The sequence below is a fragment of the Mustela erminea genome, chromosome 7 (genome assembly GCF_009829155.1).
Source record: "Mustela erminea isolate mMusErm1 chromosome 7, mMusErm1.Pri, whole genome shotgun sequence".
NCBI lineage: Eukaryota > Metazoa > Chordata > Mammalia > Carnivora > Mustelidae > Mustela > Mustela erminea.
Window position 1 is genome coordinate 90,945,381 of NC_045620.1, and position 59,740 is coordinate 91,005,120.

General features: G+C 50.6%; 1 protein-coding gene across 3 annotated transcripts; it reads right to left on the reverse strand.

Annotated features, from left to right (window-relative positions):
- Positions 1-401: 401 nt before the first annotated feature.
- Positions 402-37,162, reverse strand: RAB11FIP5 (RAB11 family interacting protein 5). 3 transcript variants are annotated; one of them, XM_032352450.1, is made up of 6 exons: positions 36,397-37,162; positions 16,302-16,738; positions 15,490-16,189; positions 6,441-8,405; positions 2,919-3,108; positions 402-2,661 (listed from the first exon to the last, which is right to left on the reverse strand). In XM_032352450.1, the coding sequence occupies exons 1-6, from the start codon at positions 36,825-36,827 to the stop codon at positions 2,458-2,460; spliced, it is 3,927 nt and encodes a 1,308-aa protein (XP_032208341.1). In that variant the 5' UTR covers positions 36,828-37,162; the 3' UTR covers positions 402-2,457. The 3 variants fall into 3 exon arrangements, with proteins under 3 accessions (XP_032208341.1, XP_032208342.1, XP_032208343.1); XM_032352451.1 differs by having other exon boundaries at positions 6,441-8,090; positions 36,397-37,159; XM_032352452.1 differs by lacking the exon at positions 6,441-8,405 and having other exon boundaries at positions 36,397-37,148.
- Between the last annotated feature and the right edge of the window lie 22,578 nt (positions 37,163-59,740).

Sequence of the window (59,740 nt, forward strand, 5' to 3'; positions counted from 1 at the left end):
GGCTCGTGCCTGCCCATGTCTTTCTGGACAATGCACGATCTAAAGTAGTCAGTTCCTCATCTGTCAACAAGAACCATAAGAAACAGACTATTCCTAAAGCCAGAGAGTGGTGCTCACTAGCCATGAAGAATCATTTGTATCTTGGATTTGTATCTTTCCCAGCCAGACTAAGCGGTCTCAGAATAAGAATCAGGTCTTTTATCCTCTGTATTCTCCCACAGTATTCAAGGAATGTAGGTTTCTTGGCAAAGACAAGACTGAGTCCAGGCCACTGGGCAATGCTGTGCTGCCCCTAGTGTTAGTACAGAGGCAGTGACACTCCAAAACACCATCACCTGCCTTCTCCCCCAGAAAGCCTCCTTTTCATACATTTATCAAAACAGGAACACCACTGAGCCACCTGCAGTATGGGAACTTTTTATTCTTCATAAAGTGCTCAAAACATGAAGAACAAGAGTTACAACTAGGAAGACAAACAGCAAAGCAGAACTGTGCCTGCTCTCTGCCCACCCTGCCTGCAACTCTCCACGTTGTGGCCAGGAGCAGAAACGTCCGACAAGAACCTTGGGCTTCAACTCACAACTCTCCTGAAGACATCCTTGCCCTGGGCATTTTGGAGGGCCATGGTCAAGGACGAGCAGAAGATCAGGGTCAGGGCTGATAATGAGTAGAGCCCGGAAGAATATGTAGTAGAAGAGGTCTCCCCTTCCTTCCCCCAGAAGAGATACCTACCCAATTCCCAATGACCCCCCCAAAAACATGACCCAAGACCTGCACACCTGTGGACCCTTTCTCAGCTTTGATAAGTGATCCTTAGGGTAGATAACATTACAGGGACTTTCCCCTCATGTGTGTGTGTGGCGGGGGGGGGGGGGGTCCTCTGCTTCATCCTGGCAGAAGACATCACCCATAGTGCACATTTCCTTCCAAGGCTTTCAGAGAGATCCCATAGGCCCTCTCAGGAAGAAAAGAGGTCCCAGAGGAGCTCTTGCCTCCTTGCTGGGTCAACAGTGTCCTCCTTCAGCACCTCCTCACCCCAAAACCTTTGTTCAAACAGGGTACCCCAAGTCACTAAAGGTTCCCTGCAGATGCCACGGGAAGCCTGCCATATTTTCTGCAAGCAAACCAGGGGCTGGACCAAAGGACAGACACTTCATTTCAAAGTGCACTGCAACCAAGCCAGGCAAGGCCACGGGCAGAAGGGACAGGCTGGGAGAGCAGCTAGCAGATGACGGGAGGGCAACGAAGGCTTTTTCCTAAGTATAGGCAGAACGGGACCTCCTACTTCCAGAATGTAGTTGTTATCCCAGGAACCTTCTCAGTTGGGGTTGAGGGACGAAGAGAAGGTGGCAGGAACATTAAAGGAGCAGTGGCAGCTTCGCCAGGCCCTTAACTGAAATTAAGGGCACAGGGCACAGCAAGGCTGACCCATCCTCCTTTCCCATACCCAGGGCCTGACAGATCTGGCCCCATGTGCTCAAGAGGGAGGGAGGGGGGACACTAAACGGAGAGAGAGAGAGGTCTACATCCAGAGGTTCTTGACCCCACCCACAAAAGGCACATTTTAATTGGTTTCCAAAAGTTCAAACCCCGCAGTAGCACAGAGTTTTGGCATCTGGACAGGCAACAAAAACAAACATGGAGGGTTGATCCCCAAACATAAGCAGCCCAAAGCCCCGAGGCCTGCGGAGGGGCCCACAGCCCAGAGGTGTGCAAGGAGTGTTCTCCCCACCCTTTCCCCAGCTTTTCATGCATTCACATGAGAGATGCTCAATGGGAAGACCAGAAGAGGAGGGCGGCGGGGGCCTGGAGAATCCACATCTCCATCTCCCTTCGTCCACATGGCCCTCGCTCTGCCAACTGCTGGAACACACAGAATCGGGACACAGCAGAGACGAGACCAAATCATGCTCCTTGCTCTCAAGGGAACAGATACGAGGCTCCAGTTACCTAGAACTGCAAACTGGGCAGCCTGGTTCCTGCCACAGCCCCAGTAATGCTAGGAGAGCCCTCTAGGGGCTGGACACAGACGACAACGGGGACAAGGGTTTAGCCTTGGATGAAATGACTGTTGTTGTGGGGTAATAAAGTGCGTCCCAGATGCCATATCAAATTGTTGCTCACCCTGGCTCTGACTTGAGGGCTGAATTCTTTGTTCCAATTCCCTGGAGCCCCCAAAACTAAGGGACATGAAAATAGGCAGGTGGGGAAGACCCACGGGGGGTTCCCAAAGACACACGAATTGTACATGGAACTTGATGCCTGCGATGGGATTCCCCATGGGCCCCTCTTCCAGCACCCCCCACAGAGGCAGGAGGCAGGGGGAGCAAGGAGTGACAATGGAGGACAGACAGCAGCCTGCCCGGGTGAGAGTGAGTTCAGTGGGACGGAGGGAAGCGCAGGCCCAGTTTGGGCAGTGGGTCCACGTGACCCTCCCAGGGGCAGGGGTGGGGAGGGCTACTTGGGAGGGTCAGGGGGGATCTGCAGCAGTGTGGGTGAGGTCTCCATGATCCGCACCAGCAGCCGGTCAATGTAGCTCTCCAGCTCCTGCACGTGCTCGTCCCGCTGGCTCAGCTCCCGCTCCCGCTGCAGGAGCAGGCCGATGAGCTCGTCGTGGGTCAGGTGGTAGTACTTGGCCGACTGGTCCAGCACACCTGAGTCCTGAGGCCGGGGAGAACAGTGAGCAGGGCGGCCTCAGGCCTACCTGCCCACCCACCCAACAACACCCAGGTTTCAACCTATAGGCCCCGGAGCGGCCTCTGTCTCCAATGCAAGAGACCGCCTAACTGGCTTCAGGGCTCCGGCGTTGGGGACTGGGCCTGTTCTTCCCTCCACCCTGCCCAGCACGCAGCTCCTGACCTCGGGCCGCCTGGCCGCTCTCCACCGCGCCACATGCCTGGCATCCTCTCGGGCCTCACCTTCAGCCTCTTGGTGTCCACAGTCTGGCCCACTTGGGGGGCTGGAGCCACAGGCTGAATGCCGCCGGATGTGACCGTCTTGAGCTTCTCCAGCCCGCTGCTCAGAGCTGTACTCAGACTGGAGCGGGGCTGCTTCCTGTCTGGGCTGCCCTCCACGGGAGCAGCACTGAGCGGCTTCACAGGGTGGGGACTGCGGAGACAGAAAGGAGAGGCGTTACGGGGAGTGGGGAGCAGCATAACGGAAACGGGCTGGGGGGGCGCACCAGCACTTGACGGCAGCTGCCCCTCACCAGAAGGCCTCAGGGCAGCTGCCACCAGTGCTCCTCAGCAGGCCTTCCTCCCTCCTCCCTCACTGCTCTCCTCACTCCTCTCCATTTTACTCCCTCAGAAGGCCTGCCCCCCTCAAAGGAGCAGCACAGCCCGGCCCACGACCTTCCCGGCACCTCCGGCCAGTCTCTGCCAAGACCACCCCCTCTGCTTCCCTCCCTCTACCACACTGGAACCTTTCTCTAGGGGACTGACCGACCCTTCTAGGGTCTACAATTTCCCACGACTGGGGACTCACAGGCTGTGGGGCTTTCAGTGCTAAAACCTGGAAAGACTTGAGCAAACTGGGACACTTTGCTGTTGTCTCTAAACCTGTTTTTTTTCCCATCAGCACTGACAATGGCCCGAGAAAGACACCTGGCTCTCTGCCCTCAGTCATGCCCCAGCTCCCCTTCCTCTCTACCCAGCCCCACCAGAGCACACAGACTGCACTGTCTCTAGAAGTTCTTACCTTTTGTTGATTCCTCAACCCATCAGAATGGGGACCTTGGCCCCACCAGCCTAGCACAAGTGCTCCTGCTGAGCCCACCAACCCCTCAGCTCTCCACTCACTGACCTCTCTGTGGACTTGACTCCTGGACCACTCCTTGCTTTGGCCTGCTCTCCCTCATTTCCCACCAAGACCTCCATCTGGTTTTCTGACTTCTCGCAGTCTCTTCTCAGTCTTAACCGCTAGCCTGCCCTTGGATCCCTTCCTTTCCCACCTTGGCCCCCACCGCCCCTAATGTCATCCCCAGCCTGGACCTCAGCCCCGAGCTCTAGGCCCACACAGAGCTGGAGGCTGGCTGGCTCCACTCTGGGTCCAGCTTAGGCTCACCGCACTGGCCTCTACACCTATCCTCTCCTGTGTCCCCCCTCCCAGCAGCATATGGCTCCAGCCAGACCCTGGTGAATCCCTGATTCCCAGGCCTCAGCTCCAGGGCTAACAAACATTGAACCTGCTGCCCCTCACCTTCTCTCGCCCTGGCCCCTTTGCTCCCCGTCAGTGCTGGCTACACCGCCTTCGGCTACACCTGCTGCCACTCATCTCCTCGAGGGAGTCTTGCCCACCTCCAACCACTGCTCTATTCTAATGGGATGGTGATCTCAGCTTCTTCGATGTTCAAACAGCCTCCACTGGCTCCCTATCAGATAAGAAAACACGGTCTCTAATAGAATAAATTAGAATAGAATGCCCTTTCTTCCTGGGCCTCCACTCCACACACTGCTGCAAACCAGGAAAAGCGCTCTTTCTCACCTTCAGGTGGTCCCTCTGCACAACACCTGCCCTTCGCCTGCTGGCCTTTCACCTGCTGGCCAGCTAACTCCTCCTCGTGTTTCAAAGCCATGCAAGGCCACCTCCTCTAGGAAACTTTCCTGATTCCCCTAAGCTGACTACAGGGACCCCGCTCTGGGATCCCTCAGCACCCCAGACCTGTGACAGGTATGCAAACTTCTAGCACCGGACCCCAAATCAATTAACCTTTCCCCAAGGGACCTCTTAAAATCTATGGTCAATTCACAGAGCTTTTGGACTATTTAGAAGTAGGAAGCAAAATGATTTAGCCCAAGGCCCTGGACTCTGTCAGAAGAGGGACAGCCCAGGCCCAGAGAAGCCAGTTCTGTTACTCAGGATAGGGCCATGGATTCCTGGGACGAGTGGCAGAGAGGCCGGGTGGTGGGGGGGAGGGCCGACAGCAGGGAAACCAACATCTCTCCTCCCACCTAGGAGTCTGCATTAGGGACAGGAGCTTAAAAGCTGCTCTCCTGAGACCCACAGACTGTGCCCAGGGGAGGGAAGGAATAGCCAGGTGGCATACAGAAACCCTGAACGGGTCCTGGGCTCTCAATCGGATTGGCCCCACACATCGGAGGGAGCCTGGACCCCAGAGATCTTAAGGCCATTTCCTCCTCTGAGAAATGGGGACAGCTCTATTTGGCCCATCTACTTGAGGATGGAGGGACATGCTGAATTCAGACATGAAGCCCACTATAAAGGGAATGAAGCTTCCCAAAGGTAGTTAGTATAAGCAGAAGTGAGACTAGAATACAGCAAGGCCAGCTAAGGATGCTCTCATCACTGCAAAGACACCGTGACCACCTCCTCTTCCCAACCTCTGGGGACGGCTTCACTGCGTGCCACTGGCACAGCAGCTCAGGGTAGCCCAGACTCCTTCCCTCCCACTTCTCATGTATCAGCAGGGGCCCCCTAGGCCAGCTCCTCATGGGTGCCTGTCTGTCTCCCTCACTGGATTGGGAACTGTCCAGGTACACCATGGGGACAGTGTTCCTCATCTCTATGCAGTGTCTGACACAGCGTGGAGGTGCAGTGAACTGGGGTTACTACCTGTATGAGCTGGCAGGCAGGGGTTCCGGTCCAGGACCCCCAGATTGCCCTGCTCAGCAGAAAGAGCAGCCACCTCTGCTCCCCCCACTTCTTCAGTCAGGGCTTCTAGGGTACTAGCCTCCTTCTGGACTTCGCTGCCCCCATCAACTCCAAGCGACCTGTGTCTCCTGACCTCAGCTCTGGCCATCCCTCACCAATCAACCTAGTGGGGAGGTCACAGCCTCATCATTCTTCTTAAACAAACCAATGCCACAGTGACCACAATCACAGAGGCATCCAGAGGCCACGCAGGCCTGTCTTAAGCACCTCAGGACCACTCCCTGAAAAGGCGCAGACGCAAGCCAATGAGGCACCTGATGGGGCTACAGACCGATTCTTCTGGGGGCAGGGGTGTGGTCGTTTCATTTTTCTTTTTGTCCTCAACAGCGCTTGGGCTTTCTCTCCAACAGAGCTCGGTACCAGTCCCTCCTCTGGCTCTCTTGCCTCCCACAGCCCACTTCCCTGTGGCTCCCATCTGACAAGTGTCACTGCCCCGGCACCCAGCGCCCCTCGCAGCCGAAGGCATGAGCTCTTCTCCCCCTTCCCCTGCCAGCCCACACTGGCTCTGCCCACTCCATTCCTCACTCCCTGTACCTCAAACTTTGCGGGGCACTCTGCTTGGCCAAGGACCCTGGGAGGAGACAGCTTCCAAGCCAGTCTCACTGAAGGGCTCCATTCTTCAAAGCTTCCCCTCTCCTGCCTTTCCGGGAAGAAACGCTCCATCTGCCCCTGGAAGGGCTGAGGCTGGAATGTGAACACCTCGGCCCCTGGGCTGCTTTGCCCCCTTTTCCCACCTTCTCCTGCAGAGTCTTCTCAGGGTGATAGCTCACCTGGCGCTGGACTGTGGCTCCTCAGCTGGTCGTGTCTCCAAGGGCAGAAGCACAAGCGGGGAGGCTGGGGTGGTTGCAGCGTGGTCTTCCCCGGGTGGGGCAGGGGAGCCCCCGGGGGAGGAGGCTGGCTCCCCAAGGGTTGGGGAGGAAGAAGTCAGGGGCTGAGCTCCAGGCAGAGGGGAACATGGAGGGCTGGGGCCCCCATGATGGTGGCCGGCCCAGGACGGGAGAGGGGGTGGTGGAAAAGCAGGCTCTGGGGGAGTGGGCAGCTCTTCTGGACCAGAGAGGATGGAAGGTTCCCTGGACCCTGGAGGGGATATGGACGGGAGACTGGGGGGGTCTTGGCTCTCCTGAGACAAGAAGGGGTTCAAGGCGTCCTCCTCTGATGCCCACACGTCAGTGTGTTGGGAGCTATCTAGCAGGGGTCCAAGCCCCTCTTCTACTGGTCCCTGCCTCCGGGCCTCAGGACCCTCAGGGCTTTCTCCTTTCTCTGGAGCCCCCCAGATCTGCAGACTCTGAGGAGCCACGCTCTCTGAGTAACAGGGTACGGGGGTGGGACCCTCAGGGCAGCTGGTGGGTGGGGATAAGGGCAGCTGAGGCACGGGAGGGCCGGCACCCTCCGCTTTATCTTGCAGGCCTGGCCCACACGGCAGGGTTCCGGAAGAATGGCTGTCAGACTCTGCCCCCGGTGTCTGGACCTCCTCCTTGGCCTCCCGTGGACCAGCAACCAGTGGACTTGGAAGGCTGTCTTCTCCTCCTGTCTCTGCCCCCCTGCTTCTCAGCCCCCCTGCAGCAGCCGCCACCACTGCCACCTCCTCCTCCTTCTCCTGGGACTCTGAAGGCGTGAAGAGGCGTGGTGGCTTGGGAGGTGGCCTGCCGGGCTGCGGCTCCCGGTCTGACACCTGCTTAGGTTTGTGCTCCGGCTCCTGGGGGACAGGCCCCTTGCTCCCCCCAGGGCTCACAGGTTCCGGTGACTCTGGCTGCATCTGCTCATCAGACTCTCCCCGCAGGACTGGTGAGGACGTCTCGGCTACAGGAGAGATGGTGAGCATATCCCAGGGCCACGAATCGTCGACTGTATTGAGCTCGTGCGAAAGCTGGCCTTCGCCTCGGGAGGCCGCCTCTTGGACCTCAGGGGCGTCGTCGGGACCAGGCAGCCTTTCCCACACACTGATCACTTCAGGGGAGCTAAACAGAGACGTCGCACTGTCTGCCGGACTCTGCCCTGCATCCCCTCCAGGGGCTGGCGGCTCCCTGTCTGCTTCGGAGTCTGCAGCTCTTGGCTGCAGCTGGGCGGACGAAGAGGGCAGGCTGGCCCCAGCTGGCCCCAGGGGCCCCAGCTCAGCCACACTGCTGCTCCGGCGGTCCAGTCCCAAGTCCAGAGGAAGCCTGGGCTCCAGCCACACGTTGCTCCCACCTCTTCCTCCTCCCCCAGGGGCCCCCTGGGGCTCGGCCACCTTCACTGTCACAGCCCCGCGGCCTTGCTCCTGTGGCCCAGTCACCTCCAGCCCCACTCCTCCTGCAGGGGCCAGGATCTTGCTCCTGGCCTCTGGACGCAGCCTGCTGGCGGCAAAGACGTTGAAGGTGTCGTCCCACTCAGGCGGGGCTTTCCCAGGGGAGGCCAGGGGGGTGGGGCTGGGCCTCGAGGCACTGGGGAGAGAGGGAGCAGGTGAAGGACAGTTTAGTGCTATGTCGGCTAGGAGCTCCTCGAAGAAAGGGTTGCTCTGCATGGAGGTGAGGAACGGGTTGGTGAGACCCGAGAATCCAGATGGGGTGGCTTCGGGGGCGGCGGAGGCGGCAGCGGTGGCAGCAGCAGCAGCAGGGGAGGCGGCTGCAAAAAGGTTAGTGCTTAGCATGGGAGCAGCAGTGGGAGGAGGAGTGGGGAGGGCCGGAGCACGGGGGGAGCAGGGGAGGTGGTGAGGAAGAGCAGCTGGGTCAGGTTCTACCTGAGGAGACACGTCCAGGCTGTGGAGGGAGACAAAACCGTGAGCCTCCTGGTTAATGCCAAGACCGGAACCGGCCTTGCTGAATACCCCTCGCCTGCCCACCTCCCCACACCTGCCTCGGGCCGGGCACCGCATGCCACACCCACACGGGCTGGGTTCAGGCCGGTGTGCCAGGGGACAAAGGGAAGACCCCAACACATAATATGATTCGGGGCTGCCCAAGGAGGGAGACGCTGGGCAGAGCTCATGTAATCCCATGTCCAGGCAGGATCCCAGCCTCCACCAAAGGTTCTTCAGGGGCCCAGAGGCTGAAGAGTCTTGTCAATACCAGACTTAACGCCCACAGAACCAATCAGGTGTCTTACAGCCCCTCAAAGACAGAGAAGAAAGAAATACTAGCTGCATGAAGAGAATAAAGAGGCCAGAGAAAGGCCAGGCCTCGAGATCCGGCTGGGCAAAGCCAGCACAAATGGAAGCCCACAGGGTCCCTGGGATTCGGGCGGCTGGAACAGATGGGTTCTACTGACCTCTTGCAGAAACAGGAGGTAATGATGCGGCAGGCATCAGACAGGACAAAGTGTCCATCAAAAGAACCTGCCTCTCCCATTTCTTGGAGGGGTACCATCACCTGCCCATATGGACAGCAAGATCCTGCTGAGGCTAGCTCCTATCAGGTGCCCACCTGAGGGTGCCCCTCCCCAAGGGCACCCACAGGCCAGCCTTGAAAGTAGCCCCGCTCTGGAGATGAGGGCTGGAATGTAGCAGCAGCAGTGACTCAGGAGGTCATCTGGGGCCTCTTGGGGTCTTCACACACAGAGCACTGGCTCCCCTGGGAAAACCATTCCATGGTAGTGGCCCTACACTCCCACAGATGCTGGAGAACACTGGCTGGCCTCTGGGGGAGGGAGCACGGCCCTGCACTTGCACCTTGCCCATGGTGCAAGGCTGACTCACGCACAGGAACAGACTCAGAAACCAGAGCTCTCGGCTTCCTGGGGATGACCCCAGCAGACAGAAAACCAGGAAGACAGTCCATGCCCCAGTTTTAGTAAGGACAGTGGTTGGCAGCTGCCTCGTGGCTGAGCCCATCTGTCAGGCCCAGACCTGGGGGGCCTCTCTTACTGCCTGCTTCCCATCTTCCAGCTCCCACTCTAAGCCCCAAGACCCCCATTCCTTGATCCCTGCCCAAGTGAACATCCCAGAGACTCCTATACCTCCACTCAAGCTGCTGCTTCTCACGGGGAAACACTGGGGGGCAAGTCCGGAGGTGGCAGAAGCCAGGCTTTACAGCCAACCAGTGAGGCATGCAGGCTGGGGTTGGGGGGGCACCTATGGAACAAGGCCAGGAATTCTGGAGCTCCCAGAAGTCTTCTGGGAAACGGGGCCCAGACAGAGCTGGCCGCACACAGAGCTGGGCAGAGTCTGGGCCAGCTTGTCTACAAACACTGGGGGGCAGACAATGGGAAGGACTCCAGCAAAGGTGGGTTTCCCAAGACAATCTGGGAGTCTGGGATTCTCACCTCACGGGCAGGGCACAGCCGGGTCCCAAACCCTGGCTTTCTCTGAAGAGCCCAGCTTCCAGAGACTCTCCTGCCTCTTGCGCCCTATAACTCCCCATTCAAGGGTGACTTCTCAGCCTCATACTACCACTTACAGATCGGGCCATGGGCTGGGGAGGAAGGTAAGAGTCCCATTGACTCCCACCCCGCCAGGCTTCCCAGCACTTCTCTGCCTCTGTGGTCCTGACATAGTGAAAATACTGAAAGCAGTCAAATCCTAGGCCCGGAGTCCCAACCCCCACAAACATCCCTTCCCCCTTTACTCCAAGTTGGCTACAGTCAGGCCCAGGCATTATGTGTCTACCTCAGGGATGAAGGAGAGCAACAGACCACCACCATGTGGGTCAAAGCCCTGCCCCCAGCCCACCCCCCCAACTAGAGCAGCCATACCAGACACAGCCCAATTCTACCAGCAGGACTCAGCCCACAGGAACAGGACTGCCGGAGCCTCCTCTCTCTCCAGAACCCGTTCTGACAAGTGACCAAAGGCGTGTGGAGGAAGAGAGCTCCATCAACATTAAATAGCACCAGGCTTAGCTCTGCACACTCCCCGCCCCCTTACCCTTGGCCTGGCCCCACTCACCCTTGTGGTCTGACAATAATCTGGCTGGCTGTCAAGACTGCAGGGCAGGAGAGCAGCAGGGAAGTAGGCTGGGAGCCCCAGGCAAGGCTAGCACCCTCCCCACCACTGGCTCCCCAGAGGTACACACAAACCCGTTGGTATGGAACCAGCGAAGAGCTCTCCCTAGAGGAAGAGACTCCAGGTGCCAGGCCCAGCAGGCTCCCAAAAGCCGGTGGCACCTCTGAGAGCACCCTGTCCATCCCTCTACCCAATGATACACACACACCCCCACCTGCTTCCCCACATACCTCCCTTACCCTGGATCCACACCAGGGGCACACCTGTCCCCTCCCTACCACTCCAGCTGGCACAGATCAGAGACCCATTCCCATAGGGGGTTACCCCTGCAGGTTATGCTCTGAGGACAGAGCCTGCCAAGCCAGCTAGCACAGTGCCATCCCCCCCAGCACATGGAGAGGACTTCAACATATGAGGACTTGTCCTCTCTTTAAGGAGCAAGGTTGGGGGAAGAAATGAGAAGTCCAAATGTCTCTTCCCCCACAACCTGAGAGAATAAAACTTTAGGGCCTGCAGGAACCTTAGGACTGCTGGTAAAACCTTAACACAGGAATCCCCCCTTCTCTCCGCAGCCCCCCGACTTAAACATGGCCGTGGCTGGGTGACAGACTGCATCACCAGGCCAGCCCTGCAGCTGATGAACAGCTCCTCCCCAGGCTGAGAGGAGCTGCATGTCCTTGTCATTTCCACACACTGGTCTCCAAGGTGGCATGTGTATGTGCCAAGGCTCTCCACCGGGCAGTCCCCCGAGAGGCCAAAGCCAGCCAGCCTTCGAGGCATATGCCCCCCCAGCCGACATGCCCTTCAGCCCTCCCTCCAGAGGCAGGAGCCCCAGGCCCTCCTGAGAGGGGCCTGATGTCCAGGAAGGGTGTCCAGGAGACTGGACATACCCTCCCCCATCATCTGGGCACAAGGAGGTGACAGAGAAGGGCCCAAGAAACTCTAAGTAGGGACACCACATAATTTACCTTCCAAACCAGGATATTTTTTACCACGGTAAAAGGGCAGTATTAACTACAGCAGGAAAACAGGCCCAAACAGGATGGATGGCCACACTAGCTCATGGTCACTGGACATATGTCATGTCCCTCATTTACCCCATGGGGAATGCCACTGAGACTCTGAGCTTTCAGCAGCCAGCACACACTCCGGGCTCGTCAGGACCTCGATGTCCTACTTCCAGTGAGGGGCCAGGACAGATGCACAGACGCCCAAAGGCCACCATGATATACTTGCCCCCATGCTCTACCACACTTACCCCAGTTAAAAAATACTTGCATCCCACACTTGATCCCCTACTGTACACAGGGGGTTCTGTGGTCAACGTGAGGAGGACAAGGCAGGCAAGCTCCGGTGGCCTGCCCACAGGGAGCTTATACTCCAAAAGGGTCAGAGAAGAATAGACACAAAGACAAGCCTGCATGGCCTTGACAGTCCTCAGACACACAGTACGTGTGTCTCGTGGCTGCGCTCAGGACTCATGGCCCACAGCCCGGTGAGTAAGCGGACAGTCCCACGGCTCAGACCTTAGTCTCAACAGTCGCCACCCCAACCCCAACCCAGGCACACACCCAGCCATGGGACCCAGCAGACTACAGCCAGGTCAGGACGAAAATGAGGACCATCTTTTCAACCCCGCACACCCTCGTTAATTTTCTCCTAGCCACTAGCTTCTCCAAAAACAGCCACTTTTTTCCTGGTTGCTGTGTGCCCAAAAGATTGCTTCAGGCCTCTCCGTGGGGCACCAGTGCCGCGTGGGAGCACTAGAGGGCGCCGCTGCCCTTTCCAGTGAGGAGCACCCAGCAATCGGCACTGGTAGCACCGGGGGGCACAGGCACCCAGAACCTTTGGCCTGTGGACACACCCCAGAGCCCCGACAGGGACCTGCAGCTACCTTCAGTCACTCCGGTTCTGGGTGTCTGACTACAGCTTCCCGCCATGGATTAGCTCACTTTTCATTCTCTCCTCAAAAGCCCAGAGCAAGCCTTCTGGGCGAGGGCCAAGTGTTGTTTGTTTCTGGCCACCTTCCTGGCTCTGTCAAGGCCCAGGGCCAGGGCAATGCTGACAGGCTCAATGACCAGGTCTCGAGCCTATCCAGGCCAGCCCACTTTACCCAAAGAACCCCTTGCCCCTGCAGCTACGCCCTCAAATGAGCCCCTGGGAGGGCAGGGATCCCTGGATGCCCTCCATCCTGCTGAGGACAAGCTCAGAATTCAAGGAGGAGGGCAAAAACCTCAGCTGCCTTATGGCCACCAGGGACCCAGCTTGACTCTGAAGGGCAGTTGGGAGACATGGAGACACAGGAGAAGGAAAGCAGGGACTGTAAGCAAGAGTGAGGACAACCCCAACATCACTCAAAGTCTGGCCTGCAGGGGTCTGAGCCCAAAGCCTGGGCACATGTACAGAAATGAGCTCACGAGAGATGTCCTCCAGTGTCTATCTGTCCTGGAGAAGGCCCTGAGATGATCTACAGACATGCTGAGCCCGTGGTCTATGTTCCATCTGACCCAGCCCCCCACCCCAGCTCCTTCCAGCAAATGCTCTATCTGGGCCTCCTGCCACCTCCCTCCGCAGGACCACCCACAAACCTAAGCCATCACAGGGCAGCAGGCCCATCCCCTTCTTGCCCATTTTTCCTCGGCTCCAGGTGGCCAGCAGATCCCCTGGGGTCTGATGAGCAGGGGCTGGGTCGCAGGGACAGAAGCTGACGTACCCAGCAGAGGAGGCAGAGAGCGGCTCAGCCAGAGACTGAGCCACTCCACTGGCCTAGCTGCAAGGTGTACAAGAGGCGCCAGGAGGCCAGGCCCGAACCCACAAAGGCCTGGTATTTCTTTCCCCACCCTTCTCAGTGGACCCGAATTGCACAGTGAGAGAAGAACCAGGACCACAGGAGTCTTCTCCCCGCTGCTGGGGAGTGGCTATAGGAGCCTCTCTCTGGACCCTTCCTCACATGCCCAGCCTTGGTGCCCCACCTGCTACCCACAGACCTGTCAACAGGAGCAGGGCAGGCTGACTGAGAGCAGAAACAGCTGCCCGGCCACATCAGCTGTCCGGCCACAGACGCTCCCTGTCCAGGGCCAGCCCCAGGCCCTTGAAAAGTGGGGATGTCTGCTCGCTGGACCTATGTCTGGCGGCCCTCCCTGCTCCCTGCTGGACAGTACAGCAGCCTCGGATTTCAGAGCTAGGAGGAGACAAAGGGTCGGGCTGGCGGCCGGGGCTGGGATACTGCGATTCGGTCATCTGATGACCAAATGTATACTTCTCATGTGTATGGGTCTTCATCCACAGTTTCTGACTCAAGGCTTCCAAAACTCTTGGAATTTCCTGAGAAAGAGCATCTTTTTTAATGTCTGGTCTCTTGTCCTCCCTTCCTGAAATGCTGCAGAGCAGGAAGAGTGAAATGGGCGTCTCGTGATTCGTAACAAGCCCCTTTCCACCACCACTGGGTTTGTGTTGATGAGGGGACTTTTTAGAAAGCCCCCGAGGACCCTAAGGCTGGTTGCTGGGGGAATCAAGTGTGAACAGAAGGGTGGAGCTTTCAGTCCCACCCTGATTTCTGCAGAGGAGAGGGGCCGGAAGGTGAACTGACCAATGGCCAATGGCCAATGACTTAATCACTCGCACCTGTGCGAGGAAGTCTCCACAAGAACTCCAAAGAATGGGGTTCGGGCACTGAACACGTGGAGATGCAGGGGGAGTGGGGTGCCTGGAGAGAGCACGGAAGTCCTGTGCCTTTTCCCCAGACCTTGTCCTGTGCATCTCTTCTACCAGGCTGCTCCGAGTTACAGCCTTGTATAATAAACCACTGAAAGCAAAATGTTCCTGAGTTCTAAGAACGAAGCAAGCAAATGAATCAAACCCAAGGAAGGAGGCAGTCACTAGGACCTCCGATCTATAGCTGGCTGGTCAGGAGCACAGATGACAACCTGGACTTTCGACAGGCATCTGAAATAGCCAGTTGGGGGTAGAGGTGGGGTGTCAATCCTGTAGTTCTGAGCCTATGTGGGGACCGAGGCATCTCTGGGTCAACAGTGACAGCACTGAGCTGAACTGCAGGGCACCCAACGGGTGTCAGAGATCAGCTTGGGAGTGGGAAACCAGCCCCCACAGTGGAACTGGGTGCAAAATCCTAGTTAGTATTAGGACCCTCTTGAGAGCTCTGCCAGAGCCTGAGCTCAAGGACTCCTGCATCCCTTCCGAGGGTGGGACTCAGCACATTCAGAACACAGCAGCCGTGCTCAGCTTGCTATACCCCAAGAGCAAGAGATAACAGAGGACCAGAGCCCCAACAGTGTCCAAGGACAGAAGGTTGGTAGTAGATTTTAAGGGAGTTGTCTATAGCCCCTTACCAGGCCAGGGGCACAACTAGGCATGAGTGTATGAAGAAAGGGGTGGGGGCATCAGTGACTTGATGGCATCTCTCAGAGGGTTGGGGTCACAGAGCCAGCTGGGGCAGCTGGGGTGGGGGAGGGGAGAGTTGGAGGTATAGGCTCCGTCCCACCTCTTCACCTGCCAAGATTTCCTGACCTTGAGGCCAGAGAGCAAGGGGTGGAGTTGGGAAGCCAAGAATTGACACAAGTGGCCTTCCCTGCTTTTCTCCCCTTCCTCCCCCTCACTCGGGGGCAGGCGTGCCAACTGGCGAAGGGAGACCCATGAGGAGATGGGACTCCTCATTCCATATGGCCCCCAGAGCGCTGTGCCCTTGCGACTTACCTGTGTCCATGTGCCAACAACGAGCCTCAGCCTGGGGAAGTGGTACCCCCCACCACTCAACCATGCGAAGCCAGAGCCACAGCAGCCTGCCCAAGGGCCCCATCGGCTCCAAACTCCCTGCCCCAGGATCCAGGCTGCAAATACCCCAGCATGCACCCCGAAGAGCAAAGCTGCTTTTGCCAAGGACATACCTGGGTTTCTGAGTTGGTTCCTTGGCTTCTCTCAAGCCAAACCAGCTACTCTTGGCCTTTTCCTCCCCGCTGGATGGGTGGTGTGGGGAGGCCCCCAGGGTGGGACCCCCCTTCTCCCCCAGAGAGCCACGGCGCCCCAGCTCGCTCCGACTCAGCCCCTGGTGGTGATGGTGGAAGAGACCCATCCGGGGCTTCCGCTCCTCCTTCCGGGCTCCCTCCTTCTCGGCCACAGCCTCAGAGGAGGCCACCATGGGCGTGGCAACCTGTACTGGCTTTCCCTCAGGGAGCCGGGCCCCCTCCTCCTCTCCGGAGCGGCTGGTGCCAGGGACCAACACTTTGGCCCGAGAGCTCAGCTCCTCCTGTCCCAGCAGCACCTCTGAGATGCTGGTGCGGCGGCTGCCTCTGCCCCCGAAGTCATCTGCAGGCCGAGCGCCCTCCTCAGTGGGCCGGGAAGACACGCTATGCAGCGAGCCGGAGGGTGGAAACGGGCCTGAGATGGAGCTGCGGTGCCGTGGGAGTGCCTGGGGCTCCTCATTGTAAATGTGGCTCCCGTTGACGCAGAGCGAGGAGCGAGAGGCAGTCTCCAGGTGGCCCTGCAGGTCCAGGAGGGATCGGGGCGGCGTCGCTCGCATCTGGCTGGCCTCATCGCTGTAGGTCCTTTTGTGAGTGAGCAACTTGGGGGACTGGGTGGCATCCCTGCCTGAAAAGGAAGCACCCATAAGTGAGCAGCAGGGAGAGCAGACTGGGTCCTGGCCCGGCGCCCCCCCAACCCTCATCTGCTCCCCGGCAGGGCAGGGCCCTTGCTCACGCACCTCCTTCGCTGGACAGCCAGCTGCTGCGGCTGGGCGAGCGGGTCAGGAGCTCTGCACCCGGGCCCTGGTAGGCCAGGCTCCCGCTGGCAGAGGATAGGGTGCTGTCCGAGCCCAGAGAGGTGCTGGACTGCGTCAGGGAGGACTTGCGCAGCTTGTTGCGGAGGAAGAAGCCTTTGGCTTTGCCCATCTTGCCCAGGCTGCCCAGCTCGGGGTCCTCCAGGGCACTGCTTGGGAGGATGGCCGAGGCAGACTCCAGCTCAAACTTCTTCTTGCCCTTCATCTTGTCCTTGATCTTGCTGAAAGGGGACCGCGGCTTGTCCTTCATGGACAGGTCAAACATGCTGGCGCTCAGGTTGTTTCGAGTGAACTGGATTGTGACTTGGATCTCTCCACGCTCCTTCTCCTTCTTGCCCGCCTTGGAGTGCAGCTTGTACCACCTGGAAGAATGGGGGCGGGGTGGAGCTGCAGTCAGGTCATGGTCAGCGCCCAGGCAGCCCGCCCTCCCCTGCAGGCACCCCTCACGGCCTCTCCCGCACAACCCAGGCCTGGCCTTCTGAGCCATAGGCAGAGCTAAGAAAGTGTTTACATCTTGTCCGTGTTGGGGAAAACCACATCCTGAGCAGGGGAATCTCTGTGGTGCTACTGGGAAGGGCCACAGTCACCATTCCATGCTGCCCTCCCATCCCCCTTCCTGGGGGCTCAGAGATCTCCCCGCTGCCCCTCCCCACTCCATCTGAAATTCTGAGGCCCAAAGGGGTGAGGCTGGGTGTAGGAAGAACCCTTAACGATCCAGGCCCCTGGGGTAGATGGACCCACCCACATTTCTCCCAGTTTAAGACATCTCCCTGGGCTCATCCCAGCCGAAGCTCTGCTCTGAGCCACCCGTGAGCCCAGGAAAGAACAGCGCATCAGAGGCACAGGGCTGGAACACCAGCTCACAGGAACACACACCTCACTCACTCACAGACTGGTCCACACCCCACCAGGAACACCTCTGCACACAATGGCATACAGGGGCCTCAAGTAAGAGACCTTGGGGGTGGGGGCAAGGGCGCTCACATCTGCTGAGCATCTCATGTGTATCACGATGGACTACAAGGGTCTTCACTCCCACATACGCACAACAAGCCTCGGGGGTCAGAACCATGACCCTGCTTTATACAGCAGGAAGTCAGGGCTCAGAGGTAAAGTAACATCTCCAAAAGCAAGCAGCCAGAAAGGAGAGAGGAGATGGAGAGCCAGTTTCCATCCCTCCAAAGCCATGTTCTTCCCACTACACACTCCCAGAGAGACCGCTGACACATGACCACTGCACAGGGTAGGTGGAGGCCACCCTACAGGGGAGGGGTGTGCATGGAGCTCTTCCTTCCTCTGCTGCCCAAATCCTCCTGCCTGACCAGACTCCTGGCCAGCGGCAGCACACTTTGCTCCACACAGCATCTTGTGTGGAGCCCCTAGACACCCCCACCCGGGTCCCCTCCCATTCTACTCAGCAGGCCATGCCCCACCCCTTCTCCCACAGATATGAGCACAGACGCTGCACGGAGAAACTGAACCACACCAAGCCCAAATGATGGGCTCTGGTGCAGGGCTGAAAACAGGACTGACTGAAAATCAGTCCCCCTTTCTCACACCAGCACCCAGAATGCATAACCTCCCTTGCACATTAGAGCTTAATACAACACTCAAAGGATGTGTTCCAGATAAGTTGGAGGAAATCTCCTGGAAAGTAGAAGGGCAACAATGAGGTGATGCTAGGTCAGTGCAAGGAGGTTCATGACCAAGTTACCTGGCGAGTCAAGAAAGAAAAAGGAGGCTGCTCCCACGTGTGAGGGACCTGGGAGTCCTCCCTCCTATCCACGAAACAAGAGAAAAGCTGAGCAAAAGCTGAAAATCAACAACTCCCTGGGGATTTTTAGGGCAGTGGAACTATTTTGTAGGACACTGTAATGGTAAACACATGTTGTTATATATTTGGCTGTACCCACAAAATAGAAAAGACAAAGTTTTATATATAATATAAACCACAGGCTCAAATTAATAATGATGCGTTGGGATTGGTTCATCAGTTATAACAGGGTGCCACACTAATGTGAGATGCTAATAAAAGAAGAAACAATGGAGGGGGGAGGAGAAAGGCCAGAGCTAGGGAGGGTATGTGAACACTCTGTACCTTCCATGCTTTTCTGTAGGCCTAAAGCTGCTCATCAACCAACCAATCAATCAAACAATCCTCTAGTAATTTAAAACAAGGAGAGGGGAGGAGGACTGGGAGGGGCCAGAGCACACAAGGAGGAAGAAACCGGACAAGAAATAACACAAGAAAGTCTTCCTGACCTGAAGGACGCGAGCAGCCGCACAGAAGGGCCCCACACATGCAGCACAAGGAACAGAGACCAGGCCGGGAGGTGTCCCCGTGAGGTTTCAGAACACCAGGCAGAGGAGAAGGAGACCCTGCAAGCTTCCAGACACAGGACACATGGGTTTGTACATTCAGGAAGTAGAATAACCCTGGGTCCTCACTCCCAACACTGGCTACCCTATGGAGTCGTGCCTTCAAAATTCGGAGGGAGAGAGTTTTCCACCTGGAATTCTAGAAGCAGCCGGTGAAGCACGAAGGTGGAACGAGGCCCAGTGATGTCAGTTGGGTCACTGAAGGGCTCAAAGTCATCCACACTCAGTACACACACACCACACCCACACACCCCACACTACCCACCCTCCCACACACCCCCCTCCCACTGCACACTACACTACACCACACACACACACCCCCCACACACACACCCCACACTACCCACCCCCACACACACACCCCTTCCACTGTACACTACACTAGACCACACACACACACACTCCGCACACACACCCCACACTACCCACCCTACCACACCCCACCCCTCCCACTGCACACTACACACCACACACACACACACACACACACACACACACACACAGAAACTACATGTTATATCACCCCCGCACCTGCCTTAGTCAGAGCTCTGGCAGTCTCTGCCCAACCCTAAGATCTGTCCCCCCACCAGCACCAGCTCCCTGAACTTCTCAAGCATAAACAGGTTGGGAGTGGGGGGATCTTTGGTATGAAAAGAGCTCTTCCCAGGGGCATACAGAGTTGCACCCATTTGGGACTGTCCATCAAGACTGCACCCTCGTGTGCCCATCATGGGCTATGAGCCAGGCCTCTAACGGGTGACCCACAACATGCCCCAAGCAGTGGGAACCAGGGTTGCTGGTTTTCCCTCCTACACCTGAGAGGCCATCTCCTGGGCGGGCTGCAGCAGGACAGACGGCACAACCAGGGAGGGTAGACGGCCATGCTCCAAGTATGGGTGCACATCGTCCTGCTCTCATGGTAAGCAGGGGCAGGGGGAGGGTGGGAAGAGTGCAGGGAGAAGAGAGAGAGCTCAGAGACACAGATTGAAGACAGAGGTCAGAGCATGTGTCACCTGGGGCTGGAAGGGGAAGGAGGGGAGATTTACTAGAAAACATGAACCAGCTTGCATCAACATCCTCACACCCCTACTTTCTCAAGCTAATGCCCACCCTGGGCCTGACACTCAACTCTTGAAAGGCCAAGCCCTAGTCACTTTCCCCAAACCTAGACTAGGCCCTATGCAGCACAGGGAGATCCTGGGATGTGGGGCAAAAGAGTAGTGTCTGGACCTACCACAGCCCCCTAGGCTCTGGGTAACTGGAATGGGCAGGCACACACATCCTTGCTAGGGCGTAAAGGTCAGGGGCCCTCACAGTCCCAGCTGCTCCCTCCCCAAGTCGCAGCATTAACAGTCACTATCTGGGAGGGGTGGGCAGCTGCAGGGAACAATGACTGTCTACATCACAGAATATTAATATTTTTGTCCAGTTTGAATTTTTTATAAGGAGCATACATTCTGTCCTAATGGGGAAAAGAGACACGTAAACACCCACTCCTCAGTTGCCTGGGCCACAGAAGAGGCTTCTGGCCTCTCTGTCCCACCCCCTCAGCAGAAGGGAGAAAGCATCATTAGCCCATGGAGACACTTGGTGTCCTCTGCTCAAAGGATCCTTGCCTCCTGCCCTTCCCCACCCCCCAGTAAGGTCACCTCTGTTTCTCTGCCTCTCCGGCTCTTCCCCAGGGAATTTGCGTCTGCTGGTCTGCCTGTCTGTCTCTCTCTCTGACCTGCTTTTCAGAAAGGCCAGAGTGAGAAGAAAAGACTTCCCTTACCGTTTTCTGAGACTTCCCTATCCAGAGCAGAGTTAGGCTTTGAATGGCAGGTGGGCCCCAGCCATTGTCACCCACCTACCTCCCTACCAGTCCAGGGCAGCACTGCACTGGACCCTGCTAGGCACCTTGGGTGCCCTGGGACTCAAGAGCAGGCCTTCTCCCAAGAGTGTGACCCCCACAGGCAAGGACGGCAAAGCCACACAAACACCAGCTCCCTGACAAAGGCGATATATCCCTCCCCTCAACCCCTGGCTCCTGCTTCCTCCTGCCTCTCCAGATGGCCCCCTAAGAGATGTCGGACCTGCCAGGCCCTGTGGCACACAGTTCCCTGCAGGCTAGAAGGCCACAGACATTGCTGGCGTGGGCTGATGATTCCTCCATGAAGCGATGGAGACTTTCCCTGTACAGAGCCCCACACGCAGCAGATCCCAGAGCAAACAGGCACTGGGCATCCCATCCACACAGACTGGGGCTCCCACCAAGAATGTGACTGCAGGGTCCTACGGTCCAGCCCAAGTCCCACTTCCTCTAGGAAGACCTCATAGCCGCAGCATCCTGGCCTGGCCAGATCCCTCCTCTTTCTGACCAGGCACACGCACTCTGAACCAAATTCACTCCACAACCAGACCAGGCTATACTCTGCTCCACGGCTAGCAAGTACTGTCATTTCCTGGGTGCCTGGGGTCTCCCTAGTGGGACTGGGTTCCCTGCAGATGCTTACTGAGTACCCCCCAGGTATGGAGTTACGAAGGAAATAAATGGTGCACGGCAGCAAATCTCGAGATGCTACAAGGCCTCCATGGGTCCCTGCCAGCGCTCCCTCTCGCTTCCCTCTCGTTCTGCCCACTCCCTGCTTGGATGCCTGCGGCGGCAAAGCCTGGTGACTAAGAGCTGGGCTCTGCATCCTCAGTGCACACCTGGGCCCCCTCACTTACCAGGTTACTTCCCTAACCCTCTGCTTCCTCAGCCTTCCAGTGGGAGACCCTCCTCTCAGGGCCGCCAGTCAGCCTGGAACCAAGGCTTCCCATCTACTCTCAGATGGTGTGACAGTCATGGCAGGTGGGGCACCTGAGCGTGCCAAGGCCCAGGCAGCATGCACTCGGGAGACAAGGGTTTCGCAGAAAGGATCACTGTCTGGGACCTGCCCCAGGCATGCTGGCAGCCACGCCACGGAGGCCGAGGGCATCGGAGAGGTTCCATTTCCACACAGCTTCCAGGGGAGGCCTGCACTGCCACAGGCCACATGTGAGAGACAGGAAGACATGTGATGGGGTCAGAGAGCCGGCAGAGCCAGTCTTCTGGCACCCCCCCATCCACACCGATAGCTCCCCCTTTACTATCCACACTGTTCAGGAGGCCAGGCCCATTATCCCCGTTCTGGGCTTGAGGAAACTAACCTACAGAGAAGCTCTGTCACTTGCCCAAATCACCCAGAGAGTAAGCGACAGAGCTGGAATCTAAACATCAAGATGCCCAACTCTCAGCCCATGCCCTTAACCTTTAAGATACAGCATTTCTTGGGGGCGCCTGGGTGGCTCAGTGGGTTAAAGCCTCTGCCTTTGGCTCAGGTCATGATCCCAGGGTCCTAGGATCGAGCCCCACATCAGTCTCTCTGCTCAGCAGGGAGCCTGCTTCCCTTCCTCTCTCTCTCTGCCTGCCTCTCCGCCTACTTGTGATCTGTCAAATAAATAAACAAAATCTTTAAAAAAAAAAAAATGAAGAAGAAGAAGAAGATCTATCTTAAAGAAAAAAAAAAAAAAAAGCATTTCTCATGACACTCAGGTGGCTCAGTTGGTTAAACGTCTGCCTTCAGCTCAGGTCACAAAACCAGAGTCCTGGGATCGAGTCCTGCATGGGGCTCCGTGTGCTGAGTAGGGAACCTGCTTCTCCCTCTGCCTGCTGTTCCCCCTGCTTGTGCTCTCTCTCTCTCTGACAAATAAATAAATAAAATCTTTAAAAAAAATTTTTTTAAAAAGAGGTAGCACTTTTCATACAGTTGAATGCAAACACTCCGTCCTCTGACACCCAGAGGGGATGGAGGCCAGAAAAGGCCTGGATGTACACCATAGATGCAGGCACGATCCCAGGGGCATACAGCCCTGGAAGGTCACCAAGGGAACCTTGGGGTTTTGTCCTGTGTCCAGGCCATGAAAACCTTGTCTGAGGGCAGCCCAGCCTCCCCAGTGGCCATCAGAGTCCAGAATTCCTGGGGGGCACAGAACCATGAAGAGGCCTTCATGGCCACCTGCTCATCAGCCAAACCTCCCCCAAATTCCCAAGGCACCTGACCAAAGTTCAGCAGGCCCAGCTTGGACTGAGGACTCAGCCCTTAGCCTCTTCCCCTGCGAGACAGCCCCCCTACCACCACACAAACACACCCAGGGGGCAGAGGACAAACGCCGGATGGAAGGGGTGGGGGGACTAGTGGACCCAGCTGTTACCAGGATTATGGCCTTAGTTACTCCTCCGCCCACCACCTCCACCTGTCTCTCAGGGAACAACGCAGCTGGGCTAATGGCTGCCACACACCCTAAGTGACCTAGGGCTGATGTCAAACTCACATGTGCCAGAGCCAGGGGCAGCAGGGGCTGTGACACACAGGTCCAGGCATGCCTGACTCATCCCCAGTTCTTATCAGTCCCAAATTCAGCTTATGATCCAAATCATGGCACCCTCCCTGAGCCCCCACACATCACTTGTTTCAATCCCCAAACCCAGGAGCCATCTTGGTCTCTTTTTTCCCCCCTCACAGCCCATATCCCAACTTTGAACTCTGCTGGCTCTATGGGCCAATTATAGCCAGAATGCTCCCCCTTCACCCCCTCGCCCTGCTGGACGTGACGGTCCCCTCACTTCCCTGCTCCTCCTGCAGAGACGCACATCACAGCCTCCTCCTCAGAATGGTGAAAAGTCCCATCTTTTGAGTCCTGGCTCCACTCTCTGAGTCACTCATTCCACATTGTCCTTCTTGATGTCCCTGAACCTGTCGGGCTTGTTCCCACCGCAAGGCCACTGCACTTGCTTCTCCCTCTGCCTGAGACACAGGCCCGGTCTTCAGGCCACGGTTCACTCACTCACTCACTCACTCACTCCCTCCCTCCCATCAGGTGTCAGTTCATCTGAAGCTCCTCAGTCTTCCCTGAGTCCCTCCGCTGCCAGTGCTCCTTGCCTTATTCTGTTTCTTCAGTGTACATCATGTGTGTGCGTGTGTGTGTGTGTGTGTGTGTGTGTGTCCCACACAGGACACCGATGTACGTATACATGGCTGTGTGACGTCTGTCTTCCCCTGCTCTGTAGGCAGCAATAGTATTCGCCTCATCTCTGCATCCCCAACACTTAAAATAGCAGCCACTCAAACATCTGTTCAATGAACTAACAAATTAATCTATGAATTGACTTAAGAACTTGTCTGTCCCTGTTCACTACTGAACAACTGGGTAACGCTTCTCTCATTACAAACCCATGGGTCTCACCCAGGAGACAAGAAGCTCCCAAAAAAGCAAAGAGGGTGCTCCCTGCTTACCACTTCCAATAGGAGGCCTCTGAGGGCAGGAGCCCCAAGTGCCAAGCTTAGAGGGGACAGTTCCAGAAGGGAGCCTTTTTTAATCCTGACAGCCTCATTTCCCAGCTCTGAATGAAGGGTCTCATTCACTTCCCCGAAAGAGAAGGCACCCGCCAGGTCTGGGAGTCGTGCAGCCCGGTGAATGGCGGTCTCTGAAGGGAGGCTGGGTGTTGACCCCACTCGAGCCCACCACTAGGACATCAATCTTCTCACCCATAGCCGGCTACACCTCTCCTTTATCGATTGTTGTGTGCTGGACACTATACTTGGCACTCACCACACTGGACCGTATCTTGCTAATCCTTCTAACAACCCTGTGAGGTGGATGTGGGAGGCAGACCTTGAGAGAGCGAGGCAGCCTGCTTTAAGCCCCAGCCCCACCACCTGTATGACCTGGGGGAGGTGACTTAACCTCTCTGTGTTTCATGCCTACATATCATGCGGGGAAAACGCATGTCTGCTCTCCTCACAAGACCACTATGAGGATGAAGCAGGCTATCTGTGGAGCACTCAGAGAATGGGGCCCAGCACACGAGACCTGCCACTCAAGTGTCAGCTCACGTATTTTTGCCCACGCAGACATAGGGGCACAGAAGTCAGCTGGGGTAAGTCACACTTCTTGTCAGCAAGCTGCAGAGCCAGGATATGAACTCAAGCTCCGTCTCCAGAGCCTCTGACCTTGATCACCACACTAGACTGCCCCTCTCTGCAAGCACAACTCTTGGGTCACCAAGAGAAACCAGACATCCTCATATCCCATTACAGCCGTGGCAGATGTCACAGAATGTGGTTCCTACTCACCAGTACTCTGAACTTAAACGTTATTAGACAACCCCTGCACTCTATCACTTAGCACAGGGATAAAGGACATGTTACTGCAGCAAATGCTTTCATATAGTGATAAATGAATGTCAGTAACACTGGTGTACTTTGTAATCCTACACATTTGAAGGCCTTCTTTGGAGAAGGGGTCTAAAGGCTTCGACCAGAGACCAAAGCAGTCCATGGCACAGAAAGGGCTAAGAGTATCCGCTCTAGAGTAGGGAGGGCACAAAGGCAGCAGAAAGGCAGGTCTCCTCCTGCTCCACTACGTGGCACCCAGGCTGAGATTTCAAAGCACAGGAGAGGCGCTGCTCCCCATGTCTTACCCAGGGGCACAAGAGGGCCTGGCCAGGGGCCAGAGGCTGGCTCAAGGCCCTGAGTCTTGCCAGCGTCACGCTACAGTGCTCCATCTAGCCCTTGGATATGCTGCACACTGTTGAAGGTGACCCCAAAAAACGAAAACAGCCAAGCGCACCTGCTAGCTAGGGAGCCAGCAAATACGTTTTGCTTGCACCCCTCCCCAAACCACAACCTCTCACATTGTGGGGGGGCTCCTCACCTGCCCCAGCTATAACCCCTCAGGGGTACAGTTTCTCTCTGATGCCCCAGATGCCACCCCGGCCTCCCCAGAGACAGGGCTCACCTCCAGCTACCAAACAGCTACCACTAGGCTGCGGCTGAGGGGTCCTGCAAAGCTGGCAGATGCCAGCATCAGACCCCACCCACCCCGAAGCAAACGAAGCTAAGAGGCCTTAGGTACTGGCTGGAGAATCTTCCAGAAGGGAAAGTGAGGAGCCGGCACAAAGGAGAGAGGGATACATGGACCCAGTTCTCCCTCCCTGGCTTCACTCTCCCCATCTGGAGAGTTACTACAAATGGGGGGGCTGCAGGGCTCTGGAGTAGAGAGGATATGCAACCCAAAAAGTCGATGTTGGGGAAAATAGCAGCAGAAAACAGCAAAATATCTGTCCTTCACATTATCTGGCCCCGTATCCCTACTCCAGGCCAGCCATCAGCCATTTCAAGTGATGCTGTACAGCTAAAACATTTGTCCTCAAGCCACCTGCTGGCCCAAAGACGAGTCGCCTCTTGCCCCCATCCCTGGGCTCACAAGGCCCTCAATCTCCGCTCTGGCAGGAAACTCCTGCAGGGTAGATGACTAGAATCATGCACATTGTCCTGGGGCGAGGGGGAGCAGTTCACCTGAAAGTCACCGCTAACCGAAAAATGCTGGCAAACACCTGCTGGTCCTGGTGTTCCTTAGCAAATGGCACCATCCTGCCCATTCCTACGCAGAGGGACCAAAGAGTTGAGAGGGAGAGCTCTTCCTGCTGCCCGGTTCCTGACAGACATGGAGGAAAAGGCAGAACCGGGAGCCATGGGGACACTCCTCCGTGAATGCTAGAACCACGGCGATGGGAACCTTCATGATGACTGGGTCGGGCTAACAGGACCCGCTGCCCCACTTGGGGCCTCGCTGATGGAGGGACATGGAAAGCAGGGCTATGGCGTGGCTGATGGAAGGACTCCTGCCTGCAGGCAGGGCATGGGGACTGGGCCTGGCAGACCCAGCAACTAGTGCTCAGGGGTCCGAGAATTGGGGCCACAGTGTCAGACAGCCTCACGGACAGCTCCTCCATCTGGCAGGGGTCCGAGATAAAGACCGTCATCCCGGGAGTCCTGACCAGGCCCAGGATGGGAGCCCTGTCTGGATCCTGACTCAACAAACCACCCATGAAGAAGCAGTTCTGATATCAGGGGAAACTGGGAATGGTCTGGACACTGGGTGATTGTTACGGAACTGTAGATTTTGTGTGTGATAAGGGCATTGTGGCTATGTTAGGGAGCACAGACTCACTGACACTCTCCTTCTGGTCCCACTTGGAACTAACAGTGCAGTTTCCATTAGACCCCAGAGTTCGGGGGTAGCCTTGGGCCAGGACACGGGCTTTTTCTCCATGTCCTGAGACTGAGCCCTGGTCTCTGAGCCTTGTGCTGCCCCGTGAGTTCAGTCCTGCCCAGTCATGGCTGCACTCAAGCACAGGGTCTGGCACTTGATGCAAAATCATCCCTCTTAGAGGCACAGGGCTCTTGCCCATGAAATCCACCCAACCATGGGAGGCCTCAGCTAGGCCTTCACTCAAAATATTTCACAAGTGTCTGCCAGGAATAAGAAAGGGAGAGAGTCCTTGAGAAGCTCACATCTTGGTGGGGAAATAAGATAGCCACACAGATCAGGAAAGTGATCCATGCTGCAAAAATGCACAAAGTAGTAAAATGGTTTCGGGAGAGGTGGTGAAGGACATGACATTGATCCTGGGCCTTGAGCAAAGGGGAGCAAAGAGGCAAAGAGCCAGACAGACATTCCAGGTGGAAGAAACAAAATATGCAGGTGCCAGGGCTGACAGGGAACGTGAGGCAGAAAGGTGCCCTGGGGTAGGTAGGAGACTGCCTCAAACACCACACCAAAGGACCAAGCTCTGTTCTGGACCCCAAAGAGCGCCTATAGGGTATAATCAAGGACAGGGCCTGCTGGAGGCTGTACTGTAGGAAGAGAATAGGACAGGTGGGAGAGGGACAGCACTGAGGTGAGGCAGGGGTGACAGGTAGGAGCCGACACAAGCCAGGGCAGGTCCCCTGGCTGGGCTGACCTGAACAACTCCTCACACCTCCACAGGCGTAATAATTTCTCATCCTAAATTAATAAACTGGCATTCTGGTTTATAAAAAGGCAGCAGCAGCTATGATAACAGTCCAGAACAGAAATTTAAAAAAAAAAAAAAAAAAGAAAGAAAGAAAGAAAAAAGAATCCAAAACTAGGACAGGAGCAATGGGGAAGGCAGGAGGGGCCCCTTTCCTCTGGCAGCAGGCCTTGGCCCTGAGCTCTCTGTCCTTAGTGACAGCAGGGACTGCCACTCACCTTGTATCCCCCAAGCCCACGGGTGGGGCCTGACATATGGAACACATTCCAATACTTGCTGGATAAATGAGATGGAATTGGCAAGGGCTTAGCTAGTCCCAAAAATCAGTTGAAAAAAATTATCTTAAGGGCATAGCGGGAAGGCAGGAGACCCAGGTTCTAGTCCATGGATCTGAATTACTAAGAGGGTTTAAAGCCACCATTTCACCCCTTGTAACAGTGGGGCGATAAGAGGAGCCAGTGAGGGGCAGGGGGGACAGCTGGAAAACATTGTCCCCAGAGTCTCCTCCATCGGAGGCCTTCAAATCCCCCACATGAGCATTCCTCCTCATATGCTATCAGACAGGAGTCGAGCAGGGCCTCAGGCCCAACTTCCGGCTCCCCACACCCACCATCAAACCCACCCTTTGACTTGGTCTCTACAGCAAAACTGCCAGCCAGACACAGTCCTCCTGCAGGATATTGCCTCTTATCAGGCCCCGAGATGATTCTATCACCTACTCTAGCACCAAAGGTCCTCAGAGCCCAGACCCATCATTTCCTGAGCCACCCCAGCCTCTGTGAGCATGGCTTGCCTAACTCACCTCAGAACCCAGCCAGGTCCCCCTCCCCACCCTTCCAGGAGCAAACATCTCAGCAGATCCTCATGCCCCCTACTCCTGTGGGTTCCAGAGGCCTGCTGCTATCAGCTGGCCTCAGACTGGCCAGCGACCATACTCGCTCGGCAGAGAAAAAGCTATTAAAATGCCTAGAAACAAGTTTAACCACCCTAATAGCAGCAGAAAATATGTAACAGGCAAAAAGTATGAAGTAGGGAAAAAAGCACCGCACCTAGAAGTCAGAAATCCGGCTGCATAATCTGGTCACACAAGTCACATGATGTTGGACAAGTCATTTCCCCTCCTGAGACCCCAGTCTCCACATCTGTAAAAAATGGGGGTCACTGGGGCGCCTGGGTGGCTCAGTGGGTTAGGCCGCTGCCTTCGGCTCAGATCATGATCTCAGGGTCCTGGGATTGAGTCCCGCATCGGGCTCTCTGCTCACCGGGGAGCCTGCTTCCTCCTCTCTCTCTCTGCCTGGCTCTCTGCCTACTTGTGATCTCTGTCTGTCAAATAAATAAATAAAAAAAATCTTAAAAAAAAAAAAACGGGGGTCACCTTGTCTGCCCTTAGGAAAGAATGAAATGAGGTGATGCCAGGAAAGCACTCTGAAAAATAGGCCAAACCACACATTAAGATTTGGGTTCATGGTCTATCAAGGGCCTTTTATAAGCTGTCATCAGCCCCACGGGAGCAAGGTGGCTCAGGACCAGCCAGTGATGACCCTGCCCAGGGAGAAGGAGGGAACCAGTAAGATGACCTCTCCCAGGTGGTCTCAGTCAGATGGGGGGTGGAGAATAGGAAGAAACTCTGCTTACTCCCACCCCCTCCCCAGTTTGCTCCTAACCCCATATTCACCCCAAACAAGAGTCTTGGGTCACAGAGAACAAAGCTAAGTAGAGCCTGGCCCCTCAGCCAGGGTCTTGGTTTAGATGCACAACAGGTGGAGACAATAAAAAAACATCCTGTGTGGGAAAGTCAAGCTGATCATAGGTATGACCTATGTGCAGAGAACTCAGTGTTTGTGCAAACAAATGTTAAATGCATACAATAACTTTGGATGGATACCCAAGAACTGGCAATATTGGTTCCCTCTGAAGAAAGGAGCTGGATGACTCAAGGTCAGGGCAAGGGAGACTTTTCATTGCATACATTCTGTACCTTCAGAATTTGAACCAGGTGAACTAAAAAAAAAAAAAAAAAAAAGTCAAGTCAGGCTGTTTTGCTGAGAGAGACACAGGGGAAAGAAAAATCGGCTCTCCTCCACTCCCTCTCCTCGCCCAGCCCCAAGACACTCACTTTCCCTTTCCAAGGCAGTCTTGGTCTCCCTGAAACTCTCCCAGTCTCCATCACAGCCTCAATGGCTATTCCAGGACCTGCTTCCCCCAGGATGCCCACCCTGATCACTCCAATCCTGCTGAGTTCACCCTTCTCCTGACCCTTTCTTTCTCTCACACTTGTACATGCTGTTTTATAGGGTAATTATCCTTCCTGGATAAATCTAGTCTCAAACACATCTTTGCCCTTCTAGGGAAAGGGCTATACATTTCTTTCTCTTGTTTTCTACAAAGCCCTGACCTAGGCACAGTGGTTGCCTCCTAATAGCGTCCTAGATACTTAACAAAAGGAAAGAAAAGAAAAAATGAAAAAAAAAAAAAAAAAGGCAAATGACGGCATTGCTGTAAGACCCTAGATGGCTCAGAGCATTCTGTCACAGTAAAACAAGCATGTGATTCTTGAGAAAGGTCAGAAACTCTCGTATCTGCTGATGCTACCAAGCTCCGCTCTACTGCACAAGCCAATGGGAGCAAATCTGCCCAGGGTGGAGGTACCTGGGGCCAAGGCAGAGCTTCCCAGCCTCTCCCACGCTCTTGAGAGACACTCTGCTGGTGCTGATACCCTCCTTCCGGAAGTGCTCCACAACACCCCCAGCCCCAGGAGGCAGAAGCGACCAGATTCAGAGCCACAGCTCAAACATGCTTACCCCAGTCAGCCAAGGCCTCACATAGGAGAAGCAGGCCACGCTTACAGAGCCGTGGGGAGAACCACAGAGATGGGCTCTGGCGAGGTCAGTGGAACCCTCAGGAAGGCAGCAGCCAAGCCCTGGTCCTATGCAGAGCTAGCTCACGGAAGATATGGAGGGAAACTGAGATTGGGCAGTACAGAGTGGTGGTGAAGTGCCTGGGTCCAAATTCTGACTCTGCCTTGTACTGTGTGTCTTTTAAGAAAAGTCACTTCACCTCTCTGTGCCTTTGTTTCTCCATCCATTAAACAGTAAAAGTACCTCCACCTCCAGGGGTTCCTGTGAGCTAAGTTGAGTCCTTAGGACAACAGCAGCACAAAGGGCTTCATTGATGGTACGCCTCGCTAAGGAGCCCATAACAGCCCCCCAAGACAGTGCTACATGCTGCCAGGGAGGACCTCACAGGTCTTCAGTGTATGTCTCTTCCTCATGGAGGCGTCCCTGACCACGGCTAAGACCGGCGGCCCCGTCTGCTCTGAATATCTCCAGTGCTCCCTGGCAAGGCTTGAAAATACAGCACTTGCCTACGGCTCTTCCTCCAAATGTGGGGTTCATTCTCCTAACCAAGCCGCACCTTCCGGGCATGCAGGCTGGGATAGCCACGTCCTCTCCTCCTCGGAACTCACCCCACCGCACCTAGTGGCCCCTGCAGGCCTCTGCCCAGGCTCTCCACAAAAGCTTTTGCATGAGACCACCCCTCCCAGTCCACAGATAAACCACAAGGCCCCCTCCCCTATCCCAGTAGAAATGTCCCCCTTTCTCTCTAAAATCCCATAGGCACTTCCACAGAAACCTGGGAGGCACACAGGGCCCCAAATGCCATCTCTCCCTTACCCTAAATCCTACAGCTCTGCCAGGCCTAACAGAGCCCCACCCCTCCCCAGCCTCAGTCCCCACAGGGCTAAGCCCTCTGCTAGCTCTGACATTAGAATTCCACAAGGAAGGGCTGTGCTCCCGCCGACCCCCCCCAACTCCTGGGCCAGCTAAAGGCCAAGGTGGCCTGGGACAAAGCCCCTCCGCTGGGCAGCTCCTCTGGAACTTGCAGGGGCCCTGCTTGCTTTCCCTTCACTAAGGAGAGGCCTGGGGCCAGCCCCACACAGGGGCCTCAGCCCAACCTGCCAAGCTCAGCTCTCCTCACTGGCTGCCATCCTTCCTGAGGCAAGAAGTAACCTAAGGGGGTTAGCAAGAGCAAAACCATAAGACTCTTCCCTGGCAGGACTGCCAGGTATAGAAAGGACCCACATGTAGACTTATTTTTTTTTTTAAACTTGGCTGTGGAAAAGGGCAATGCTTTTTCATGACGATGCCATTTTGCAGAGGATTGGCCCTGCACAAGGAAAAAACAGAGAGAGTACTGATTCCCAGAGAGCTCCTACCATTGTGTTAATTATCTGCCCCAGAGCAGGGTGGGAAGGGCAGGGGAAACATCTGGACAAGGCCTGACTAGTCATTTCGCATAGGCAAGAGCGTCACAGCACCAGGGAAGCAGCAATAACAGGCGGAGCAGGCAGCCCCCTTTGGAGGAAAGGACAGCCCGTGTGGCCGCCCGGGGCCACGGATCTGCTGAGCTATGCCTATCCCTGGCTGGCTACAGGGAGAGCAGTACAGGGCAGAGCCAGGGCTCCCACCCAGGGGCAGAGCCTGAGGGAAGAGGAAGTTGCTGTGCCAACCAGGAGCCGCCCAGTCTGATGGAGAAGTCACTTCCTCCCCTCCCCTCCCCCCTAGCCACTGCTGCTCTAGCAACCCCAAATAAAAACCACCCCAGAACTAAGGGAGTTGGAGTCTCCTGCACCCTAATGATTGGCTTTTAAATAGGGCCACACCCTTCCCCACAGGAACACTCCCGGCCAAAGCAGACTCCCCCAGCAGCCCCACAGGTCTGGGGCTGGAGCCGGAGCTGAACCTTAGGGTTGGGCCCAGGACCCTTGTAGCCTCAGCTGCTTCCTGGAGAGCAGTCACATCTGGAAACCAGTGGCAAGAGGGTCAAGTGCACAGGAAGGTGCAGGCTGTTTGGAGGCTGAGAAATGAATGGAAGCCCTCAAAAACCATCCCAACCATAGGCCAGCAGGCTGCATTTTCCTTCAGGTGCCTCCCCCAGTGCCCCCAAACCCACCACCTTTGAGGGGATCTTGGGCCGCTGTGATCAGTCAGGCAGAAGACAACTATCTCAAACTGCAGTGGTCCTGGGCAGCCACAGGCCTCTCAGAAGCCCTCCATAAAATCAATGGCCCCTGACAGGGCCGACAAAATCTCAGGGTGCCACAGTTAGCAGCCTGCCCAATGGTTTTACTCTCTGGGAGGAAAAAAAGATGAACTGGTCCCAAACCAAATTAAGCCCAGACTCAGGCTCCCCAAGGGGCCAGGCTCTACCCATCAATCTGATGGGCCCAGGATGGGGGTTCTTTAGGGCAGGGACTCTTTTACTTCATACATAACACCCCCTCCACACACAGAACCCACCAAGGGTACTAGAGCTAAAAACTAGAAAGGAAATAGTGGAGAAGCATCTGAGGATTTTCAGATCCATGATGATCCATGAATGGCTTCATTGAGGGGAAAAGGTCATAATCAGTTTCCTCATGTACCATGTTAAATTATGTTCTGAGAACTTCCTCTTCAGTTCTTTGAAAGCCTCTGGTGAAATCCTGACCTCAAAGAGCACACCTTGACAAAGGAGCATCACGGAACATTGAGGTGTCCCATACCATCCACCCCACCAAGATCCTCAGAGAAACCACAACCCCTACCCTTTGAAGGCTTACTCTAGGTCTAGCACTATACCAAGGCCTTTTCAGACATGGTCTTATTTAATCTTATCATTCCATAATTATAACTGTGACCTTTGTAGAAATGAGGAAACAGGTTAAGTAACTTGCCTGCTAATAAGTCACAAAACTGGGAATGAAAGCCACCTCCATGTTCGGAAACACTGGACGATCTGGCCTTCTGGAGAGGGCAGGGACAGCTGCAGTCCAGGCTGCTGGGGAGGCCTGCAAGCTGACCCAAGTCTGGATTGAGCACTGCCGAGCCCAAGCCCAGCCCTAATTTCTCAAACCTCTAGCAGCAAAAAGAATGGAGGCCTGCAAAGGGCCAGCCTATTTTGTCAGCAGTTCTCCTACTCCTGTACGTACTTTGCCACCCATGTTCCTGGGGCTTTCCCAAACCCAGGCTCTAAGCTCTGTATTGTCTCCCCCATCACATGAGAGGCTCTTCAAGGGCAGGGACATCTTCCAGACCAGAGCTACCAGACACTGTCATCAAAACCTCCCTCCACTATCACTGCTGTTCACTCACCAGCAGCCACGCCTAGGTGCTTTAACTGCATTCTCATTTCAGGCCTTACATCAGTCTTGTTACACTAGCCCCACTGGGCAGATGAGAAAACTGAGGCACAAAGCGTTTACTTGACTCACCACAAGGTGGGAAGTTTGAAACCGGAATCTATTTCTTGTAGCTCCACAGCCCCCTCCCCATAATCCTGAGGCTGCCCTTCGCCAGTCAGGTTCTGTCTTGGCAACACAGGGCTGCCATTTGTCTTCCCTGAAACCACCACAGCTGGCTCCTGGCATTAGAGTGGATACTGTTTTTTTCCAAGATTACCCAAAGCTGAGGTGGGTACACCCTGATCCTCTCCGTCTTGCCCTCTCTCCACTGGGGAATGTGCGACTCACTATCTCAGTAGCTCATGCTGGGGTGCTCCCAGGAAATGTCACCAGAAATGGCCATTAAAATCAGAGGCCGCATGGGGCGCCTAGGTGCCTCAGTGGTTTAAGCCTCTGCCTTCTGCTCAGGTCATGATCTCAAGGTCCTGGGATGGCCTGCTTCCACCACCACCCCCACTCTCCCCCCTACCCCCGCTGCCTGCCTCTCTGCCTACTTGTGATCTCTCTATCTAATAAATAAATAAAATCTTTAAAAAAAAAAAAATCAGAGGCTGGTGGTGGGGACCCGAGTGGGAGCAGCAGCCCTCACCCTCCGTCAGTTGGTACGCTGTTAGGTCCAGTGTACTGGAAGATCAGGCACATTTCACAGACTTTGCCTCTGCCCACCAGGAGTGCCCCTCTCCTCTCCTGCCCCCTCCACGTTCTATAAATAACGCAGGTCAACACACCAGAGGAAAGCAGGGGGTAGGTTTGGAAAGATCCTGGTGGGAATGATGACTTCTATAAAGTAAATTAATCTTGATCTGAATGGGGTGGCAAGTCAAATTCCCAAAGAGGGACTGTCCTTGGCTGAAAACAGGCCCACCTGGGCCTACAAACAGTTCAGCTAAGGAAGATTCAAAGGCCAAGAAGAAAGCAAGGGCAGAATCTGAAAAAAATCAAAGCTCCCCCGATCCTAAGGCGCTGACTTCACAGAGGCCTTTCCCCACAAGCCCAGAGACTTTCTGTCTTCCCCCTCCCCCAGCCACCAGCAGTGTCATCCACCAGTCCGGTCAGATGAGCCTAGTGGTGGAGACTGAAGGACTAGGAAAGAAAGGGATGGAATGAATTTGGGGACAGGAGCCGCTTGGGGGAAAGAAAGGGCTAAGAGACCCAGAGGAGAGCTTTCTGCCCCACCCCCACCCTTGGCCTCCCTCAGGCAAAAAGGAAGGAGAGGACAGAAAAGGGGAGGAAAAAAAACAAAACAAGGGCCAAACTATACCACAGGATTCCACGACCAAACAGCAAGTCAGGAGGGAAGAAGAGGAGAAGGCCAGGGGTGGGGGCGATGGAGCCAGGTCACAGGCCTGCCTGGAACCTGCCCCATGCTAACCATCTTCCACTCCAGCCCGCAGAGCCACCAAGGCCCTTTCCTACATACACAGGTTTTGAAAAATGTTCAAGGTCAGATCCTTTCTAACCAAATCCTGCTCTCACATGGGTCTGCACCAGGCTCATCCCTCTCTAATAAGCCTTTCTAGATTTACTCAGATGCCATTCCACATGGACAAACCTTTTCAGCACCTGTCCCCACCCAGGGCATGCCCAGGGCACATCTTACCCTCCCCATCCGGGGTCCACGGGGTCCAGGGGAGGTATCACCCCAGTTAACCCCTCAAAAGGATCCACAGTAGGTGGTCAGTCCTGGGGACTGGCTTTCAGACCCTGCCCAAGTCCAAACAGGAAATGGGGCTCCAAGTCTGAAGCCTTGATCTTAACACCGGGGAAGGTTAAACAAGGCCAAGACAAATGATTAAAAAACGCACAGGCCCTTCCATGTGGAAGTGGCTGGGAGATTATCCCCTGCTGTGCATTAACCATGACGCTGCCTTCACCTCAAGGAGGACAGGTAGGACACTTGAAAGCCCACTGAAAGGTTTCCTTCCTTTAGTTAGGAGGCTCTCGGGCTTTCTGAACAGGAGACACAGAGGGCCAGGGGTCCAGAGGCGTCTGTCTCTAGGTGGCAGAGGGCATCCAAAGAAGCAAAGAAGGCAAGAAGGAGATGCTCTCTGCAATCTCCAGATTTAGTGGGGCATCTCTGGTCAATGTCGCCCTCAAGTAGAACACTGCACCTTCCTTCCCCCACAAGGCGAGGCAGCGCCTCTCCACTCCCCTGCGGGCCTGGCTTGGGGCAGGCGGCTGCAGCGCCCCTCCCCTTCCAGGAAAGGGAGACAGGCCCGGAGGCCCTAAGAAAGGCCCCCAAATTTTCCTTCTTGAGGTTCCCACAGTCCAAGGGCCTCTGGATCCCACTCCTAACTTTACTTGGCAATCTACTCGTAAGGCTAGCCCACCAGTTATATCTCCCCCTAGGCTTCGCAAGGACACACCAGCAGCCAAGCACAGACCATCGTCCCAAGGAAGGGTACCCAAAATGCAAAAGAGCAACTGGTCGGTTTACGCCCTTGAGCTCGCGGCAAAGGGCGCACCGCCCCGGCCAAGGTTCGGGGGTCCAGCTCCCCTGCCAGCCCCGCCCAGCGATCTCTCCTTTAACCGTTTCCGCGCCCTCGGCGCCCCTTACTCACTGCGTATGCTGGGCGCGGCCTGCGCCAAAGACCTCGTCCAGCGCCACCGTGGCCTGGCCCAGGAACTTGTCGACGCCGATCAGCGAGCGGTGCATGGTGGTGAGCACCAGCTCGCAGGCGGCGGCGGAGCCCGCCGCCCAGGGAGCCGGGCCCGCATCGGCCTCCTGCGCCCGAAGCAGGCCGTCCAGGGCACCAGGTGGCAGCTCGAAAGAGCACTCCTCGCGCCACTCCGGGCAACCCGGCGTCTTCTCCACCACCGACGTGCTGTACTTCTCGCGGCCCACCTGGATCACCGTGTACGCGTCGCTGGTGCTGCCCGCTCCTGAGCTCTTGCCCCGCAGCCCGCGGGCCCGCAGCACAGTCACCTGGACGTGCGTAGGTAGCCAGCGGGAGGGCCCCGCGGCTGGCTCGGCGCCCCGTACCAGGGCCATGGCGGAGGCGGCAGACGAGGCCGGCAGAAGCGGCCACAGACACGCGGACCGCGAGAGGAGCCGGGCAGCGGCGGAGGGCGGTCAGGAGCCGGCTCCGAGCGCCGCCGCCGCCGCCGCCGCCACCGGGCCGCCGCAGCTGCTGGCTGGGCTGGGCCGAGCTGGCAGCCGCCTCCCCGCCTCCCCGGCCGCCGGCCGCGCCGCGACGTCAGCGCCCCGCCTCCCGCCCGTCCCCGCCCCGCGACCCAGACCCGCGAGGCGGTGCGGCAGTGCGGCGGGGGCCTGGCTCTCGCGCCCCAGCACTGGCCTCCACACCCCCGCCTGCAGCTGGAGAGGACAACTGGGACCAAGGGGTGCGGCCTCCGCAGAGGGGTGGGCGGGGCTCCCGCATTGGCCCCGCCCCGGGCTGGGGGCGCCCGCGGAACCCCGCCTAGCTTGCGGGAGCTCGGCATCCTCTGTCGGGTATGAAAATCCCGCTCCGCGTCTCCTGGCCAATCCCAAATCTTTCTCCGAGCTGTCCCTGCTCCGAAAGTCCTGCCCTAAAACTGCCCCGGCCCGCCCCTCCAGGGATGGCCATCCTGTTGGCGCGGGCAAGTGGGTGTGGGGGGGTACCCCGCGGCCCCCCTCATCCCAAGCCGCGTTCCCCATCCTCCAGCCAGCCCCTGCCCGGGAAGATGCTGCGTGAAACCAGAACTGAGTCCCGCTCCGGCACGTGACAGTCCCGCATCAGCGAGCTGGAAGCCTGTGAGCTGCTGCCGCTTCCAACCTCCTTCAGGGTCCTACTGCTGCGGCGAGACCGCGCCACTGGGGGCGGGAGGGCTGGGCTTGCCCTCAGCGGACACTGCGGTGGAGAGCCGACTGATGAATAAATCAGTAACCACATCAATATTTAAGCTGGGCTTCTGCGTCACCGGTTGGCGAAAATTACAGGCTCAGGAGAGGGTTTGAAACAATTACTTCCACGCATTAAGTGCCTACTATGTGCCTGTGTGCAAAGCACAGGGTCTTATTCGAACGCTTGGCTTATTATTAATAATGATAGCAATGGTTAGTAATTACAGATGCTGAATTTCGGCCAGTGCTGGTCCATGTACTTTATATACATTACCTCATTTTATCCTCAGAGCAACCCTCTGGGTGACTGTGGTTTTTATTCCTGTTTTCCAAAAGATTAAATTGCAGTTTAGAGAAACTAAACTGCCCGAGATCCCTAATTGGCCAAGGTGGGATGTGAATCCACAAAGATGACCACTGTACTTTTAAAATTATAATTTTTAAAATAAGATATAACACATATAGCTAAAAAAAAAAATCAAATAGAACAGAGGCTCTTATGATGAAAAACAAAAGTCTCCCTCTCACCCCTGGATCCAGAGAAAATCCACATTTGGCCAGTGGTGTTTTCAAGACTGGTAGTACCTCCATCTCTCTCCCTAAAATGCTTACATAGATGGATTTAGCCAGAGGGCCATTATCTATTGCCTTCTGGCTATGATAGATGGTATGTTTCACACCCACTTCCCTCCCCCAGTCTTGTGTGGTTATCCGATTATTTTTAATCCCTCTGTTGGATACCTTTATGGTGGAAACTGCGTTTCTTCTTGGGAAGACTCTCTGGGATCCTCCCTTGACTTCCCTTGCAGTGAGAGGAGGAAAAATCCCAACTCCACATTCTCCAGCAGAATATGGATGGGGTGAACAAGTACAGCAGTCACTGGGGATCCATGGAAATGCACCCACCACAGGTCCAATCCTGACAGCCTACCTCCTTGCCCCTGCTTCCTGAAAACTGGGGTAGAAGAGTCCTGGGCACTGAACCCCATGGTCCACCAGGCCTGTGTCCAGCACCTGTCTTTGAGACAGCCAGGTCTGCCTATGGACCTTGGCTGTCCACCACTTAGCAGCAATAAGATCTGAAAATTAAACCAGCTCTTTAATGTCTACCAGCCTCATTTCCTCATCTAGAAAATGGGGATAATGATGCCTACTTGAAGCAGTTGCTGAGAAGATTGTGAGAGAATACTGCCAAAGATTTTAATGCAGTGGAGACCACTGCAATGATCTCACGGCATCTGAACATACACAGCTTTTCTTTTTATTATAAAAGTGGCTTGGAAAATGCCAAAAAATATAAAGGAAAAACAAATAGATCATAACCTCGCCATCCAGAAATAAACATGGTTAGCAATTTGTTGTGTTTCTATCGAACCTTTTCCCTACACTCTGCTGTTGATTTGTATGCATTAGGGTTGTGAGGCAACTGTAATGTATCTTTGGAGTGGGTTTGGGGGTCCTGGTTCTACCGTTTACATTATTATCTGATTTACCCCTAAAGACAAGCATTTAAGGCAAGTGCTATTGCTACCCTCATTTTCACTGATGAAGAAACTAAAGCAGAGAGAGCTTGGGTAATTTTTTCTAAGTTTCTAACTGGGAAGTTGCAGAGAATGGACTTGAACTCAAGTCTGAGTGACTACTGCCTGTGGCACTCAGCTGTCACACCCGCTTGTTGATAGGCAGTACATCATCTGGGGTTGATAAAGCATGAAATGTCATACCCACTACACAGATAAAGAAACTAAGGTATGAAAATTGTTAATAGACTTAACCAGGATAGCACTCAGGATGAAACCCCAGCTTTAAAAAGAATGGATTCCCCAAGGGCTTTACAAATGAAGACATCTTTTCCATACTGCAACTAACATATATTAGTCACCCTTCTTTAATGGTTCCATTTCTCCTGTTTCCCTGTTTTTCTCTAACACGCCTACGTGGCTGTCACCTCTCCCCTCCCACCTCCCCCCCATGGAGTAGCAAAGTTGCAGGAAAGGGCAAGAGAACTCAAATGGGCTACTCCCGCTCTGCTTCCTCCTGCCCTGGCTCACTCAGTTTGGCAAGCTCAGGCTTCCTGCTGGCCTGGGACTGGAGCCATAGGAGGCCAGTGAAGATGGGCAGGGCTCCCCTGCAGGTCACTTGGCCCTAGGAGGAAGGGGTGGGGTCTTTTAACTCTCTGTGACTGAGAAAAGAGCAGAAACTGTGAAGACTACTGAAGTCTTGACCACCCAGAGGTGTTTCCTCCTCAAAAAAATGAGACCACCCAACACACCCTCTGGCTACCTCTGCCTCCCTAGGGTGGGGTGCGCTCATGCTCTCTAGTCCATTAGGGATAGTTCTTCCTATAAAAAAGTGCTCCTTTATGTCATTTCCACTTGTTGCTTCTCTCCACAATAATATAAAAACTGATTTGCCCTTCCACATAGGTTCTTCAAGTATCTTTGCCTGGCTCTTCAGGCTACATTATCTCCTGTTCTTTATCTCCCCTTTCCAGCATCTGTTTTCTAGGCCCCTCACCATAACAGAGTCACACAACCCAAGTTCAGATTCTAATGCCACCACTCCCCAGCACTATAACCTTAGGAAAATCACGAAACCCTGCTGAGTCTCAGTTTCCACAACTATAAAATGGGCTTAATAAGAGACGTCGGGGGCGCCTAGGTGGCTCAGTGGGTTAAAGCCTCTGCCTTCAGCTCAAGTCATGATCCCAGGGTCCTGGGATCTAGCCCCGCATCGGCTCTCTGCTCCATGGAAAGCCTGCTTCCTCCTCTCTCTCTCTGCCTCTCTGCCTACTTGTGATCTCTGTCTGTCAAATAAATAAATAAAATCTTTATTTAAAAAAATAAGAGAAGTCAGCTCATAGGGTTAATATGAGAGGTATCTCAACACACACTAAGCAGTAAGGAGTATTATCAACTTAGAAATCTTGGCTGAAATCACAAGCTTGTATATCCTTCTTTCTTTTGGATTCCTCTGATTGCCAATGAGATTGAACATTTTTTCAGTTATTAGTCATTTATATTTCTTTTTACTGAATTGTCTGTTCTCTGAATTATCTATTTTCTGTGCTCATTTTTCTTTGAATTCTTAATTTCCTATTAATTTATATTAACATTTTCTATGTTAAGACTAACACTTTGTCTTGGGCGCCTGGGTGCCTCAGTCAATGAAGTATCTGCTTTCCGTTCATTCATGGTCTTGGGGTCCTGGGATCAAGCCCTGCATTGTCATGTTCCTTGCTCTCCCTCTGCCTCTGCCCCTCTCTCCCCCCTTCATGCTCGCTCTCTCTCAAATAAATAATTATCTTAAAAAAAAAAAAGAATAACACTTTATCTCTTACATTTTTTGCAAATAAGTTTGACAAAATAAGTTATGTGGTCAAATCTCAAATTTCCTCTATTATTTCAAGTAAGTTCTTCCACATTCATAGGTCCAATAATATCCACTCATATTTTCTCTAGCTTTTAAGTTGTTTGGCTTTTTCTTTGTTTTTCATTATCTTTAAATTTTTCTACATGCTATCTTAATGATTTGAAAACCTAATCCTCTCTCCCTCAATAGCAGTCCATGCTTCCCAATACTTATAATAAAACACTATCCCTTTGCCATTAGTTTTCTCATATACATTCTTATATATACTGTAGGCAGAGTCTGAACTTTGTATTCTATTCCAAGATTTCTGTCTTGCTGCCAGTGCCATTCTAATTGCCATTGCCTTTTTAATGCATTGTTACAATAGAAGAGAAAATCTTCACTCCCTTCTTTATTTCAAAGATTTTATTGTTACTCTCACCTGTGTATTCCTCCACCTAAAATCTAATGCTTTTTGGAATTGTAAGAGAAACATTTATGAGAAAAATTGGCATCATTACAAACAACATCCATTTAAAATCATGGTATACTCCCTAAAATGTGGAATAAGACAAAGATGTCCTCTCTCCACTTCTATTCAACATTATGCTAGAGGTTGTAGCAAGGGCAATTAGGCAAGAAAAATTTAAAAAAGCTATCCAGATTGGAAAGAAAGGATAAAACTATCTCTATTTGCAGATTATCTTATAAATAGAAAATACTAAGGACCCCACTAAGAAACTATTAGAACTAATAAATGGGTTCAGCAAGGTTACAGGATACAGGGTGAAAATACTAAAATCAATTGTATTTCTATACAATAGCAATAAACAATTGAAAATAAACTAAGAAAACAATTTCAGGGGTGCCTGGGTGGCATAGTTAGTTAAGCCTCCAACTTGCTTTTAGCTCAGGTAGTGATGTCAGGGTCCTGGGACTGAGCCCGTCATTGTGCTCCACACCCTACATGGAGTCTGCTTGGGATTCTCTCTCCCCCTCCCTCTGTCCTTAACCCCCCCCACCTCATACTCTCTCTCTCTCTCAATCTTTAAAAAAAAAAATTCATTTGTAACAGCATCAAAAAATAAAATTCTAAAAAATGAATTTAACAAAAGTAAAATAAAACTTATACACTGAAAACTATAAAACATCATTCAAGAAATTAACAAAGACCTAAATAAATGGAAAGACATTCCATGTTCACGGATGGAAGGCAACATTGTTAAAATGGCAATACTCTTCCAATTGATCTACAGATTCAACACATTTCCCCCAAAAATTCCAGTTGCTATTTTTGTAGAAAGTGACTAGTTGGTCTTAAAAATCATATGGAAATGCAACGTACCTGGAATTGTCAAATAAATCTTGAAAAAGAAAGAAAAGTTGGGGGACTCATACTTCCTGATTTCAAAACACACTATACATCAGGACAGTATGGTACTGGAATAAGGGAAGACATATAGAGCGATGGAATTGAGAGTCCAGAAATAAACACTTATATTTATGGTCGATTCATTTTTCCACAAAGGTGCAAAGATTATTTGATGAGCCTTTTCAACAACTGGTGGTAGGGCAGCTAGAAATTCACATGCAAAATAATTAAGTTGAACCCCTTCCTTACACCATACACAAAAATTAACTCAAAATAGATGATAGACTTAATGGAAGCACTAAAACAATAAAACCCTCAGAAGAGAAGGGAGTAAATCTTCATGACCTTGGGTTAGGCAAAGCCTTCCTAGATAGAACACCAAAAGCACAGGCAACCAAGGGGGAAAAAATAGAAAAAAATACATAAACTAGACCTCATCAATACTAAAAGCTTTTGTGCTTCAAAGAACACCAGTAAGAAAATAAAGAGACAATTGAGGGAAATATTTGTAAATCATACATCTGATGAGAGACTAGTATCTAGAATATATAAAGAAGTCTCTCACAATTCAACAATAGAAGGGTAACCCAACTTTAAAAAGGGCAAATGATTTTAATAGATATTCCCTAAAAAAGATGGACAAATGGCTAATATGCACATGAAAAGAAACCAAAAACATTAGCCATTAGGAAATGGAAATCAAAACCACAATGAGAGACCACTTCATACCCACTAGAATGGATATAACAAAAAAGACAGATAATAACAAGTGTTGTCAGGATGTGGAGACACTGGAGCCCTCATACATTACTGGTGAGAATGTAAAAGGGTACAGCTGCTTTGCAAAACAGTTTGGCAGCTCCTCAAATAGTTAAATATGGGAGTTACCATATGACCCAGGAATTTCATCAGAATAGATATATACACATGTATACCCAAGAGAAATGAAAACAGGCATCCGCATAAAAAATTGTACATGAATATTCATTTCCAGGTCCCTACCCCAAACCTACAAACAAAAAACCACCTATATTTCTCCAATCTCAGGGGAAGAGCTGTCCCTATGTGCATAATTTCCCTCTTTGCCTTGGGGCAGTCCAGTTTCCATCTCCTTCTCCATTTTGGTATTTCTTATCCACTGGCTCCTTCTGCTCATCATATAAACAAGATCAAGTCCCTCCCAAGAAAAACAGAGAAATATCAGATTCCTTCTCACTATCAGCTTCTGCCATGTCCCCCTTTACATAAGGTTTCCTGAAGATGATTTACCCTCCTGGTTTCTATTGCTTCACTTCTCCATTCACAACCCACACCGCTACAGCCTGGCTCTCTGTGCTTCCACCCATTCCTAACTGCAAAATCCCAAGGCCATCCCTCAGTCCTTATCTTACTTGACCTCTCTTTGGCATTTAGTAGTTAACCACTACCTTCTCCAAACTCCCTCAACCCCACGCTTTGCCTCAGGGCTCCATTCTTTCATGATTTTGCTCTTGCCTTTCCCTCAACCCACCACCTCTGGGTCTCCTTCAAGGGCTTCTCTTCTCCATTTGTTAGTATTGGTTTCTCAGCCCTCTTCCCTTTTCACTCTTCAGATTCTCCCTAGAGATTCACCTTTACACACATGGCTTTATCCACACTTATATATGTGTTCCCAACTCTCACATGTCTACTTCCAGCGCAGTGCTCTTTCCTGAACCCCAGATCCACATTTTCAACATCCACAGATGCTTCAAACTCAACAAGCTCATATAAATTTGCTAAGGCTGCCATAACAAAATGCCTCATACTGGGTGGCTTAAACCACACAAACTTATTTTCTCACAGTTCTGGAGGCTACAAGTCCAAGATCAAAGTGCTGACAAGTTAGTTTCTTCTGAGGCCTCTCTCCTTGGCATGCACTTGGCTGTTTTCTTGCTGCATTCTCACAAGGCTGTCCCTTGGTCTCTGTGTTGTCTGTGTCCTAATCTTCTGTCCTCATAAAGGACACCTGTCACTTGATATTTGGTAGGACCCATCCATATGACTGCATTTTACCTTAATTGCCTCTGTAAAGGCCCCATCTCCAAATACAGTCACAATCTGAGGTAATGGGAGTAAGGACTTCAACTTGGGAATTCAAACCATGACAAAGTTAAAAGTTGTACTCATCATCTTACCCACCTCCATCTTCTGTAGTTCCTCTCTTGTTGTACCGCTCAAGGCTCTAACCAGAAATCTAGAAGGTACAGGGTTTCTTCTTCAAAGGTGGGCCTAAGCAGAGTTTCTCCCACCAAACCTAAAGGCTACAGATGGCATCCTCCTCTTGCCTGCTTTCCAGATGCCATATTAGGAGAAAGCCATCAGACTACTAAGATTGTCAGAAAGGACTCAGAAGCCAGCTTGAGAAGCTTCTACTTGCCAAAGGTGCAACAAATAGAGAATGGCCAAGGATAATAATCAATGGATTGAAATACATTAAATATATTTAAATCTATGACTTTATACTGATTTTTTTAAAGTTACATTTCTTATCATTAGAAGATGCTAAGAAAATTCGTTTGGAGATTCTAGCACAGCTACTCATATACCTTCGACAGAAGGATGGTCCTCCTCTATCAGGGAAGGTCATCCTATTCTACTGAGAGACCAAGAGCACAGCTTCAGGAAGCACACACATGTAGTGGTTGGGAAGAAGATTAGAAAAATCAACCCTGGTGAACAATGGGGTGACAGATGTTGCTTTATTTTGAAAGCTGCTAAATAAAGGGAAAGAATCCTGCTGCTTCTCCACTTTTTTTTTTTTTAAAGATTTTATTTATTTATTTGACAGAGATCACAAGCAGGCAGAGAGGCAGGCAGAGAGAGAGGAGGAAACAGGCTCCCCGCTGAGCACTAATGCGGGGCTCCATCCCAGAACCCTGGGATCATGACCTGAGCCGAAGGCAGAGGCTTTAACCCACTGAGCCACCCAGGCGCCCCTGCTTCTCCACTTCTATAGGAACTGTAACAAAATAGTAAATGAGGAGAAGACTCTCTTAATAGAAGTGTTCCAGCAAATGAATGGGGAAGAAATGATTGGATTAGAGTATCACCATGTCCGACCCTTAATGAATAAATAGATCTAGGCAGTGATTATCAATGGCTGCTGAATCACACCAAAAGAGAAAACCAGGAATTACATGCCTCCTAATAGAAGAACACATGTAGTATGTGTTCTTCAAGACTATGTAGTAGTCTTGTCCAAAAAAATCTAACCAGAATCTGATCAAGCCTCTTTACAGGAACTATATGGACAGAGAAAAATGTGAACAACTCAGAGATACAATCAACAAAAACCAGGCTGTAGGAAACCACAGGATAAACAACCCAGTTTTGTTTTGTTTTGTTTTGTTTTTCAAAAAGAACAATGCAAGGAAGAAAAAAGAAGAAAACCCTAGAAATAAGTAAAATACATTTTAAAAAATAAGTAAACCTGGGGTGCCTGGGTGGCTCCGTTGGTTTAAGCATCTGGCTCTTGCTTTCAGCTCAGGTCATGATCTTGGGGTTGTGAGATACAGCCACATGTCGGGCTGTGCACCCAGCTTGCAGTCGGCTGTCCCTCTCCCTCTGCTCCTCCCCCTGCTCACTCACTCTCTCTCTCTCTCTCTCAAAAATAAATAAATAAAATCTTTTTTAAAAAATTAGTAAACACACCAATAACTGTGAGCCCATTCACCACTCAGATTATGGTTTCTAAGTATCATTCTTCAGGGAAAAGAATCAGACTCCTTTGAGAAGTGATTCCAGGACTAAGGCAATTAAAAATCATGAAGGTGGTACATACATGAGAATGGTTTGCTTGTTTTACAGATGACTAAAACCAAGGCAAGGAAGAGTTTTGTTCAAAATCCTATAGTTTGATGGGTGCCTGGGTGGCTCAGTGGGTTAAGCCGCTGCCTTCAGCTCAGCTCATGATCTCAGGGTCCTGGGATCAAGTCCCGCATTGGGCTCTCTGCTCAGCAGGGAGTCTGCTTCCTCCTCTCTCTCTCTCTGCCTGCCTCTCTGCCTACTTGTGATCTCTCTGTGTCAAATAAATAAATAAAATCTTAAAAAAGAAATCCTATAGTTTGAAAGTGGCCAAGCAGGAATGAAGCTTCTGACCACTTTGGTCTCCGGCTGGGGACATGTCTAGGTTTCATTCCAGCTCCTGGTGCCCAGGGAGGACAGATTAGATAGTAGGAATTTGGATGTGGGCACCAGGTGGTCTGTTTGGAGTCATAGAAGAGTCTGCGAAAGAAGGAGGAAACCAAATGGAAGAGAGAAGGCTTCAGTGTGATAATAAACATTCAATTCAGCCTGGGCTGTCAATGGTTTAAAATTTTGTTTTAAATTTTGGGATAACATCAGATTTTATAGAGAAGTTGCCAAGATAGTACAGAGAGTTCCCATACACCCCTCACCTAGCTTCCATTGATGTTAACATTTTACAGATACATTTGTCCAAACTAAAAAACCAACAGAAACCAACAATATCCTTAATTGGGCTACAAACTTTATTCAGATTTCACCAATTTTTCCACTAACATAATTTTTTCTGTCCCAGGTTCCAATCCAAGATCCCACACTGCATTTGCTCATCATGTTTCATTAGTCTCCTCCTATCTGTGATGTTTACTTAATAACAATTCTTTAAAGGATACATTTGCTTTATTTGATTTTCAAAATTTGTGTTATATTTAACAATAACAAATTAAAAATAAAACAAAACTGTAATCGTTTCTCGTTGCTTTTAGAATAAGGACAGCCATCTCTGCCGGGCCAGCAAGACCCAAATGACCCACCTATACATCCTCTCCTTGCTTCACAGTGGTCTAGTCAAGCTGTCCTTTCAGTCTCTTGTAGTTTACCTTGCTCTCTTCTGCCACAGGGCCTTTGCACCTGCTTTTTCTTCTGCCTGGCACACTCTCCTCTCCTCTTTGCCAAAGTAGCTCCTACTCCTCTGTTGATATCATTCCAGCATCCCTCTGTCACTCTAGCCTTGCCTGGCTTGCCTGGCCTCCCTAGCTAGGTAAAATCTCCTTACCACAGGCTCTCATTACTGTCCACAGGGGCAATGCTAATTTGCAATACAAATGTTATTTGCTTTCACATCACTCTTTCTGCTTGACCATAAGGTCCTTGAGAGCAGGGACCACACTGGCTAATTTATCTCTATCCTCTGCTTCCTCCACAGTACCAGGCATGTAGTAGGTGCTCAATCATATTTGTTGATTTCAGAAATGAACAAAAAGCATAAAACATGCCCCAAAGGTAGGGGAGGTAGGGAGAGAGAAAAAGGGTATTTACACAGTATTTGTAGCTTACTTATTTCTTTTTCATGGAGATGGGGATGAAAGCCAATAGATGGTGGCTGTGTGTGAAGTTGCCATTAAAAAAATTCTTAGGAGGGAAGATCCCAGTAATTCAGAAAATGACCCTTTTGTTTCTGCTGGGTACCTGGAGGAGTTCCAGATGAAGAAAATTAGCATAGGAACTGGACATTTAAGGAGACCTGTAGAACCTGAATGGCTGAGTAGAGTGAGAATTACAAGTTTCCCAGAGTCATCTACCAATCCAGGAGGGAAGGGCAGGTAGGAGAGATCTGAGTGGAGAGTGGAGTGAGCAAAATTGCAAGAGGCATGTGCTTTTAAGCCTAGCTTTTGTTATTAATTTATAATTTTGTGAATTATGGGTAGATGACATGACCGATATGTAATTGATTCTGTGAAATTTATTATAGCTCCTTTTATGGCCAATGCAAATGTTCCTCCTGTGCTCAAAAAGAACATGAATTCTCTCCTGGGTGTGAATACCATACCTAATACATCAAATGTATTAGTTGTATTTTTAGATCTTCAATATCTCTATTTTTTCTCTGTTTGCTCTCTTGGTTTCTGAGAGTAGTGACTTTGCAGTTATACAGACCTAAGGATATTTATTTAAAAGTCAAAAAAATGAAGATTAATATTTAAAAGATATGTTTTTCAAATTTGGGGGGAGTAGGGGAAAACAATAAAGAAAAAAACCAGAAAGCAAATGATAGAAAGCAGCAAGGGAGTATTAAAAACAATCTGAAATTATAAAAGATGACAAGAGAAAATCTATCTATCCATATAACAATAACTGAATGGGAGAAACTTGCTGACTCAAAGCAAATACTTTCAGATAGGGTTTAAAAATGCAAAAATATGGGATGCCTGGATGGCTCAGTGGGTTGAGCCGCTGCCTTCGGCTCAGGTCATGATCTCGGGGTCCTGAGATCGAGTCCCGCATCAGGTTCTCTGCTCGGTGGGAAGCCTGCTTCCCTCTCTCTCTCTCTGCCTGCCTGCCTCTCTGCCTACTTGTGATCTCTACCTGTCAAATAAATAAATAAATAAAATCTTTTTAAAAATGCAAAAATATGCTATCAATAAAAGATACACTTAAAGCAAAGTTGCTCAAGGAGTTTGAGAGTAGAAGAAATGAAAATCTAAATGGGTTTTAAAATAACTTGACATTTTTAACTCTAAAGTATATTTAAAAGAATAGACGTAGAGAAATAAGTATTTGTTAAGAGCCTTTTAGGTACCGGGCATGTGTTACAATCAAAATGCAGGGTAGAGCCCAAAGCAGGCAATCAGCAGGATCAGAATAGAGTCTGGAAACAGTCTCACACTTACCTAAGAATTTAATCTATGATAAAGATGGTATCTTAAATATGTAGGAAAAGAACAGCTTTAATTTCTATCTATTAAAACAAACAATGGTAATAGAGGTACCTGGCTGGCTCAGTCGGTACAGCATGCAAATCTTGATCTTGGTGTTGTGAGCTCAAGACCCACATTGGGTACAGAGAGCACTTAAAAATAAATAAATAAATAGATAGATAGATAGATAAATAAATAAATAACTTAAAAATAATAATAAATATTAAACACAAAGTTAGAGGGACGCCTGGTTGGCTCAGTTAAGCATCTGCCTTCAGCTTGGGTCATGATCCCAGAGTCCTGCATTGGGCTCTCTGCTTGGCAGAGAGCCTGCTTCCTCCTCTCTCTCTCTCTCTGCCTGCCTCTCTGCCTACTTGTGATCTCTGTCAAATAAATAAATAAAACCTTTATTAAATAAATAAATAAATAAAACCTTTATTAGATAGATAGATAAATAAATAAATAAAACCTCATTCAAGTAATAGAATAAAACATAGGAGTATTTTTAAAATGTATATATTCAGGCTCTACCTGAACTGCTCAAATAATTTAAATAAACAGTTCACAGGGAAATACAAAGGATAATTAAACATATGAAAAAATGCCTAACCTCACTACTAGTTTAAAATTACAAATTAACACAATAGTGGCATCCAGCTTGGGTAGCCAAAGGACACCCTTGGTGTCAGTTTGAACTGGTACAGCCTTTTTGAAAATCAGTTCAGTGATACCTAACAACAAATGGGTCATCCCTTTAATCTGGCAATTCCATTTCTAGGAACTTACCCTGTGGAAATCCTCACACAAATGTTCAAAGATCTGGGAGGCCTGGGGGGCTCAGTCAGTTAAGCATCTGACTCTTGGTTTCGGCTGGGGTCGTGATCTTAGGGTCTTGAGATCAAGCCCCACATCGGGTTCCACACTCAGCTCAGAGTCAGCCTGAGAGTCTCTCTCCCTCTCCCTCCATGCCCCCTTGCTCGCTCACTCTCTCTTTCTCTCTCAAATAAATTAATTAATTAAAAATAAAACAAGTGTTCAAAGATCTTTGTATAAAGATGTTCATTTCTGGGTGATTTAAAACAGCAAACCACTTGGGGTGGAGACTGACTATCCACTAACAGATGAAGAGGTCACAGCACATGAGACAAGGCCAGGAACTCTGTGGGCTGCTGAGGAAAGGAGAGCTACACGTTTGGCGTCCCTCATCTCAGAGCCAGCCTCCCCACCCTGGCTCCTGTGTTGAGGAAAATGTTCCTCTGCAGAGACCTTGGCCTCGAAGTCCCAGAGGACTCAGCCCCTCAGCACCCATCTGGAAGGAGCTGTGGTCTAACATCGGGCTTTCTTTGTGTTCCTGGATATCATCTCTGCTGACTGACTTCACCTTTATTTTGAGAAAGACACTTGAGCTTTGGGCCTTTTGGTTAGGGAAATTATAAAGATACATCCAGCATCCTATTTTAAATATAAAGGTTCAAAACAGTAAGAAGCTCTACATATTTTAAATTGTTGGAGATGGAGGGGGAGAAAGTGTCTTTGTAAATGGCTCCCTTTCGTTCATCTATTGCTTCAACAATTGTGGGACAGATGACACGGACTCTCAAGAAGCTCCTCTCATGAGGGGAGGAACTCTCAGAGGGACGCCATAACTACATCACACCAAACACATAAAACTTCAAATGACAGTAAGTGCTGAGAAGGGAGAGTGTGGGATTATACAAATCCGCAGTATAGGATTCTAGGTAGGGAACTGTACAGGGAATGTAGGGAAACTTCAGTCAGGCTGGGAGGTCAGGGAAGGTTTCCCTGAGGAAATTACATTAGGCAAGACCAGAGAAAGATGAGAAGTGGAAAAGAATCCCATGAGAGTTTGCATAAAGAAGGAAGGGTTTGGGGACGCCTAGGTAGCTCAGTTGGTTGGACAACTGCCTTCGGCTCAGGTCATGATCCGGGAGTCTCGGGATCGAGTCCCGCATCAGGCTCCCAGCTCCATGGGGAGTCTGCTTCTCCCTCTGACCTTCTCCTCGCTCATGCTCTCTCTCACTGTCTCTCTCTCAAATAAATAAATAAAATCTTTAAAAAAAAAAAAAAAGAAGAAGAAGGAAGGGTTTGTGCAAAGGCCCAAGACAGGCATAGCTGGGAGTATTTATGCCATTATGAGTATTAAGGCTGGTGTGGCCTGAGCCCTGAGTGGGGTGGCAAGAGGCAAAGGCGGAAGCTACCTTGCCAGGATTTGTGGGTCACTTTAATGAGCTGGAATTTTCTACTATGGCCAACGCAAAACAATTCATGGATTAGGAATATGTTTCTTTTTAACAAATGATATTCACACCGGGCAGTGTCTGTGGCCATGTTTTGGGCAACAGGGTGGTATAACCTGGTCAAAGTGGTTGCCCACAGGACATTGGGAGGAGGAAAGCAGCCAAAAAGGTCCTGAGGTGAATTTCCTCTTCAGAATGGAGACCTCTGAGCGGCCTCCACTGGCAGTGCTGAAACCTTTGTGGGGCTGCTTCACGAGGCTGTGCACAAGCTACAGTCCAGATGCTGGAAGGTGCGCTGGTGAGGGCTAGAGTGTTGTTGGGTAGGGCACGGGTGCAGCAAATGGGTAGGTTTCTGGAAGAGGCGGGGTCAGCGTGTGGAAAGATGGATATTAGCATCTGACCTGAGAAAGGTCTGCAGGAGCCCAGGCCTTCATGGTGCTGGGCACTGCTGTCTGGCTCATCTTCTGGAGGGATAGGAGAGCGGGAGTGCCCAGAAAGGAGCTGAAGTGGAGATACTTGGCTTTTGAATACTGGAGTGTTCTAAACCCTGCTTTTAAGATGTGGTATATATATACAATGGAATACTATAGAACCATCAAAAAAAGAAATCCTGCCATTTACAAGGACACAGATAGAACTAGAGGGTATTATGCTAAGCAAAATAAGTCAGTCAGAGAAAGACAATCATCATATGTTCTCTCTGATATGAGGAATTTGAGAGGCAGGGGGAGGGGTCATGAAGGGTAGGGAGGGTGATAAACCATGAGAGACTCTTAATCTCAGGAAATAAACTGAGGGTTGCTGGGTGGTGGCAGGGAGCGATAGGGTGGCTGGGTAATAGACACTGGGGAGGGTATGTGCTGTGGTGAGTACTGTGAATTGTGTAAGACTGATGATTCACAGACCTGTACCTCTCAAGCAAATAATACATTATATGGTAATTTTTTAAAAAGATAATACCTACTTTTAAGATTTCTTTTTTGTGCCTTGTAATTCACCCAAGATTTCAGCGAGGTCTGCCAACCTCTCCCCTGTGCTGAAGCGAATCACTGAGAGGGTCTGTGTTCACATCTCAGATTCAAGAACAGCTTCCCCAGTGGCCCCCTCCTGCCTCCCTTAAGAGGCCTCCAAGATGCTAACAACACCTTTCAAGAGAGGGTAGTGGTCCTGGAACCCCAAGAGGTAATGGATCAGTCCTTACTAAAGTGGAAAAAACCGGCTGTGTGAACGTGAGAGACTCCCCCACCCTTTCTAGTCTAGAAAGGCCAGAAGCTTGATAAGATGAGCTCCTGGGATAATGTGGACAAGAGCTTCACGGTCAGCAGATGTGCTAAGTGACACAGGGTGAACTAATTAGGCAGCTTCATAAGTGACCCCTCTTTCCTTCTTGACCCTCTCAAAAAGGAGAGCATTATAATCCATGCTAGTGAGGAAGGTACCACACTCAGGGCAGTGTCCTCAGATGCAGAAAGCTACGGCAATCATTCTAAAGTCAGAGGCACAAACTCTCATAAGCCTGTAGGAGCCAGGCAGACAGAGGAGAAAGCGGATCATGGGAAGACAGCGAAGCTGATGGAACATGACCCGGTTTGGGGCGATCACTATTATGCTGACAGGAAAGATCGATGCTGCCTCGTTTTCCCATTAAAAAAAAAAAATGAAAAATATAAGTCCAGATATAATATGAAATTTGAAAGTTTTTTTTCCAACTAATTCAAAATGTATAGAATATATATGAAATCTGTTTGGCGTTGGCTATTATACAGTGTCCTATGACACTGTAACAAATTACCAGAAACTTGGGGACCTAAAGCAGCAGATGTTTTCCCTTACTGTTCTGGAGGTCAGGAGTCTGCCCTCGGTTTCACTGGGCTAAAGTCAGGCTGTCAGCAGGGGCACCTTCCTTTCGAAGGCCCTAGAGGAGACTCCACTTCCTTGCATTGCCTAGCTTTTGGAGGAAGCCTGCGTTCTGGGGCTCATGACTCCTTCCACCACCTCTTGCTTCCATATTTGCTCTTAGCTCTGTGTCAAATCTCTCTCTATCTCCATCTTACAAAAGCACTTGTGATTACATGGAAGGCTTACCTATCTGGATAACCCAGAATAACCTTCCCATCTCTTTTCTTTTTTTTTAAAGATTTTATTTATTTATTTGACAGAGAGAGATCACAAGTAGGCAGAGAGGCAGGCAGAGAGAGAGAGAGGAGGAAGCAGGCTCCCTGCTGAGCAGAGAGCCCGATGTGGGACTCGATCCCAGGACCCTGAGATCATGACCTGAGCCGAAGGCAGCGGCTTAACCCACTGAGCCACCCAGGTGCCCAACCTTCCCATTTCTAACCCTTAACTTAATCATATTTGCAAAGTCTCTTTTGCCGTTTAAGATTATACTCACAGGTTCCGGGGATTAGGATCTGAGTATCTTTAGAGCCATTATTCAGCCCATCACAGGTTTGCAGGTAGATAGAGCCCTCAGATTTGAACCTATCACAGATTTTCCCCCAGCTAGAATAAAATATCCCTAAGTTATCCCAATTCTCTGGTCCCTGAACCCATGATCCTTTTTGTTTTTAACAGCTTTATTGGAGTTTATTTATTTTTTAATTGACATATAATGTATCACTTGTTTCAGGGATACAAGTCTCTGATTCATCAGTCTTATATAATACCCAGTGCTTACTACAGCATATACCCTCCCCCTTCATCACCCAGTTACCCTATGCCCCTACCCTCTCTCTTCCAGGAACCTTGTTTCCTAAGATTAAGAGTCTCTTGTGCTTTGTCTCCCTCTCTCGTTTCATCTTGTTTCCTTTCTTCTTCTCTTTCTCTATGATCCTCGGCCTTGTTTCTTAAATTCCACATATCAGTGAGATCATATGATAATTGTCTTTCTCTGATTGACTTACTTTGCTTAGCATAATACCCTCTGGTTCCATCCATGTCACTGCAAATGGCAAGATTTCATTTTTTGATGGCTGCGTAGTATTCCATTGTATATGTATACCAAATCTTCTTTATCCATTCATCTGTCAATGGACATCTAGACTCTTTACATCGTTTAGCTATTGTAGACATTGCTGCTATAAACATTGGGGTGCACGTGCCCCTTCAGATCACCACATTTGTATCTTTGAGGTAAATCCCTAGTAGTGCAACTGCTAGATTGTAGGGCAGCTCTATTTTCAACTTTTTGAGGAACCTCCATATTGTCTTTCAGAGCAGCTGCACCAGCTTGCATTCCCATCAACAGGAGGGTTCTCCTTTTTCTGCATCCTCACCAACACCTGTCGTTTCCTGACTTGTTAATTTTAGCCACTCTTACTGGTGTCAGATAGTATCTCATTGTGGTTGTGATTTTTATTTCCCCGATGCCAAGTGATGTTGAGCATTTTTTGTGTCTGTTGGCCATTTGCATGTCTTCTTTGCAGAAATGTCTGTTCATGTCTTCTGCCCATTTCTTGACTGGATTATTTGTTCTTTGGGTGTTGAGTTTGATAAGTTCTTTATAGATTTTGGATACTAGCCCTTTATCTGATACATCATTTGCAAATACCTTTTCCCATTTTGTTGGTGGTCTTTTGGTTTTGTTGACTGTTTCCTTTGCTGTGCAAAAGCTTTTTATCTTGATGAACTCCCAATAGTTCATTTTTGCCTTTGTTTCCCTTGCCTTTATTTTTTTTTAAGATTTTATTTATTTATTTGACAGAGAGAGATCACAAGCAGGCAGAGAGGCAGGCAGAGAGAGAGAGAGAGGAGGAAGCAGGCTCCCTGCTGAGCAGAGAGCCCGATGCGGGACTCAATCCCAGGACCCTGAGATCATGACCTGAGCAGAAGGCAGTGGCTTAACCCACTGAGCCACCCAGGCGCCCTTCCCTTGCCTTTAAAGACATGTTTTGTAAGATGTTGCTGCAGCTGAGGTCATAGAGGTTGCTGCCTGTGTTCTCCTTAAGGATTTTGATGGATTCCTGTCTCACATTTAGGTCATTCATCCAATTTGAGTCTGTTTTTGTGTATGGTGTAAAGGAATGGTCCAGTTTCATTCTTCTGCTTGTGGCTGTCCAATTTTCCTAACACCATTTGTTGAAGAGACGGTCTTTTTTCCATTAGACATTCTTTCCTGCTTTGTTGAAGATTAGTTGACCATAGAGTTGAGGGTCCATTTCTGGGTTCTCTATTCTGTTCCATTGATCTCTATGTCTGGGTTTTGTTTTTTTTTAAGATTTTATTTATTTATTTGACAGACAGAGATCACAAGTAGGCAGAGAAGCAGGCAGAGAGAGAGAGGAAGGGAAGCAGGTTTCCCGCTGGCACAGAGCCCGATGTGGGCCTGGATCCCATGACCCTGGGATCATGACTCGAGCCAAGGGCAGAGGCTTTAACCCACTGAGCCACCCAGGCGCTCCTATATGTCTGTTTTTGTGCCAGTATCGTACTGTCTTGACGATTACAGCTTTGTAATAGAGCTTGAAGTCTGGGATTATGAGGCCACCAGCTATGGTTTTCTTTTTTAACATTCCTTTGGCTATTCGGGGTCTTTTCTGGTTCCATACAAATTTTAGGATTATTTGTCCCAACTCTGTGAAAAAAGTTGATGGCATTTTGATAGGGATTGCATTGAATATGTAGCTTGCTCTAGGTAGCATAGACACTTTAACAATAGTTGTTCTTCCAATCCATGAGCATGGAACATTTTTTCATTTCTTTGTGTCTTCCTCAATTTCTTTCATGAGTGTTCTATAGTTTTCTGAGTACAGATCCTTTGCCTCTTTGATTAGATTTATTCCTAGGCATCCTATGGTTTTTGGTGAAATTGTAAATGGGATCGACTCTTTAATTTCTCTTTCTTCTGTCTCATTGTTAGTGTATAGAAATGCAACTGACTTCTGTACACTGATTTTATATCCTGTCAGTTTACTGAATTCCTGTATGAGTTCTAACAATTTTAGGGTGGAGTATTTTGGGTTTTCCACATAGAGTATCATACATCTGCAAAGAGTAAGAGTTTGACTTCTTCTTTGCCAATTTGGGTGCTTTTATTTCTTTTTGTTGCCTGATTGCTGAGGCTAGGACTTCTAGCACTATGTTGAACAGCAGTGGTAATCGTGGACATCCCTGCCATGTTCCTGACCTTAGGGGAAAAGCTCTGTTTTTCCACATTGAGAATGATATTCACTGTGGGCTTTTTGTATATGGCTTTTATGATATTGAGGTATGTACCCTCTATCCCTACACTGTGAAAAGTTTTAATCAAGAAAGAATGTTGTACTTTGTCAAATGCTTTTTCTACATCTATTGAGAGGATCGTATGGTTCTTGTTCTTTCTGTTAATAATGTAATGTATCACATTGACTGATACCACCCTTTGTTGAACCACCCTTGCAGCCCAGGAATAAATCCCACTTGGCCATGGTAAATACTCCTTTTGATGTACTGTTGGATCCTACTGGCTAGTATCTTGGTGAGAATTTTTGCATTCATGTTCATCAGGGTTATTGTTCTGGAATTCTCCTTTTTGGTGGGGTCTTTGTCTGGTTTTGGGATCAAGGTAATGCTGGCCTCATAGAAAGAGCTGGAAGTTTTCCTTCCATTTCAATTTTTTGAAAGACATTCAGAATATGTATTAATTCTTCTTTAAATGTTTGGTAGAATTCCTCTGGGAAGCCATTTGCCCCTGGGCTCTTGTTTGTTCGGAGATTTTTGGAGGGGGGGGATTTTTGATGACTGCTTCAATCTCTTTGCTGGTTATAGGTCTGTTCAAGTTTTCCATTTCTTCCTGGTTCAGTTTGGGTAGTTTATACATCTCTAGGAATGCATCCATTTCTTCCAGATTATCTAATTTGTTGGCATATAGTGGCTCATAATATGTTCTTATAATTGTTTGCATTTCTCCTGTGTTGTTGGTTGTGATCTCTTCTCTTTCATTTATGATTTTTTTTTACTTGGATCCTTTCTCTTTTCTTTTTTGAGAAGTCTTATGAGGGGTTTATCAATCTTATTAATTCTTTTCAAGAACAAGCTCCTAGTTTCATTGATTTGTTCTACTGTTCTGGTTTCTATTTCATTGATTTCTGCTTTAATCTGTATTATTTCTCTTCTCCTGCTGGGTTTGACCTTATTTGCTGTTCCTTCTCCAGCTCTTTTAGGTGTAGAATTAGGTTGTATATTTGAGACATTTCTTGTTTCTTGAGAAAGGCTTATAGTGTTAAATATTTCCCTCTTAGGACCGCCTTTGCTGTATCCCAAAGATTTTGAACAGTTGTGTTTTCATTTTCATTTGTTTCCATGAATTTTTAAAAATTCTTCTTTAATTTCCTGATTGACCCATTCATTTTTTTAGTAGGATACTCTTTAGCTTCCATGTATTCAAGTTCTTTCCAACTTTCCTCTTGAGATTGAGTTCCAGTTTCAAAGCACTGTACTCTGAAAATATGCAGGGGAAGATCTCAATCTTTTAGTACCAGTTGAGACCTGATTTGTGATCCAGGATGTGATCTATTCTGGAGAATGTTCCATGTGCATTCGAAAAGAATGTGTAATCTGTTGCTTTGGGATGGATGGAATGTTCTGAACCTATCTGTGAAATCCATCTGGTCCAGTGCGTCATCCAAAGCCCTTATTTCCTTGTTGCGCTTCTGCTTAGATGACCTGTCTATGGCAGTGAGGGGGTGTTAAAGTCCCCTAATATTATTCTGTTATATCAGTGTGTTTCTTTGATTTTGTTATTAATTGGCTTATATAATTGGCTGCTCACTTTATTGGAGTTTAATGTATATATCATAAAATAATATATTCACCTTTTGCAAGTATACAATTCAATTATTTTTAGTAAATTTATAGAGTTCTGCAATTATCCAACAATCCAGATTTAGAACATTTCCATCATCCCAAAAAGCTCCCTTGTGCTCCCTACCCCCAAATCCAGATCAGGCAAATGCTCTTCTTCTATTTGTATAGATTTGCCTTTTCTGTATACGTCATATAAATGGGATCATACAGTATATAGTCTTTTGTGCCTAGCTTTCACTTAGTATAATGTTTTTGAGATTAATCTAGGTCATGTGTGTATCAGTACTCAGTAATTATTCCTTCTTATTGTTGAGTAGTGTTCCAGTGTGAATACAGCACATCTGGTTTATCCATTAACCTGTTGATGAACGTTTGGATCGATTCCTGGCTTTGGTATGATGAATAACGCTGCTATGAATATTCATGTACAAGTCTTTGTGTAGACCTGTTTTCATTTCTCTCAGTAGATACCTAGGAATGGAATTGCTGGGTCAAAGAGTAGGTTTATTTTTAACTTTTTAAGAAACTGCCCAACTGTTCTCCAAAGCGGCTGTACCAATTTACACTCCTATCAGGAATGTATGAGGGATCCAGTTTCTCCACATCCTTTCCAGCACTTGTATAGAATACTTTTTTCCCATTGAATACCCTTGGAACCACTGCAAAAAATAAATTGACCTTACATGTGAGGGCTTATTTCTGAATCTCAGTTCTAGTCCATTGGTCTATATATCCATCTTACTACCTATACCACATTGTTGAGATTACTGTAGTTTTGTAGTAAGTTTAGCACTCAGAAAGTGTGAGTCCTCCAACTTTGTTGTTTTTCAAAAATTTTTTGGCTATTCTGAATCCTTTGTATTTCCACATTAGTCATAGAATTAGTTTGACAGGGGCAGCTGGGTGGCTCAGTGGGTTAAAGCGTCCGCCTTCGGCTCAGGTCATGATCCCAGGGTCTTGGGATGGAGCCCCACGCTGGGCTCTCTGCTCAGCTGGGAGCCTGCTTCCTCCTCTCTCTCTGCCTGCTTCTCTGCCTACTTGTAATCTCTGTCTGTCAAATGAATAAAGCCTTAAAAAAAAAAAAGAATTAGTTTGACAATTTCTACCAAAATAAAAGGCAGCTGGAACTTGGATAGGGATTGCATTAAATTTGTAGATCAATTTGGGCAGTATTACCATCTTAACAATTGCAGTTTTTTGTGATTTTTTTTAGGATTTTCTATATACAGGACCATGTCACCTGTGAATACAGTTTTTTAAATTTCTTTTCCAATGTGGATACCTTTTTTTATTTTTCGCTTTTTGGCCTTGTCACACTAAGACCTCCAGTACAATGTTGATTAAAAATGGCAAAAGCTGATATCCTTGCCTTGTTTCTATGGGGAAATTTTCAGTCTTTCACCATTATATATAACATTGACTGTAGGTTTTGATTAGATATACTTTATCAAGTTGAGGAAGTCCTCTTTCATTCCTAGCTTAAGAACTGTTACCATTAATGGATTTTGGATTTTGTTGAATGTTTTTTTCTACATCTATTGAGAAGATCATATGGTTTTTGTCCCGTATTTTATTAAATGGTGACTTACCCTAATTGATTTTCAGATGTTAAACTGACCTTGTACTCTTGGGATA

Bases quoted from the DNA above. Each gene is read 5' to 3' on its own strand.
- RAB11FIP5 (XM_032352450.1), bottom strand. From the start codon at position 36,827: ATGGCCCTGGTACGGGGCGCCGAGCCAGCCGCGGGGCCCTCCCGCTGG. The intron at 16,739-36,396 runs GTGAGTAAGGGG...CCATTCTTCCAG, and splicing joins GGCCGCGCCCAGCATACGCA to GTGGTACAAGCTGCACTCCA. The intron at 8,406-15,489 runs GTATGTCCTTGG...CTCCCTCCACAG, and splicing joins GAACCAACTCAGAAACCCAG to CCTGGACGTGTCTCCTCAGG.